The sequence below is a fragment of the Rosa rugosa genome, chromosome 1 (assembly GCF_958449725.1).
Source record: "Rosa rugosa chromosome 1, drRosRugo1.1, whole genome shotgun sequence".
NCBI classification, from domain to species: domain Eukaryota; kingdom Viridiplantae; phylum Streptophyta; class Magnoliopsida; order Rosales; family Rosaceae; genus Rosa; species Rosa rugosa.
Window position 1 is genome coordinate 66,598,498 of NC_084820.1, and position 72,089 is coordinate 66,670,586.

At 42.1% G+C, this 72,089-nt stretch overlaps 3 protein-coding genes, 1 long non-coding RNA gene and 1 pseudogene across 4 annotated transcripts; 3 read left to right on the forward strand and 2 right to left on the reverse strand.

The window, feature by feature from the left end:
* Nucleotides 1-2,334: 2,334 nt before the first annotated feature.
* On the reverse strand, nucleotides 2,335-16,092 carry LOC133726273 (uncharacterized). The gene is made up of 3 exons (XR_009854727.1): nucleotides 15,874-16,092; nucleotides 3,660-6,520; nucleotides 2,335-3,496 (listed from the first exon to the last, which is right to left on the reverse strand). It is a non-coding gene; the product is annotated as an uncharacterized LOC133726273 (long non-coding RNA).
* A 326-nt stretch (nucleotides 16,093-16,418) lies between these two features.
* On the forward strand, nucleotides 16,419-24,325 carry LOC133733441 (uncharacterized). The gene is made up of 2 exons (XM_062161061.1): nucleotides 16,419-20,682; nucleotides 21,465-24,325. The coding sequence occupies exons 1-2, from the start codon at nucleotides 18,115-18,117 to the stop codon at nucleotides 24,021-24,023; spliced, it is 5,127 nt and encodes a 1,708-aa protein (XP_062017045.1). The 5' UTR covers nucleotides 16,419-18,114; the 3' UTR covers nucleotides 24,024-24,325.
* Nucleotides 24,326-34,829: 10,504 nt separating this feature from the next.
* LOC133726272 (uncharacterized) lies at nucleotides 34,830-38,805 on the reverse strand (annotated as a pseudogene).
* Nucleotides 38,806-42,730: 3,925 nt separating this feature from the next.
* Nucleotides 42,731-55,007, forward strand: LOC133733450 (uncharacterized). The gene is made up of 3 exons (XM_062161072.1): nucleotides 42,731-45,322; nucleotides 47,975-49,560; nucleotides 53,897-55,007. The coding sequence occupies exons 1-3, from the start codon at nucleotides 42,746-42,748 to the stop codon at nucleotides 54,858-54,860; spliced, it is 5,127 nt and encodes a 1,708-aa protein (XP_062017056.1). The 5' UTR covers nucleotides 42,731-42,745; the 3' UTR covers nucleotides 54,861-55,007.
* Nucleotides 55,008-55,490: 483 nt separating this feature from the next.
* On the forward strand, nucleotides 55,491-58,591 carry LOC133726267 (receptor-like protein kinase FERONIA). Its single transcript, XM_062153783.1, has one exon. The coding sequence runs from the start codon at nucleotides 55,724-55,726 to the stop codon at nucleotides 58,211-58,213; it is 2,490 nt and encodes an 829-aa protein (XP_062009767.1). The 5' UTR covers nucleotides 55,491-55,723; the 3' UTR covers nucleotides 58,214-58,591.
* Nucleotides 58,592-72,089: the final 13,498 nt, after the last annotated feature.

Below are 72,089 nucleotides of genomic sequence, written 5' to 3' on the forward strand. Positions count from 1 at the left end.
CCCAAAAATGCAGCCACCTCACAGGAAGCTAAAACCGTAATGAAATACAAAAAATCACCATGCATATCATAATTCCAATTCTAACAAAAGCAAAGAGGATTAATTTTCTGCTTTTCCAATTCGCATTTTAAATCGAAATATCGTGGATGAGTCTAAAGTGATGATAGCCCAATAAAGCTACAAACTTTGAGTTCCTGAGAACACCACAGCGCTCCTCCCAGACTACCCATTTTCCGATTTCTGCTATTATCGTCTCGGCAAGCAAACATCGGAGTGCGAAACGGTGCCGTTCGATGTGATGCTGTGAATTCACTGAATTTGGGGGGTTTTTATTTGGGCGGAGCAAAGGATGAGCTGATGAGCATGCTAGGGAGGGTTCATTTTGGTAATTTGGCTTCGCGAATACGAGCGAACGACAGGGAGGAAACGACACCGTTTCTCCCCTACTATTTTCTGCTAGATTTGGCTGCCAATTACCAACCTGATTTTTGCCGGGATATTCAAATGGATGATTTTATTCGTTTTGGTAAATTTTTTGCCAAATAGAAAATAGGTATTTATAATCGTGATTTATTATTAGTAATATCAACGGTTCATGTTGGATAAATTTTAATTGTCCATTGATTTGATTTAATTTGATACTTTAAAGATTATAAATTTGATTGAAAATTTACATAAACTGTTGAATCATATGCTTATATGGCGTACACACATTATCTGATGGGGCTCACACACTGTTGAATCATATGTCAATACACGCATGTATAATAAAAGTTTTGCTAATAATTAATTTGTTTTCTTCAATTGAAAAGTATATAAAGACTTTCGCAACACGCTCCGACGAGACTCACACACCGTTGGATCATGTGCATATATGGCATCCACGCATGTATAATAGAAATTTTGCTAATAATTAATTTGTTTTATTGAATTGAAAAGTATATAATGACTTTCGCCCAATGCCAAAGACTGATAAAATAATCGAATCCATTGCGTACACAAAATGAAAAAAGTGCCAAAGATTGTTAGTTGATTGATGTTAATTGACATGCATATCCAAAACTCAGCCATGCAACTTGACGCTAATATCTTTAGCTTCTACATGATAGGATTTTAAGGTGAGTGGATTATGAGGTGAGGGGAGTTTGAAATGAAGGGATATAAGTGATGGATTATCACCAAACCAAGGAACCACATCTTCTTTGGAAACTACAGCTTCAGACTTGTATTGGTGCAGCACAAGGTTTGCACTACCTTCACACAAGTATCGAAGGTACCATCATTCACCGTGACGTAAAGAGTGCAAACATATTATTAGATGAGAAATGGGTAGCCAAGGTTTCGGATTTTGGGTTGTCAAAAATGGGCATTATTACAATTTCCAAGACCTACATTAGCATGAAGGTGAAGGGTAGTTTCGGATATTTTGACTTTGATTACTACTGACGTCGACAATTGACTGATAAGTCTGATGTGTAGGAGGCCAGCTGTGACCATTATGGATAATCGAGTTGGCCTTACCTGGATGGGTCAAGAAGTGTTATCGCGATGGGAAACTTGATCAAACTTTTGACCTAAATTTGAAGGGTGAAATTGCATAGATGATAATTGGATGAATCGGCCGTAAATGGATAATGTTGTGAGAGGGCTTCAATTTGCATTGGAAATGCAACAGAACAATGAGAATTATATTGATCACACTAAAAGGACAGTTCAAGATGAGATTGCATTGATCAAGGACACTGAAGGGTCTAGTTCTAGTGAGCGAAGCAGTGGGGCGAACGAATCCATCCAAAGGTTGACCAGGACAATCTTCTCCAAGATCATCGATCCGGTTGGGATTGTTAACAAGATGAGAGAGATCTTTGTAGAATCATAGGGGGTGCGTGGATAATATATGTAGTAAATATTTGTAATACATTCAGTCAATAATTGAGTTGAACAATCTCAGTTTTTTACGAACAACTGTTATGTTATTAATTTTGAACTCATAAGAAATGTGAAAGTATTGTGCGTTTTGTTGAATACTCCGAGCTGTGTAAATTCCAATTTTCAATCAGCATTCTAGTCTTTTTTGTCTTTTATGCTTGATAATGAATCTTTCGGCACCAGCAGGGTGTCATTGCACACGTCAACGGAATTGAAATTGTGTCTAGCCCAACGAACCTTTACTACTCTACACCTCAGAGCAAAATGGGGCCTGCTTTCGTTTTCAGCCCGTAAGTCCACCAAGTCTCTGCCGTCCACTTGTTACTTTTCATTGTTGAAAAAAAAAAAAAAAACCTGTTACTCGTGAATCTCGTGATTAAGTCTTTTCTACGTACTAATTTAGTGTCTATTTTGATTGGACTAATAATTTATGCATGAAGACATTTCCCAATTGCAAGGACTAAATAACGCAATTGAAAAGAGAGCAGTACTACTTGTCAAAGTCTATCCACCCATTGACTGGTGATCATTCCTACTTCTGCTCAAGAAATTCCAATCAGTAGATTAGAGAGAAACACAACCACACATATCCAATTATCCATGAGCAGCTTCGTTCTCTTTTCCTCTCCACCCCATCATCGTGCAAAGATCATCTCCAGCTGCAAAAGCTTAATCTCTACCTTTTCTTGTTTCAGCACATGGACATGCTGATCGTGGCCACAGAGTTGCCCCCTATTTCACGCTCTGAATTTACTTACAGCATTCCCCTAACTACCCGCCAAAAGTTCACTCGCTTGTACCCTTCTCAACAATTTCAATGCTTCTCTTATTGCAGATGATGAAGCTGTGGAGACAATGTAAAAGGGATTCTGTCTGAAAATTGAACAAGAAAATGGAAAAGACTTCCCAAGATTAAACTCCGAGTCTAATATAACTGCAAGGACGTCTATTCTCTTTAACTGGTTGGTTCGCCGAGATTCTAAAGTAATAAAAGAGCAGAGTCTTGGATCATGTCTCACTTTTGCTCAAGAGACTATCTTCTCTTAGATAAACAACCCAAGTGGGAGATGATGAGCATCATTTCAAAGAAATGAAAGCAATCTGGTCAGAATCACGAACGGTAAGTGTATTACATTATATATTTGTACTGGATTGTAAGGAAAACCAATAAAATGCAATATTACTTGCAGTGCCATTTTCAAATCACATTACAATTCAATCTATATGCCTATATATGGTATTCCTAGCATTACTTGTCACCAATATACTATATAGCTTATGAAGCTTGTTTCTATCGAATGCAACAGAAGAGTTGCCCATGATATAAGAAAGACATCATTTGGAAAGCGAAGAATAATAGCACATTTGTTATAACAAAACTCTTTTCACTGTCAAAATTTCCTACACATTTAGTTCAAATGTCCAAATGGGAAATAATAGGTTATCAGAATTTCTAGTAGAACTCCCATCTATAATTCAGAGGGTGGGGTGGTCTAAACTAACATACCAAAACTGCTCCAAGTCTGCTCGTCAAAATCATCAACTGCTCTGTTGTCGCCTATATATCCTACATAAAAGACAACACAGAATCGGATTATCTTAGCAATACAAACAGAGATCAAACGAATAAACATCACCTCAAATAACTGACATCAAGTTGTTGCAATTACTTTAATGAACCACAAATCTTAGTGAAATATGGGAACCCCTGAAGAAGATTAATTTCTAACCTAAACAAAGAAGATCAATTTTCTGGTTTTACAGAATGGTTTTGGAGATTCACTTGCATATCTCTGAAGTGATGATACCCCCAATAAAGCTACAAAGTTTGAGCTCCAGAGAACAGCATTCCTCCAGATACCAATTTCTATACTTCGGCAAACGAATTTTGGAGTGGGAAACGGCGGCGTTTCGCTGTGAATTGGGGGTTTGGGGTTTTGTTTTTTATTTGTGCTGAAATCAGGAGGTGGGGCGTTATGTGAGGGAGACAACTGATGAGGTTATATTGGTACTTTCGCTTCACAAACGCAATGGAAACATTCTGCAAAATACAACTGATGAGGTTATATTTCCCAGATCGAGCGCGAAAATATGAAGGGGAATAGCCAAGACTTCACCAATCTGATGAGGTTATATTGGTACTTTCGCTTCACAAACGCAATTGGTACCAGTCTAGGGTGATGTCTTTTTCTAGATAAGTTATACAATTTTCTATTTTTTAAAATAGCCTGAATTAATAAAAATGGAAACATTGGAATAGCCAAGACTTCACCAATCTTATTTAACCAAAATCATACTTATTATGGCATCTAAAATAGACTACGCAAATTTAACTCAACACCATAAGGCCTTATCGTGACCAACTACTTGTAGTTGGAGACAAACTTTTCAACAAAAATAGACAGACACCTACGTGAAGAGAAAAGTCGTCCAGCTCTTTAATATTATGATTAAATTATGTTTAGTCCCTGTACTTTGCCTCCAATATCGTTTCGGTCCCTGACATTTTAATTTAATCTATAAAGTCCATGATCTCACAATTTCCTTTCAATTAGTCCACTCCGTCCAATTGCTCCGTTAATTGGCTGACGTGGCACAAATTTAAACGCCAACTCAGCGCCACGTAAGTCCATGGATGGTAAAATGTCAAGAATAGCCCTCCCCTTTTAACTTTTTAATTTTTTTTTTATTCTACTCTATTGTTTTTCTTGCTGCAACATGTTCTTCCTCACACCAAATCAATGGAGCTTTCTGAGCTTAGAGAGAGGGAGGAGCGCTATCGCCATGGTCAAATTTTTGAAGCCAAACAAGGTCGTGATCCTCCTTCAGGGTCCCTACGGCGGTCGCAAGGGCCGTGTTCCTCCTTTAGGGCCGTGATCCTCTGCCACACTCTACACTCTCGACGTTGATCTCGAGGTCGTCACCCGGACGTGCTCACCAACGAGGAAAAGAAAGTCACCTCCTTGAAGGAGACCAAGAAGAGGTTTGAGGAGAGGTTCAAGATCGGAAAGAACAGTGGTCTGAATGTGGATTTGACCGGAAGGAGGTCTGAGGTGACCTTGCAGTTGAGGATAGAGATTCCGGTGTTTTGGTTGGGGTCCTTGCAGCCACCGAAGATTTCAGTTTTCGAATCAATTTTACATTCGGAGGTCAATTTCTCCATCAATTTTACATTTGGTTCGGCTTTGGTTCCCAATTTCTTCGATTTCTCGAAAATAGGGGGCGTTTCATTGCTCTAATTCGTCCGATTCTGCTCCAAATCTTCATAAAGCTTGGGTTTTTCAGCTACAATTCAGCTTCTGTAAGTAAAATTCCCAATAAATTTCGAACCTTTAAGTTGTTTTTCGTATTTCTGTGAGTGAAATAAGCATTCAATTTGTTGTTGTGGTGTGATTTTGGGTCAGTTTCTGTGATTGTTAGTGTAGTTTGGTTTTGTTTGTTTGTTTTATCAAGATGATGAAAGTATTGTAAAGAGTGATGGATGATTCATATATGTGATCATAATTCAAGAACAGTCGCTTCTGGGTATTCAATTTTCAGTCTTCAATCGCCTCGAACTCAAGCAGGTGAAGCAGCAAAGCATAGACGTCCTCAAGGCTTATGAAGATTTCTAGGTTCGATTTCAGCTTTCGACTTTTCAATTTCGGATTCTTCAAGCTTGGTCAGTTGCTGCCTTGCGCCCTTGGTTCGATTTCTAGGTTCGAATTGCATCTGTTTTGCCTTGTATATGAGATGAAAATTGTAAATGAAATTTGTTTTGCCTTTGTCTTATATCTTTTCTGCAAAGTATGTTAATTTGCATCTGTTTTGTAGAGTGTGTTAATTTGCATATGTTTTACAGAGTGTGTTAATTTGTTCAGTCTTGTCTTGTTATTACTATATGTGTGTTTGTATCAATTGGCTTCAGTAGTTGCTTTGAAATGATGAAATCATAGTTGCATTTAAGCATCTGTTTTGGTATGCTAGCCTGCTGGGGGTTTGGAGAGAAAAATTGAATCATTTTGGAGTTATTTTTTGGTGAAGAATGGGGAAAATGCATGGGAGATATATTGGACAATTTACAGGTCAAGTGGCATGCACACTGTTGAGGTGGTGTGGCTTGGAGTGCCACATCAGCAAGTTAACGGCCCGAATTGACGGAGTGTACCGATCAGACGAAAATTGTAATGTTAGGGACTTTTCAGATTAATTGAGAATGTCAGAGATTGAAACGAAAAAAAGGTCATAGTACAGGGACTAAACATAATTTAATCCTTAATATTAAGTCTTCTTACTTTTGGAGTTGGAATAAGCACAAGAGGAAGCACCTCCATTATTATTTGATCAATGTCACCATGTTACTTGCAATCCTTCGCTACCAAATCTTTACTAGCAAGTCTTCCAACTAACAAGTACGCAATAACTGACATGAAACCAACTATCAATTTCACATCTACACTAATGTGGCAAATATCACAATCCACTGTGGCTATTCGGGCCTCGTACACGATTTTTACAGTAAAAGAAACTGGACGGGAGATATCAACTTGGAATTTTCACCTTTGGTAACACCTCTTACATCACCACCTTCCTCCTCCACAGCTAGCCTAGCCTAATATCATACACAGAACTGCTCGATTATCTCATTTCGAATTTACATGCATTATACATATTTCCCCTCAGTCAAGGCCAGTTAGGCCAGAAATTCATCCCCTTATATTTTCACCCAAGATGATCGACGAGCAACATTGTTAACAGGATGAAGCAATCTTAATTTGTAGAATCATAGGAGGGTACGTGGATAATATATGTAACAAATTTTTGTATAGTACATTCGATCAGTAACATTTCAACTCAATCTCTATTTTTCACCATCAATTGTTAATTTGGTAATATTGAATGTAAAATGTAAAACAAGATTGTACTCAATCTAAGAACACAGAACATAATTAAGATTAACATAAGCATAACATTAAGATGAACAAAATATAAATCATGTATACCAACTTGAATTAGTCATGATAGATCTTCTCCTCTATCCAATCTTGTATGCAAACTTTTATGGGGCGAAGTTTATGAATAGCGTGGTGATTGATAGAGCAGGGATCTAAGACTTTTATAGGCATCACGGACTAGGTACCTCCCATAAAGGATTCTCAGTCCTAATTGATGTAAGCCTTTGTCAAACTATTTCATGTACATTTAGGATTACTTTATAATTAAGTAATTAACAATATATACAGTATCCAGTACTGATTATAGATAAAGAGGTCATGGACTCAAATAATTCAAGCACTGTCTAATTACTTATTCTGCAAATAAGGTAGCTAAGTTGTTGCGGTCCTTATTGAACATTGATAAGTCCACATTAATTCTTACATTGAACTCATAAAATTGGGAAAGTCTTGTGCTCTTGAAGATTCCAAGCTATGTAAATCCAATTTCAAATTTTCAATCACCATCTCATTTGCCTATATAGCTTCCTACTAATTATGTCTGATAATGACTATGGTCGTTTTCTAAATGAAAGACTTTACTAGTCATTGGCACCAGTACGTATCTGTAGAATTTGCTCAAGGACTCTGATAGACCTCACCCTAAAAACATCAATTTTGTTGTAGTATATATGACTCATCATGTTGTATATATGAGTCATAGTTGTTTGGCTCCAATTTTGTTGCAGCTGGTCAACAGTCTCTTTTCTTGCGCGGGCGTGCCAGCACCGTCGGGTGCGGTCGTCGGGGGTGTCCCTTGACCTGACTTCTATCAAGCGATTGTAGACGAGGAGAGCACCAACCTCGTCGCGGGATTCTTTGTGCCTCGTGGTGAGGACTTTGCTGAAGTTTCTTCTTGTTCACAAGTCGATACTCAATATTGCAGATTGAGCAGAGCGAAATCACCGGGAAGTATTGAGATCTTGCTAAAGCGTGACTTTAGCTTGGCTGGGTTGCTAGGGCGTTACCCTTGCTTGACTGGTTCTGTAACCGTTGTGGTCGCGGCACTACCGTCGGCTCCCGAGGAGACTAGGACCGAAGTACGTTGACAGAGGGTTTGGTGGCACTGAAAGTCGGCTTCTGAGAAGACTAGGACTAGGAGTGTGATCACCGGTAAGCGAAAGAGAATGAGAGGAGTTGCTCTTAGAGAGGTTGCTCTAGAGAGAACTTAGATCATCTTAGAGATGTTTTGATGTTGTGAATGTGTGTGTTAGAATGAGAAGAGAAGGTGTTTATATAGGGAAGAAAAAGAAGAGTGAAATGATGAGTGGAAGAAAAATAATGAAAGTGGAGTATGAAAGTGATTTGTAAAATATGGAAAAGATAGAGAAATGATGAAATGAAAGCAAGGCATGAAGGTGCAAAAACATGGAAGTGATGATGATCTATTAAAGAGATTGTAGTAGAAAAATATATCCAAGGAAAAAAAGAAAAGCATCTAGCTTTCTTCATGTGGGTAGGAAACATGAACATGTGAATATTGAGCTGGTTTTAGGTCAGTTTCTGCCCCTTTATTCCTTCAATTATTTCTCCAACAAGCCTTCAGAATGAGCCTTCGACTTCTTCATACAAAATGTTCCACTATGAGTGTAGATCATCCTGACAAATGTTCAGAGCTTTATTCCATGCGGTTGGGCTGGAAATGCTGCTGGACCTCTTACAGGTCCAGTTTTCCAGTTTTGCTTCTGTAGAAAATTGGACTGATTGTTTGAAGGCCTTCCACTCAAATCTAGCTCTGGCACTCTTCATAAGAAATGATCCTTGGGCTTTCTAGAATTAATCTGGAAAGTTTTAGCTCATTTAGATTTCATTTGGTTAGTCTGCCGCCCCTCCTTCCTTGTTTAGCTCAGTTTCTCCTAGCCGAAGTAGGAAAATGTGCTAAAGTTAACTTTTCATGCTTCCATGCTTCCATAGTAGGCTTTATTTAGCCTCTAAATATATATTTCGAGCTTGTCGACAATATATAGCTTGAGCCACTGACATTGGCTCAATTTCTCCAACACATGCCTTGTCAGGCCAAAATGTTCATTTTGGGTCCAAACAATAGTATAAATGTCTATATCATGTATACAATAGGTACTTGAGTGTATAGATAAGGTACTTGAGTGTATAATGTAGGTATAGAGACTTGTGTGACAAGCTTTATGCCAAAGGGCAACAAGCATGGCAATTATCATCATCACAGCCACCATGTGGAGCTGCAGCTGTAAATCAAGTTGATATCAAGCTTGAGTTTATCTTTGAGCTTTCACACTTCAAATGTATTCCTATAAATACCCTCTTGTATGAGATGAATAAACACACATGAATCCTCATTCACTCAGAAACATTACTCTCTCTATCTCTCTGTTAATTTTGCTTGTCCTTAAACACGTTATCAGCACGAAATTGCTCTAGAATTAGAATCGAAAATTGACAAGAGTAGAGTTCATCATCAATCGAAGTCATTTTTCCAAACCTACAAAAAACCTCCAAACCCTAGCTCATATCAAAGCCCTTGATCCCAGAAGCTCAGAACCGGCCTCAGAACCGCCGGAACCGGCCGGAAAAGGCATGAACCGGCCGCCGAAAAAAATGAACCGCTGCCGAGCTGCTGCCAAGCATCTGCCGACAACTTTCCGACAAGTTTCCGACAACTTTTCCTGCCAACTTCCGGCCACTTTCCGACAACTTTTCCGGCCACTTTATGGACACTTTTCAGGCGACTTTTCGGACACTTTTCCGGCCAACTTCCGGCCACTTTCCGACAACTTTCCGGCCACTTTTCGGACGATTTTCTCGACTTTTTCCAGCGACTTTTCAGTCACCTTCGACAACCTTTTCCGGACAAATTTTCCGGCGACACTATTTCGAGGTATTTCTTATTAAAAGTTCCTGTTTTTTAGTTTGTATTCCTTTTCTCTTCTTTTCAGGGACTTGTAATTAAAAAGCGGAATTATAGAAATTCACGCTAAACGAACTAAGAGCGTTCGTAATCTATGAACTAAGAGTGTTTATAATATTCGGACTAAGAGCGTCCGCAAGCATCAATTTATGACCATATTAAACGTGGGTTCGATTACTTAATAAGCGGAATTGTGGAGATTCACGCTAAATGAACTAAGAGCGTTCGTGATCAATGAACTAAGAGTGTTCATAATATTCGGACTAAGAGCGTCCGCAAGCATCAATTATGACCATATTAAACGTGGGTTCGATTACTTAATAAGCGGAATTGTGGAGATTCACGCTAAATGAACTAAGAGCGTTCGTGATCAATGAACTAAGAGTGTTCATAATATTCGGACTAAGAGCGTCCGCAAGCATCAATTTATGACCATATTAAACGTGGGTTCGATTACTTAATAATCGGAATTGTGGAGATTCACGCTAAATGAACTAAGAGCGTTCGTGATCAATGAACTAAGAGTGTTCATAATATTCGGACTAAGAGCGTCCGCAAGCATCGATTTTTGAACTAAAAGCGGAATCGTGGGGATTCACGCTAAACAAACTAGGAGCGTTCGTAATCAATAAACTAAGAGTGTTCATAATGTTCGGACTAAGAGCGTCCGCAAACATCATTGTTTTGGTCTAATCCAAATATTCTTGGAAATTGATTTCTTGGTAGCATAGCTCAGAAATCTTATTATTTTAGTTTCGTGGAAGTTTAAACTCCGAAATTGATATATCTTCTCTTCCTATTTTTCAGGATGTCGAATGAACCTAGACTCGACTTTCCAATGCTTGACTCAACAGGCTCGGAATACCATGGCTGGGTAACCAACGTTGAGAACCATCTCACTGCGAGTGGGATATTGCCCATAATCCAGGCACCTGACCAGGGCCTTGTGTTCCAACGAACACCCACAAAGCATGCTCAAGCACTTATCTTGATGCGACGCCACATGGATAAATCTCTCAGATTAGAGTACATGTCGATCAAGGATGCAAGAGACCTATGGGTAGCGCTAGAAGAGCGCTTTGGCAATATCCACAACGATGTGGATCAATTGAGCATTGGTTCAAGCAATGCCATGCAAGTACCCAACTAGCTGCAAGCTACAAGGAGTATAGGCAATTGAGAGAGCAAGAAACCAATCTTGCTGAAGATGAAGATATCAATCTTGCTGAAGATGAAGATGGTGAAGATATCACTCTCACCACTAAGGACTTAAAAGCTGCAGATAAAGAGCACGAGGATGCCGCAGACTTTGATTAGAATAGTCCTTTCTATTTTCCAAGAATGGCAAATGTGCCTTAGTCAAATGACAATTGTATTAAAACTTTTTCTCATGTGGCGCATCCAATGTAGTATGATGTCTAGGAAAGTAATTGAGATCGGGGTACTTAAGCGAGCCTCGCTCCACCAACATCTCTCTACTTTCCTGGTCATATTTCATTGGAGTTACCAAACGGATTGAGTAACTACAATTTGTCTAAAGTTTGATTTTATTATGGAATAGACTTTGGAAAACTTTGATGTAATCATTGGCTATTTTCCTTATTAATAAAGTGTCGCATTATTATTCAATGTCATGGACATGTGTTAAATTCCGAACTTTATATAAAGAGCCAATAGTTTTCATGTGGAAACACATTGTGAGAATGGACAAGAATTCCTTTGCATTACCTCTAATGACTACGGACATAAAACGAGTATTAGAGAAACTTATGTGTCGTTCTAGTGGGTTGCATGCAACCACTATTCAAGTCATTGAATCAAACCATGTCATAAGAGATGACTTATGGGATTCTGACACATATAGGCTTTGGCAAGAACGTTTGAGATATCCAGATTGTGATATGATGCTCCGTATATTAAAGACTTCACACGGACATCCATTCTTCACAACGAAAAGAAGTACGAACCAAAGATTGGTCCAAAGAGTTACTTCTAAAAGATATCATTCGTTTTGCAAAGCTTGCTATTTAGCAAAAATAGGATTGAGACCATCCTATGCAAAGGACACTAAAGAAAATATGTCATTCTTGCAAAGAATCCAAGGTGATATTTGTGGACCTATTCAACCAACTTGCGGACGTTTAAATATCTCATGATGTTGGTTGACACGCAAACACACTAATCACGTGTTGTGCCATTGTCCATCTATAAAAGCTGCTTATGCTATACTCATAGCACATATAATATGACAACGGGCTCACTCCCCGGATCATCCTATTTAGTCATTTGGATTTTGACTATGCTAGTGAGTATACATCGAAGATTTTCGATGGTTATTGCAAAGGGAGTGATGTTGGACATCACATTCCCATATACACACCTAAATGGTCTCGTGGAAATAACTACGATGGTAGTTCAGACATTGGCGATGCGCACCAATCTCTTTATATCCGCTTAGGGTGATGCAATATCGCATACAACTATGCTAATTCCTCTATGACCTACCGCCACTCAATGTATCCCTGCGTTACAGCTAGTGACTGGGTACAAATATTTTGTACTTACGCACATTCGAGTGAGCCATTTATGTGCCAATTGCGCCGCCACAGCGCCTATGGTAGGTCCTTAAAAACAAGTGAGCAACTTAGTTGGAATTGAGACTCCAACAATCGTCCGCCACTTAATGCCCTTGCAAGGCGATCTCCTTACTGTCTGATTTACGGATGTCACTTTGATGAGACAGTCTTCCCGTCGTTAGGGGGAGATAAGAACACGAATGTTCAGCAGGAACGACAGGAATTGTCGTGGTCTGTCCCCACTATGTCTCATCTCGATCCCTATTAAAGTGACGAGATCACACACATTTGCTGCAAAAATGCCTGCAAGGAAGGACGTCCCTATAAGAGGACGTAGCGCCACCCTACACAGAGGTAGGCAAGGCGCCAACGCCATAGAAAGTGGCATTCTGGCGTTACAGGCCATGGCCCCAGCTAGGATGCGTGGGAAGCCCGTGGATTCGAAGGATATTTTGGCATCCTTAGATCATCGACACTCAACATCCGTCTCATGAGTATCTTCTGAATTATGGTTATCGTTGGGGGACGCCTCAACGTCAGAACCTATTCCTGAGAATATAGAGCTCTATGAAAATTACACTAGTGTACATGAGACATGGAATAGAAACTCCATCATAATTGATGATGTAGTTGCGCATTCTGTTGCGCATGAGTTTGTTGAGACCGATGATATCGAACCACGCTCCGTTGAAGCATGAATACCAACGTAGAGAAATTTAGCCTAAATGGAAAGATGCGATCCAGATTAAACGAAGAGGAAGGTCTTTGAGCCAGTGATGCCAACACCTCCTTACATAAAACCTATTGATTAATGGGTCTTCGTTAGAAAGCGTGTTGAGAAAACGAGATGGCAATCTCGCCTTATGGCGCAAGGCTTCTCACAAAACGCCCTGGAATTGACTACGATGAGACATATTCTCACGTAATGGATGACATTACATCCACTACCCTGTCAGTTTGGTAGTTTCCAAATAACTGAACATGCAGCTTATAAATGTGGTCACTACGTATCTCTATGGGGATCTAGATACGGAATATACATGAAAGTTCATAGTGAAACTTTATTTACCCAAATCAAGTGGCTCTAGACCACGGAGCGCGTTTGCAATAGAATTGAAACGCTCACTAAAGTGACTACTTGATTGGGAAGGGATATGCTCGTGCGTTTCCATAACAAGTTTCGGATTCTATCACGGTTTTCATGTTAGACATGATCTTCATTAGAAGCCCTTAAAGAGTTAAGGGAAACCGTTGAACACTTGAAATCCGAGTTTGAGATGAAGGATTTTTGGGGAAACACGATTAAGCCTCAGTTTTTGAACTTGAGCACCGTGTTGATAGATGCTTAGGCATTTTGACAAGGTCAAGCCTTCAAGCACCCCATGATCATTCGTAGTCTTGATCCTGAAAAGGATCCTCTTCGTCTGAATGGATGATCGGACGAAGATGTGCTAGAGAGGCTGAAGTGCCTTACTCAAATACAATAAAGCGCATTATTGTACTTAGCTCAATGCACAAGACTGGACATCTCACTTTGCCATAAACTTGTTAGCTAAAGGTATAGCTCTGCGCCAACGCAACGCCATTAGATTGGTGTAAAAATATATCTTTCGATAACTTGAGATGTACGATCGATATGGGCTTATTCTATCCCTACAAAGAGATGATGGAATCAGACCCATCACACACCAGAAACGCCGCCAAAACGTTGGCCTGCGTTTTCTATCCCTACCCCAAAATGACATGAGTGTTTTTGGAAGGTTTTGCTGATATTGGGTATCTGTTGACCCATACAAAGGCCTTCCCAGACTGGTGAAGTGTTCACCATGGGTAAGACCGCGATATCTTGAAGGTCTACAGAATAGACCTTAGTCGCTATATCTTCCAACAATGCAGAGATTATTGCTCTTCACGAAGTAGTTCATGAATGTATATGGATTGGATCCATAGTTACGCATGTTCGAACAGTTGTGGTTTGAAGTCTACCACAGATGAGCCTACAAGCATTTAAGATAATGCTACTTATTTTGAAACAAATGAAACAAGGCTGCATCAAAAGCGACAACATCAAGCATAAAATCAGCAATAACAGACTCTCCTCAAAGATCAATCAGAGGGGGAGATGTCTACATATATGGTCTCGAAACGTGAAGAGTGTGTTGTGCTCTTTTTCCCTTTCGACCGAGGTTATTTTTGTCCCACAGGGTTTTTATTACTCGGCAAGGTTTTTAATGAGGCAACGAGAGAAGCACCACGTTTGGGAGACACAAAGGAGATGTTGAAATCAGGGGGAGTATCCAGAAGCATACCCACTTGACCATCGTGTACTCTTTTTCCTTCGTCCAGGGTTATTTTGTCCCACTGGGTTTTGTTACCTGGCAAGGTTTTTACGAGGCACATCTTTAACATGGTCACCCCACTTATACTACATCCTGAAGATGTTTTGATTCAACATATATGTTTTTGCTCATCTTTTCCCTTCGACCACGGGTTTTTCCCACTGGGTTTACCGGGCAAGGTTTTGTTGCAGCAACTCTATTGCATCCCTCTCGTAGACATATTACCTACTTATGATGCTGATAAGAAGACTCCACTTATCTCCGAAACTGTGATATTACTACTCCACACTCATGCGCGTTGTGCTCTTTTTCTCCTTCGACCAACGTTGTTTTTTCCCACAGGGTTTTATTACTTGGCAAGGTTTTTAACGAGGCAACTTCGAAGCGCACAGCCTAGACAATACTATTGACATGAAATATCCAAGGGGGAGTGTTGTAGTATATATGACTCATCATGTTGTATATATGAGTCATAGTATAAATGTCTATATCATGTATACAATAGGTACTTGAGTGTATAGATAAGGTACTTGAGTGTATAATGTAGGTATAGAGACTTGTGTGACAAGCTTTATGCCAAAGGGCAACAAGCATGGCAATTATCATCATCACAGCCACCATGTGGAGCTGCAGCTGTAAATCAAGTTGATATCAAGCTTGAGTTTATCTTTGAGCTTTCACACTTCAAATGTATTCCTATAAATACCCTCTTGTATGAGATGAATAAACACACATGAATCCTCATTCACTCAGAAACATTACTCTCTCTATCTCTCTGTTAATTTTGCTTGTCCTTAAACAAATTTGCAGTTTTGCACAGAAGTTGATGAATGCGTAAAATGACCTCTACCAAACAGCCAAACACGATCAAGACGCATGAATAAGGGAGGACAGACTTTTCTTCTACTAATTTACTAGCTAATTAGTTCGTCAACACCATTGCATCCAGTGGCGGATCCAAGATTTGAGACTTGTCTAGGCTAATTAGAACAACCACTTTTTTTTTTTTTTTTTGCATAAACCCAGACACTATCACCAAAACTCTAAAAAAATTCTCTAATTAATCTGCAACACAAAATGCACATCTTTAAATAAAAAATAACCACAACATAATCAGGAGAACAGAGATGTATCAAAAATTCAAAACAGGAGAGAGCGATATAGTTTCATACCTTGTTTACGAGAAAGCGAAAGAAAGATTGTTGCTTTGGAGATTCCTTGGTCTGCGTCGCAGACTGAGGCTACTGGACAACAAGGGGTGAGATTTTCCACAAGAAGGGAATTTGGTTGTGGATTGCTTGAGGCATTTCGCTTTCGAAGATAAGTAGTGTGAGGCTCTTGTTGCTTTGGAAATTCCTCGGTCTGCGTCGCAGACTGAGGCTACTGGACAACAAGGGGTGAGATTTTCCACGAGAATGGAATTTGGGTGTGGATTGCTTTAGGCATTTCGCTTTCGAAGATAAGTAGTGTGAGGCTCCATCGACACGCACAAATCTGACCTACTGAGTAGTGTGCGGCTGTGAGCTGTTGTGGGAGACTGGGAATACACGCAACTTTTACAGATAATTTTTTTTTTCTTTGGGCTGGTATGGGCTAAAGATGCCCATATAGCCTTCTACTTCCTTCCGCCCCTGATTGCGTCGTCATTGTCTATTATCTTGTTGTCTGATGTCGGCATGCAGCAAAAGTTTGGCTTGCAAGTCTTTGATGATCATGCCCCACTTCCTATTCGAGAAACCACAATCACTGAACTCAGAGAAACCCATCCATACACAAATTTCTATAAGCAGATTAGTGATGGAGATTCTATCTATCAAACACCTCAACTTTTCCTTAATTCTCCTGTTATCATGAAGAACCTAATCATCAAGTACATTTGTACAGTAAATTTCATCAAACCAGTCCCCTCTACCTTTCCCTGTTCCTGCACATCGTAGCTCAATTCGTGGTCAGTGATTCGCAATTGAATGTAATCTTGATTGGGATGACTCTTTCAAATCACATAAAGAGATCTAAATCCCTGTAGTATCTTGACCAGTTACTTATCACCAATGTAGTAGAATTTTCATGTGGATTTTTTACTGCAAAATGCAACACAAGAGTTACTGATACAAGGCATTCATCATTTAGAGAGCCAAGAATCATAAACACCTTTGTTCCTATTGTTGGATGTCTAGTTCGTACACATCTTTCCTTTGTTTGGATTGTAAACTGGGGAGTGTGGATTTCACTCCCCTTATTATTTGATCGATGTGGATTGCAAGCCTTCGCTACTAAATTTTGACTTGTTAGCTAGCCTTGTCAAATTGTGACTTTGCAAGTCTTCCAATCAACAAGTATGCAATAACGTGACTGTAAACTGTTACCAACAAACCATCACTCCCACTCCTCTTTACCTTTCCTTCCTTGTTCATATTGTCACCCTACTCGTGTCCGGTTATTCGTTGCCTTCCGGTAGAAAATATCACAGTCCATGCCATTGTGGCTATTCCAACCTCATACAAGATCTCTATAGTAAAAGAAACATGGACGGGAGATATCAACTTTGAATTTTCACCCTTTGGTGACACCTTAGAATTAAGCACCAGCTTCCTCCTCCACAACTAGCCTAATACCATACACAACTTGCTGGTTATCTCATTTCGAATTTAAATACATATTTCCCTGTGCCGGCCGATAGTTCACCCAGCTTCATACCCAAACTTCAAGCGCTCCAAAGCTTTCTTCTCTGTCAAAGTTCGCTCCGTATACTCTTCCAAGGGTCTTCTTCTAGGGAGCAAAGCTGTGGGGTTAAAAAATCCGTCCAAGGGTTGACCGGGACAATCCTCTCCTACATCGATCCGGGTGGGAGATGATCAACAAGCAACATTGTTAACAAGATGAAGCCATGAAGCAATCTTAATTTGTAGCAGAATCATAGATCTATAGAAGGGTACGTGAATAATATTATGTAGTAAATACGTGTAGTACATTCTATCAGTAACATTTCAATTCAATCTCTATTTTTTTCCATCAATTGGTAAGTTAGTGATTTTGAACTCATAAAATTGTGAAAGTCTTGTGCGTCTTTGTTGAAATATTCCAATATTCCAAGCTGTGTAAATTCCAATATAGCTTCCTCCCATTTATGTTTGATAATGACTCGGGTCGTTTTTTAAATGAAAGACTTTACAAGTCATCGGCGCCAGTATGTGTAGAATTTGCTCAATCTGCAGACCTCACACGAAAAACATCAATTTGCAGAGAATAGTCTAGCAAGCTCGATCAACACGCATAAAGTAAAGGAAGACAGATTCGTCAACCCCATTGCTTTCATAGTCTAGCAAATCTTTGATGATCATGCCCCACTCTTGCTACTCAAGAAATTACAATCAGTGGAATCAGAGAAACCCAACCATACACAGATTTCTAGCATGAAGAACCTAACCAACAAATACCTTTGTACAGTAAATTCCATGAAACCCATTATTGGTCCTCTCTACCTTTCCCTGTTTCTGCACATCATCTCCCAACTCGTGGCCAGTGATTCGCAACATATCTACACTCCGGTTGAAGATATCACTATTGCCTGTGGCGATTTCGGCACCCAAATCAGTAAGTTTGATAACCGAACTTGGAGCGGAGATATCAACTCAGAAATCTTCCCCTTCGAACAAGACCAAGTTGGTAACAATACATCCCAAGTCAGAAAAGCACCATCGTCGTCCTTCACAGGCAGAGTGCCGTACACCACCGCGAGGGTTTCTCACTCCAAACTCACTTACAGATTTTCGTTAACTACGGGCCTGAAGTTCATACGCTTGTATTTCTACCATGCTTCATATGCTGATTTTGACCGCTCCAAAGCCCTGTTTTCCGTCGAAGCCGGCGGCTATACCCTTTTCCAAGACTTCAATGCTTCAGCCACTGTGGATGCTTCTGGGGTGGAGACGATATATAGAGAGTTCTGCTTGAACATTAATGATGGGGATCAGAGTCTAAACATCACATTCACTCCAAGCAAAGCCAAGCAGGCATACGCCTTTATCAATGGAATCGAAATTGTGTCCATGCCGACCTATCTTTACTACACTGCACCTCAGAGCAATGCGCCTTATTATATAGGCGGGGGAGACAGATTTCCTATTGAGGAGAACACTGTTATGGAGATGGTTTACCGAATCAACATCGGTGGCAGCTCAGTCTCATCCAATCAAGATACTGGAATGTATCGCAATTGGGATGGTGAGGATGAGACCTACTTGGATGAATCAATTAGAAATCTAACTGTTTCACCGTCCAACCCAAGCATTCAACTCAAGTTTGCCAGAATACCTGAATACAGTGCGCCGAAAGAAGTTTACCAAACAGGCCGCTTAATTGACAAGAACAAGACAAACAACAAGAGCTACAATCTCACCTGGGAATTTCCTGTAGATTCTAACCATCCCTACCTGGTTAGGCTGCATTTTTGTGAGCTTGAGCCCGAAATTACCAAGATTGGAGGGCGGACTTTTCTAATTTACATAGATAATCAAGCCACAGATGAACCAGAGATAGTCGAATGGAGTGGTGGAAATGGGATACCAGTATACAGAGACTACGTGGTGGTTTTGTCCAACCCAGAAAGGCAAAAGAAGGCAAGTCTTTTTATCACACTGCAAGCATTCCAACTGGATTGGATGATTCAATACAACAATGCAATCTTGAATGGGCTTGAAATCTTGAAACTGATCGGCTCAAAAGGCCCTCAAGCCGGAAGCAGCACCAACCCAAAGGTGACACCGCTAAGCCCAAGAACTTCAAAGAGTTCAAGTCCTGTGCTTGCCATCGCTGCTGGTGTAGTTTCCAGCATAGTAGTATTCTCTGCCCTTGGATTCTTGATTTTTAGGCAAAGATGGAAAGACAAGGAGTCTGGCTCCAGCCACAGGACAATGAAATTAACAATGACCCCCAGCTCTTCACCATCTTATATGTGTCGTTACTTCTCACTGGCAGAGATCAAAGCCGCCACCAAGAACTTCAATCATAATTCCATTATTGGTGTTGGAGGATTCGGCAATGTGTACAAAGGATGCATTGATGGTGGAGCGAAAGTCGTTGCAATTAAACGACTGAAACCTGAATCATCCCAGGGTGCCGACGAGTTCAAGACAGAAATTGAGTTGCTCTCCCAACTTCGTCATCGCCATTTGGTTTCACTCATTGGATACTGTACTGATAAAGGTGAGATGATCTTGGTATATGATTACATGGCCCGTGGATCCCTACGTGATCATCTCTACCACACCAATAACTCAACTCTTTCTTGGGAACAACGGCTTCAGATTTGTATTGGCACGGCTCAAGGGCTGCAGTACCTTCATGGCGGTGCCAAGGGAACCATCATTCACCGTGACGTGAAGAGCACAAACATCTTATTGGATGAGAAATGGGTGGCCAAGGTTTCAGATTTTGGGTTGTCAAAAATGGGGAGCCCCAACATGTCCAAGACCCACATAAGCACGGTAGTGAAGGGCAGCTTTGGGTATCTAGACCCAGAATACTACCGCCGACAAAGATTAACTGAGAAGTCCGATGTGTATTCATTTGGTGTGGTTTTGTTTGAGGTACTATGTGCAAGGCCGGCTGTGATAACAGAGGAGATGAGGCAAATGAACTTATCTGAGTGGGCCAAAAGCTGTCATCACAAGGGGGAACTTGATCAAATCATCGACCCAAGCTTAACAGGAAAGATTGCAACCGAGAGCTTGAATAAATTTGTTGAGATTGCAATGAGCTGTGTGCATGAAAATGGTGTTGAAAGGCCGTCGATGGATGATGTTCTTAGGGGGCTTGTGTTTGCGTTGCAGATTCATCATAGCCCAGAGAAGGATATCAACTCCATTGAAAGGAAGGTAGAAACTGAATCAAGTAGGGGAGAACCAAGTTGTGCGACCAAAGATTCCATTACATGTATATCTGGGACAATCTTCTCTGAGATCAACAATCCAAGTGGGAGATGATGGAGCATCTTTTTGAAGACTCAGATGAATCCGAATAGAACTATGATATCAGTATTGGGAAAATATGTTACATATTCAACTCAAACTATAGTAAACCCAATTGAATGTAAACTAGATTGCAATGACTTCCAAATCACATTAAAGATATTTAAATCCTTGCAGTAGCTTGACCATTTACTTATCACCAATGTAGTAGAACTTTCAGGTGGATTTTTTACTGCGAAATGTAGCATAAGAGTTTCTAAAATACAAGGCATTCATCATTTAGAGAGCCAAAGAATTATAAACACCTTTGTTCTAATTGCTGGATGTCTTGTTCGAACACATCTTCCCTTTCTTTTCAAGCCTATAGTGAGATACAGACAGAGTTCAAAAGGGTCAAATCTTTGCCGGTAACAGGAGACTTTCCTGTCAAAATATGCAACACAAGTGGTTCAAATTAGAAATTTTGCTAGAAGAACCACCCATCAGCTATTTAAATTAAGACAAAGACTTAAAAAGGTGGTCCAAGCTACATTCGAGGTTCCTTTACCCTGTCCTCGAGCCATGTTTCGATCAACGGCCATAGGTGGAGAGACTTTTCCTGCTAATTTATAGCCAAATACCCATTAATCAATTTGTCAATCCCATCTCTTACTCCAAAAGAAAATAAGCACTCCTGCTCGAAGTCTTTTTATTGACGGATGGGTGCATTTGTAAATTTAAAGGACTTGAGCAAACTTTGGCCTGTAAGTATTTGTTCAACTTCAACATGCCATACATATCTTTTTTTTTTTGAGAATGACATGCCATACATATCTAGAAGTAGCTTTCCTCTGAAAACCTCTCCCTCTTTTTTCTTGCTATTTACGATGAAACCAATTCTCACTCTACTCTACCTTTTCCTGTTTGTGTATGTTGTCACCCTCTTGGTGGCCGGAGATTTGCCAGCTACGTACATTCCGGTGGAAAATATCACCCTTGCTTGTGGCACTAACGGGACTGTCACTGGCGCTTATGGCACTTATAATTCAAGAAATTGGAGTGGAGATATCAATTCAAAATTCTCGCCCATTGGTAACAGCACCCAAGTCATAAGTACTTCGTTGTGGTCGTTTCGCAACGAAACAGCGCGGCTTTCTTACTCGGAATTTACTTACAGATTCAATCTAACTGCCGGGCAAAAGTTCATTCGCTTGTACTTCGACGACCTATATTACTACACCAACAACTCCAACGCTCTCTTCTCTGTAAAAGCCGGTGACTTTACCCTTCTTGACAACTTCAATGCTAGCACGTATTACACAGAATTCTGTTTGAACGTTGACGAAGAACAGAGTCTAAAGACTTTCAACATCACATTCAGTCCAAGCAAAGATGCCTACGCGCTTATCACAGCTATTGAAATCGTGTCGATGCCAACCAGTCTTTACTACTCTGCACCCGAAAGCGATGGGTTTCAGTACGTCGGAGGCAGCCAACTCAGGTATCGCATCGAAAACAGCACGGCTCTGCAGACGCTCTACAGACTAAACATTGGCGACCCGGACCAAGACTCTGTAACCCAAAACATTGGCGTCCAATCCGATGAAGACATGTACCGCCAGTGGAATTCTCACGATGTTCGATACTTGGATGGTTTAAGTGAAACAATCAGCGTGGAATCATACAACTCTACAATCATACAGCTCAAATTTGTTAAAATTCCTCAGTACTCAGCACCAGCATATGTTTACCTTACAGGCCGGTCCCTCGGGTTGACGAACTACAATCTCACCTGGAGATTTCCGGTAGATTCTTCATTTCATTACCTTGTGAGGCTGCATTTCTGTGAGTTTGAACCAAGTTTTACCCAGTCCGGGGACAGAAAGTTTCAAATCAACATAGACAACCAAACAGTGGAAGAAGGAGCGGACATAATCCAATGGAGTGGTGGAACTGGGATTCCAGTTTACAGAGACTACGTTGTGTACATGTCTAGCCCTGAAAATGAAAAGAGTGTAGATCTCTCTCTCACTCTTGCAGCAGATGAGAAGAGCTCATATAGTGAGGCAATCCTGAATGGGCTCGAAATCTTCAAACTCCTTGACTCGAATGTCTCATATGACGCCCCACGCAATCCTGATTCACCGCAAGTGAGAAGACCAAAAAAGTCGAGTGAGTCAACTCCTATAGTTGCCATTGTTGCTGGTGTAATGTCCAGCATAATTGTGTTCTCAGTGATCGGATTCTTGGTCTTCAGGCGAGGATGGAAAGCTAAGGACTCAAGATCCAGCCATAGGACAAAGAAGTCAATGAAGGTCTATAAGTCATCTTTACCGACTTATTTCTGTCGTCATTTTCCACTGCCAGAGATCAAAGTCGCCACTGAAAACTTCAATGCTACTTCTATTATTGGAGTTGGAGGATTTGGCAATGTCTACAAAGGACGGGTTGATGGCGAGGCAACCCTTGTCGCAGTCAAGAGGCTGAACCCGGATTCATCACAGGGTGCCCATGAGTTTAAAACGGAAATTGAATTGCTCTCCCAAATCCGTCATCGCCATTTGGTGTCTTTGATTGGATATTGTAATGATAAAGGTGAGATGATCTTAGTGTATGATTACATGGCACGTGGGACACTCAGGGACCATCTCTACAACACTGACAACCCACCTCTTCCTTGGAAAGAACGGCTACAGATTTGTATTGGCGCAGCACGAGGGTTGCAGTACCTTCATAGTGGTGCCAGGGGCACCATCATTCACCGTGACGTGAAGAGCACTAACATCTTATTGGATGAAAACTGGGTGGCCAAGGTTTCAGATTTTGGGCTGTCAAAAGGCACGAATGACATGTCCAAAACCCACATCAGCACTCTGGTGAAAGGCAGTTTCGGGTATCTGGACCCAGAATACTTCCGAACACAACATCTGACTCCTCAATCAGACGTCTACTCATTCGGTGTAGTGTTGTGTGAAGTATTGTGTGCGAGGCCAGCTGTGATACATACGGAGGAAATTAGGCAAGCAAGCCTGGCTGAGTGGGTCAAGAGCTGTCATCAAAATGGGGAAATTGATCAAATCATTGATCCAATTTTGAGAGGTAACATCACAGCCGAGTGCCTGAATAAGTTTACTGAGGTAGCTATCAGTTGCATGCATGATAATGGAACAGAACGGCCGTCCATGACTGATGTTGTTAGGGGGCTTGAGCTTGCCTTGCAGCTTCAGCAGAGTGCAGAAGGGAATATCAACTGCATTGAAAGGAATGTCGAAACTGAAACAAGCAGTAGTGAGAAAAGTTGTGCCACCAACGATTCCATTAAATGCATATCCGCGACAATCTTCTCTGAGATTAACAACCCAAGTGGGAGATGATGAGCATCAATTCAAAGCAATGAGAGCAATCTGGACAGAATCATACCAGGCAAGTATTATCACATTAAGTATTTCAACTGGATTTGCTAGGAAAAACAATAGAATGCAAAATTACTTGCAGTCCCAGCACATTACACTTGATTCTATATCCCTATGGTAGTCCTAGCATTACTTTTCATCAATGTACTATATAGTTTATGAAGCTTATTACTGTTGAATGCAACAGAAGAGTTGCTCATGATAAAAGAAAGTCATCATTTGGAATGTAAAGAATGATAATACATTTGTGATGACATGACTCTTTTCATGTCAAAATTTCCTACACATTTCATTCAAAAGTCCAAATGGCAAATAATGAGTCATTATTACTGGTACAACCTCCTATCTATAATTCATAACAAAGAGAGTGGTCTAAACTAACACACCTGTGATCGCCGAAAATCAGAAGTTCCCAACCAACGACCAAATCTTCCCAATTCCAATTCCAATTCAAATTATAACAAAAGCAAAGAGGATTAATTTTCTGCTTTTCCAAAATTTGAATTCAAATCGAAATTACATGGATTCACCTGCATATCCCAGAAGTGATGATACCTAGAAAAGCTACAAACTTTGAGTTCCTGAGAGCACCAAAGTACTCCTCCCAGATTACCCATTTTCCGATTTCTGTTACTCTCGTCTCGGCAAGCAAACGTCGGAGTAGGAAACGGTGCCGTTTCGATGTGATGCTGTGAATTGGGGGTTTTGATTTGGCCGAAGCGAAGAGGCTAAGGATGAGCATATTAGGGAGGGTTATTTTGGTAATTTGGCTCTGCGAATACGATAGAACGACATTTTTACTCTATTTCAATTTTCGCGCCTAACCAGCGAGGAAACGACACCGTTAACGCTACTATTTTCGCGCTGGATTTGGGTGCCAAGTAAACCAACCTGAATTTTTGCCCGGATATTCAAAATGGACGATTTTATTCTATTTTGGCCCAAACAATTGACTGTGTTTATATAATTTACATTATCATTTATCAAGACTTCATTTTGTCAATTAAAATAAAACAACTAAATATTTTAAATTAAAGATAAACGATTATATAGTCTCGAATCAGTACATGTCTTGTGAACGGAATTAATGTGATGCATCCACATAATAGACTTTTTGACTAGTCTACTTAAAATAATTATATTTCTGCTATGTATTCATAATGAACGATTTTATTATATTTTGGCCCAAACAATTGACCGTGTTTATATAATTTACATTATCATTTATCAAGACTTCATTTTGTCAATTAAAATAAAACAACTAAATATTTTAAATTAAAGATAAACGATTATATTCAAAAGAAGTGCTACTCTTAACAGAGAGTCTTCAAATGTGATATAAGAGCAACTCCAACAGCTTCCCCATATTTTGATTTTTCTCTACTTTAAGGAAAAATGAGCCTCTTTTGCTCCAACAAATTCTCTATAACTATCCCTATTTTAGGGAAAGTGAGGAAAGAGAAAATCAAATTCCCTATATTTACAGCAATCTCTAAAATTTTAAGGAAGAATATGGAGATTTTAGAGATTGCTGTAAAATAGGGAATCTGTTGGAGTTGGAGAAGAAAAAGAGGCTAAAGCTTTGGCTTTTGCTTCCCCATAATGTAGAAATTATAGGAAAGCTGTTGGAGTTGCTCTAAGACCTTTTCCAATTGCAAAAAAAGTCGAATCGTCAAGTACTGCCCATTAGATTCAATGATCATGCCCCCCTTCTCCTCCAGAAATTTCAATCAGGGAACCTTCACCTACCTATGTTTCAGTTGCTGTATATCATGAAAAATTTGTCTTGATATTTGTTTGTAAATTAGTGTTGTGGGTTTTAACATTATGTTGTTGATTGAGTTCTATAAGATGTCTAATGAATTCAGAGTTTTAGTTAGGATTTGAGAAATTGTGTTAGGATTATGTTAGTTATAACGATTTGCTAATTTTGATAAGTGAAAAATTAGTGATACAGATTGATCTTTGTCAGATGATATAATCTTTTAACATATCTTTTATATTTGATTCGTAGATGACTAATTGATAAATTTATTGTGTGCATTTGCAGCTATACTGAAAACTTTGAATGGGTTTTGTCATGAGAAGCAACCAAGTCGTTTATTTTCTCACCTTTTTTTGAGTTCATAATTGTTTATCCTTTATTGATATTTCAGCAAGAGAAAGTTATTTCTGTTTAAGGAAAACTGAAATTGGGAGAGAATAGAGTCGTGCTTTCATTGATAATAGGGGCCTCTTTATATAGAGGATTACAAGCATAGAGATAGAGTTGTACATGGAAACATAATCGTACATTGATTGGATATCTCCTAAGATTCTCCGAGAATATCTCTAATATAAACCCTATTTCAACTAGAGCAAGTAACCTTGAGTTTGGGCCAGACACATATTCTGGATTTACTTGAACACTCCCCCTTGTGTCGCCCAAACGTGGTGCTCCTCTCGTTGCCTCATTAAAAACTTTGCCGAGTAACAAAAACTCAGTGGGACAAAAATAACCTCGGTCGAAGGGGAAAACGAGCACAACACACCCTTCACGTTTCGAGACCATACATGTAGACATCTCCCCCTGATGTCTGCATCTCCCCCTGATGACTACGGTCATGGGAGTTCAGATAACTTCCGCAAACGATGCTACTAACATGTTCCTCGAAAGTGGAATTTAGGCAATGACTTAGTGAGCAAGCCTGCCACACTGTCCTCAAATTGAACCTAGTTCACTTTGATCTTGAGGAGAGTTTGTTGTTGCTGATTATCCTTGGTGTTGTCGCTTTTGATGTAGCCTTGCTTCATTTGTTCAAAACAAGCAGCATTATCCTAAATGCTCGTAGGCTCATCTATGGTAGACTTCAAACCACAATTTTTCGAACATGCGTAATTATGGATCCAATCCATATACATTCACGAACCACTTCATGAAGAGCAATGATCTCTGCATTGTTCGAAGATATAGCGACTAGGGTCTGTTCTGTAGACCTCCAAGATATCATGGTCTTTACCCATGGTGAACACTTAACCAGTTTGGGAATGACTTTTGTATGGGTCAGAGAGATACCCAACATCAGCAAAACTTTCCAAAACACATGTCGTTTTTTGATGGGGATAGTGGACGCAGGCCAGTGTTGGCGGCTTTCCTGGTGTGTGATGGGTCCGAATCCATCATCTCTTTGTAGGGATAGAACAAGCTCATATCAATCGTACATCTCAAGTACCGAAAAATAACTTTTACACCAATCCAATGGCATCTCGTTGGCGCAGAGCTATACCTTAGCTAACAAGTTCATGGCAAATGAGATGTCCGGTCTTGTGCATTGAGCTAGGTACAATAATGCGCCTATTGTACTTAACTAGGGCATTTCTGCCCCTAGCGCATCTTCGTTATCATCCTTCGAACGAAGAGGATCCTTTTTAGTATCAAGACTACGGACGATCATGGGGGTGCTTGAAGGCTTGACCTTGTCAAAATGCCTAAGCATCTATCAACACGATGCTCAAGTTCCAAACCGAGACATAATCGTGTTCTCCCATAATCCTTCATCTCAAAATCGGATTTCAAGTGTTCAGCGGTTTTCCGATCCTTAACTCTTTAAGTGCTTCCAATGAAGATCATGTCCAACATGAACCGCGATAGAATCCGGAACTTGTTATGAAAACGCGCGGGCATATCCCCTCCCAATCAAGTAGTCATCTTAGTGAGTGTTTCAACCTTATTGTAAACGCGCTCCGTGGTCTAGAGCCACTTGACTTGGGTAAATGAAGTTCACCATGAACCTTCATGTATATTCCGTATCTAGATCCCCATAAAGATACGTAGTGACCACATTTGTAAGCTGCATTTTCAGTTATTCGGAAACTACCAAACTGACAGGGTAGTGGAGTGCAATGACATCCATTACGAGAGAATATGTCTCATCGTAGTCGATTCCAGGGCGTTTTGCCAGAAGCCTTGCGCCATAAGGCGAGATTGCCATCTCTTTTTCTCATCACGCTTTCTAACGAAGACCCATTAGTCAATAGGTTTTATATTAGGAGGTGTTGGCATTACTGGCTCGAAAACCTTCCTCTTCGTTAAAGAATCCACTAACACAATGGACTCGACAACTAAAGCAAAAAAGGAAAAAAGACTTCCACAATAATACAAAAGACTTCACAAAATAAAGCTCTGAACTTTCCAAGACTAAAATCACTGCCGTAGATGCTGGATGAAAAGATTATACAACAACCCATCATAGACCCCAGTTTTCCTTTCTTTCTTTTGTTTAATGCAAGCCCTACTTTGGAGTTTACATGGATGTGAAAGATTATAATCCTTGCAAATACTGTCATGACACGGTTGTTTACGTGAAATGAGAAAACTCATCAATTGGAGAGAATGCGCAGATAAAGAATTGGTATGTAAATATAGATCACAGAGGGAGTTGGTTCTGCAAAACACATTGCTCAACTAACCAATCAGTGTTTATTAAAGGTCGAAAAAGAATTTGTAGGAGTAAAAATGAAAAATAAGTGTTTGTTAATGTCTCGTATTAACCAACAATCTCTGATTTAGGGACCAGTCTTCTCTTTTTCTAGTCTGTTGCAAGTCTACGCTGATCAAGTCCTGCGTTACAAAAGGACAAAACATCAGAGAGAGAGCTTTGCCTGTCCATCAAAACACCTTTCACTCCATCTTTTCTGAGATCAACAACCCAAGTGGGAGATGAGACTGTTTCCAACAATTTTCTCTGGAATACAATGCCAGTTGTAAGGTATTACAGTAAGTAATACGCTACGTCTAAGATTTCAATGAATCTAAACCCAGCAATGCAATATCAATTGAAGTGAGTATTCAAATCAGATAACAGTGCATTCTAAATTATCATCACTACTACAATTATATGCTATAAGGACACCTATCAAGGACACATTATTCATGTGGTGTCCTTGAAGGGTTATAAGGACACTCACATATAAATGAGATTATTTAGAGGGTTGAGACTATTCGGAGGACACAGCCGGCCTCTTGAATGTGGTGTCCTAAATAAGCCAATTTCAGTTTACTGCTCCAAAACAACTCCAAAATTTGCTTTCGCGCCCGAGCCCTCTCCCTCCCCAAATTTCGCTTCCTCCCTCCCAAATTTCACTTCCCTCCTCCCCAAATTTTCGACTTCCCTCTTCAATTAAAACCCACTAGAAGAGGAAAGATGATGTTTCTTTTAATCTATTTCCAGTTTTTAGAACAAAAAAAAGAAACTCGATCTGAAAGGAGCTTCGAGCTGATTCGAGTCGGTGGAGGAGGTGGCGACTACAAGGTGACTCGCAACAAGGTCCAACTCGTAGTAATGGTGTGAGGGTTCTTGGGTTCAAAATCAAAACGACGATACGTCGTCTCTCCTCTCTCTCTCTCTCTCCGGCACAGCTGCACGGCCCCTCTACTCTCAGTCGCCGGTGACATTGTTGATTTGCTACCTCGCTGGTAAGTTGAATTTCTGGGTTTTAGACTTTTAGTTGATTTGCTGCCTCTCTCATGAATCATGATTCTCACAATCTCACAATTTCTGGGTTTACACTTTTCAGTCGAAGGCTCGAACTCTTCACTCTTGGTTTGCTCTCTTCGACTCTTCCTCAAGCTGTGATTCTGTGAAGCTCGGTGACTCAAGCTTGGAGAAATTTGGGTTCGATTTCTGGGTTCAAGTTAGGTGATTCTTCAAGCTCAATTTATGGGTTCGAATTTCTTGAATCTCTTGTTAAGTTGCTGGGTTCGATTAAGTTTCTCATTCTTAAGTTTTTGATTTTGGGCTGTGGTGTTTCTGGGTTCAATTAAGTTGCTGGGTTCGAGCTGTGTTGGACGACTTTGCTTACTGTATCTGTTTTGAAATATCAATATTTGGCCTCTGTATCTATTTTGGATGGGAATTGAATCAATTGATTAATTAATAATTGAATTGCATTTGTTTTGGCCTCTGTGAATGAGAATTGAATCGATTGATTGATTGAATTGAATATTTGCATCTGTTTTGGCCTCTGTTAATGGGAATTGAATCGATTGATTAATTGAATTGCATTTGCATCTGTTTTGGCCTCTGTGAATGGTTGTTGAATGTTGAATACTGTTTTTGTTTATATAATTACATGATTTCTTCTGGTCAGCCAGTTAATGAGTACATTGACGCAGCTGTGAGACATATTCTCCTTAGGCAGGGTGTTCATTAAGGTCAAGATCATGCTTGACTGGGATCCCAATGGCAAGCAAGGACCCATGACTCCTCTACCTGATCTTGTTACAATCCACCAACCAAAGGATGATGAATTGATGAATTGATGAGACATATCATGGGTTCAGTGGTTAGTGAGGTTAGTTGAATTTGGAGGTTACTCGATCCTTATTTTTTCTAATTTCTTGTTATGCTTGTGTCTTGGGTTGGGAGATTCTGGGAAAAATTTGATAGCACTGAATGTCTTATTGCAGCATGTTGAGGTTCCGAACCCATTTTTGATAGGAAGATGTTTCGCATGTATTGGGATTTGGGGCATGGGGTGGAATTGGAAAAGCAGCGATTGCATATATATCTCTGTGGGTTCTTGTAATTGAACATGATCTGCCAGCTTCTAGTCTTAGTAGTAAACAAGTAGGAAGTACTAAACTAGATGGTGCCTAAATTGAATTAATCTTACACATGTAGTGATACTAATTTGGGCTTAAAAATATAAACTTTTATTGAAGTCATTAGTGAGATTGATATGCCATTGTGTATATTTTGCAGTGTTAATGAATTGATGCCTCTTGATACGAGTTTACAACTGGAAGTCTATTCGATTTCTCTTTTGTCTAGAACCTCTTCTTTTTTGCTGCTGGGGGCTTCCTATTTGCTGATTTCGGTGAGTAGTTTGTGTTCTATTTTGTATTGGAACATTGTTTTGATTTTGGAAGATTCAGGTCCAATCGATTTTTAATTTTTTTAAATTTTGTTTCAGCTTTTGCTATTCACTCTCTTCCTGTTGCTGTTGCTGCTCTCCGGTTTTGTTGTTCACTCTGCATGCATCGATTGGCTCTTCTTTGCCTATTTGGGTAAGTTGCTTCTTATGTTTTTTTATTTTCTTTTATTTTTTACTCTTGAATTTGTTTTTTTTAGCTTTTTTAGTTCTTCATATTTTTTGATCGACTGTCAAAGAATGGAAGAATTTATGAGGAAGCTAGTACCAAGCATTTGAATGAATATGGAGAAGCTGGGTTGCGTACGTTGGCACTTGCTTATAAAAAGCTTGAGGAGTCCGAGTATTCTGCTTGGAACAACGAATTTCAGAAAGCAAAATCATCTATTGGGGCTGATAGGGAGGTGATGCTCGAGCTAGTAGCAGAGAAGATGGAAAAAGACTTGATCATGGTTGGTGCTACAGCCTACAGCTGTGGAGGGCAAATTGCAAAAAGGGATAAGATAAGCTTCTTATTACAGTAGTAAATAAGGAACTGCCTCTTTGATTTACGGCAACTTAGTACCATTTTTTATTCTCTTAGGTGCCCCAATGCATAGACAATCTTGCACAAGCTGGTCTCAAGATCTGGGTGTTGACAGGGGATAAGATGGAAACTGCAATCAACATAGGGTTTGTCTCTAACCATTTAAGTAGAAAGCACTGCCGTGAATAATGATGAGGCTGTGAGAGACAACATTTTGAATCAAATTACAAATGCCTCTCAAATGATCAAGTTGGAAACAGATCCACATGCAGCGTTTGCACTAATTATTGATGGAAAAACTTTGACCTATGCTTTGGACGCTGATATGAAGCATCTATTCTTGGAATTAGCTGTTGATTGTGCATCTGTCATATGCTGTCGTGTCTCCCCTAAGCAGAAGGCATTGGTAAGAATTTTTGTTGCTTTCTATTCCAAAATCTCATTTTTCTAATTTCAATTGTCAAATGAACTATATCCTTATCAATATGGGTATGTACTTATCAATATGGGTATGTATAGCAGTGTGCCGTGTCTTGATTTGTTCAGTTTTTTTGGCACTAGGTAACGAGGTTAGTAAGACAAGGAACTGGGAAGACTACATTAGCAATTGGTGATGGTGCAAATGATGTTGGAATGATTCAAGAAGCTGATATTAGTTCTACATAGTGATCTGAGGTTTGGTGTGTCTATTTGAAAGCAGAAAAAAAGGTAGATATATAAATAAAAAATAGCCGAAATGACTTGCCCTTTAAAATAATATATATACTACAGCCTACCCTATGTGCAGAAAAATTCCAAGACATTTGACAGAAGCATCATTGTCAGGTGCAGGAGTGTCTACAGTAGCAGCTCTTGCCATGATGTTTTTACTTTGGAATGGTAAGTAGTATCTTTTTAATTGGTTGTTTATCACTTGATATTACTCAAATTCAACTGAATGGGCATTTAGTGACCCTTTTTTTCCTTTAATTTGATGTTAGTATAATGTTCTGTAGAAAAGTCTTTTTGTTAATTTCCTTTGGTTTTCTCTTTTGACAGTTTTTTTCCTTTCCTTTTCTACTGTTCTACATTTCTTTAGTTGACATACATTATCAAATTATATTTCCAATCTTTTGTGGCCAATCTGATGATGATTATTAGTTGGGAGCTTCTCAAGTATTTATGTTTATTAATAAAGGGAAACAAGAACTTCTAAAATCCGAACATAAGTAACAGCTGCATAAGACCAAACACGAAGAACACAGCGATATTAACTAAGCCGTAGCTATGCAAGCGTTATGGTTTGCTATTGCAATGGCCAGCAAATCACACAAAGCTACATTAATTTCAATGAATTTTGGCCACTTAGATCATAATCTCTTTACTGCAATGCCCTCTTTTTCTCTCTGCATCATAATATTTTGTTTAATTGCATGTACCTTTGATTCTATCTGAGTTCTTCTATTAACAATATGATAAAGCTCCATCTTTTACTAAATTGTCAGCAAACTTCAAATTCATATGTTTGTCAACAAACATGCATTTTTATTTATTTTTTATTTTTTTATTATTGTTTAGTAAATGCTTAAGTTCATCGTTTTGAATGGAAAACTCTGAAATCTTAAGTTTTTACTTTGATTTTATTCACATTTTAATGTTTGGTACTATTTGGTTTGGTTCTCCAAATTTGTTAGGATTTTATACTCACTGACAGTGTTATTTGGTTTCAGATAGGGAAAGCTTTTTTGAAGCAGCTGAAAGTGTTCCTGAGGTGATTTTTTTCAACTTATTTCTCTGTTATTTAGATTTGGTTGTATGGAATTCAATTGTGATTTGTGTTCTTATCGATTTTGTGAGAGTTTTGGCTGAAAGAAAGCAGGGAAAGTTTTGATTCTCTCTGATATGGAAGTACTCCTTGATTAATGATTAGGATTACTTCTGCTACCCTCTTGCAATTTCAAAATCGAAGTAGAATAAAACTTCTGGATTCTGCCTTACATGACAGATTTTGTCTAACCACTTTGGTGGCAATTTTTGCATCCCTTGGATTTTCAGTTGATGCCATGGAGATTGGTGAATAAGCTTGAGCTTGAGCTTCATTGAGTCCTGCTCTTGATGAGCTCAAGTTAGAGTGAGTTTTAGAATAATACTGAATGTTCAATTAGCTTGGCAGTATTGGTCGTTTGGTGCAAAAGTAACTTTATTTGTTCTTCGCTCACTATCCCAGACATCATTCACCATATGTATCAGTTCAAAATCCGTCTGCGAATTTCAGCATTGGTGGATAACACACAGTCACATCATGAAAAGGAAAATTAAAATATGCCAAGGTAATTATAGAGAAGATTGAGTTAGTGAACACTATTTCAAAAAACTTTGACTCTGTGATTTTATGCGTTACACTAAGTAGTAGTTATGTTTACCTTAGTACTAATAGCATAATTTCAAATGTAGTAATAAGTTAATTCTGGATGTTGGACTTGTTGTCTTTGCAGGTATTAATACTTGTTTTGGATGGTGTATATATATGCAGCAGCAGCAGCAGCAGCAGCTACCTAGCAGCTAGTGCTTTGAATTAGGTAGCTAGTTAGCTTCAAATCAGTTGTAGTACATTTGATCTAGTGTTGGACTTGTGCTTTTTGCAGGCTGCATGTTTTGAATCTTAGGTTTATATGGACTTGTTTGATGTATACTCGATGTTATGCGCACAATTTTTATAATATGAGAACGTTTTCCCTTGTGGATTTAATGACACAATTTTCAGAACTTTGAGAATATAATTTATGTGTCTTAGTATAAAAAACATGACACATATGAGAATGTATTTTTGTGTCCTCTTATGAATTTAAGGACTACATTTACAGGTACTTGAGGACACAATTTGTGTGTTCTTATATAGAAAAGAGGACACACTTGATAGTGTATTTGTTGTGTCATCTTATTGATTTAAGGACTCCATTTTCAAATATTTGAGGACACAATTTGAGTGTCCTAGAATAGAAAAGAGGACACATGAGAGTTTATTTTCTGTGTCCTCTTATGGATTTAAGGACTCCATTTTCAGAGTTTTTAGGACACAATTTGTGTCCTTATATAGAAAAGAGGACACTTATTTGATAATATAAGGATGCAATTTAGGTGTCCTCTTATACATTTAAGGACACCACGTACACAGCTATTAGGACACATAAACTGTGTCCTCGTATGGATAAGAGGACACATTTTCGGTGTCCTTGTTTGGGACTTACAATGACACCCGGATAGAGGACACGTTTTTTAACGTGTCCTTGTATGTATTTAAGGACACGGTTTAGGTGTCCTTAAATCATGTTATTGTAGTGGTGTTTGCAAAATTCCCATAAGTATCTCCAATGTATAGAATTTCAGAAGCGACTATTTCCAGTCGAGTCAAACACAAATGTCTGATGTTATGACTTATGAGCACTCAATAGTCATATAGAAAGCATAAAACGGTAAAGCCTTTGTAATTGCACAAAATTTCAGTATAAATATCAAGATGAACATTATGGGAAGCATAAGAACCAGAACCTGAAGAACATTGCAAGATACTAAATTAACTTCACTTGCAAAATATGTAGTAAATCGCCTAAAATCTCAACTCCTATTGATAAACAAGCAGAAAAAACTTAAATTCTGCTTTTCCAAACCAAATTCGAAATTCTGCTTTTCCAAACCAAATTCGATTCAAAGTGAAAAGAATACAGTATAACCTGCATATCTCTCAACTGATACAGAACAAAAGCTAAAGACTTTGAATTCCTAGAGATCACCCATGTTACCAGAAACTGTATCTTGGTAGGATTTAGGGCTTCTTGCGGTTGCGTTTTGATGTGAATTGGGAATTGGAGTTTAGAGTTCTCGATTCACATTTCGATACCAGATGTGTTTGCAGACTCATCAAGATTCTCTGCAACTGACATCCAAGTGTTGTTCACAGTTAGGTGTATAAGCCCAGCAGTCATTCACCATTAGAAAAGTCTAGAGTGATAACAGATTTATAGATATAACAAAATACTATCCGTCAAAAATTCCAAGACATTTGGATCGTCACATCATATGGTCTACACTAACTACAAGGGAAAAGAGAGAGAAAAAAAAGAGCATCCTAACAAACCAAGCCTTGAGCTGCCTGGGCACCATCTTCAGCTGGCCTGTTAGCTTGAAAAGTGCTGATGACGGGCAATATTGCCCTGAAATTAGAATTTTGTCACTGATTGATACACAGTAGAACAAATTTCGACAAAAGACTGCAAAATGACAACTAAAAGATTAAGCACTGAAGGCAGCTACTTACCCTCCAAGATGCTAGCTTTGTCTTAAGGGTACGCCAATTGCTCCTTGCCAAACACACGCTGAGTAGAGCGGCTGCAGACCAAGCATTAAAAACAGATTACACAAAGGTGAACTTAGATATGCCAAAAACAATGAACCTTAAAACATATATTTATTACAAGAAACACAAACTTACGTTACAATTACAACTTCATTCATCTGGTCCATCTTACAGCCCAGTAACTTAGCTGTTATAGCCTTAACCACCCAAGGTTCCACTTCATCATTAATCTGTCGGAAGAGTGCATAAATATTATTAACAAGATGAGAAAGGAAAACCAGTAGGACCAGAAAAGGTAATCCAAACCAACCTGAAGTGTATCTCTGATGAGACTATCAGGAATTCTTCCAGATTCATCAGAGCCAAGATCTACCAATGAAATCAAACTCATCTTAGTATACAATCTTCATGGACCAGACCTGCAAAATGTCAACAAGCACCCTTAGTAAGCAATTAGAATACATCTACTATTGAAGAACACAGCAATAACCCAGATTTATGAATGACGTGGAACTAAAATTTTACCATAGCTTTGTAGCAGAGTAGAATTTGCTGCCTGAAACTCCAAGTACGCATCCAGCCTCTGGGTCAAAAATACCTTCAAAAGCTGATATGCCAATGCATGTTTAGCATCCTTCTCCAACTGCGCTACAGCAGGCATATCTGGAAAATCACACTGCAATGTAACAACGCAAACAAAAATCAATTTTCTGAACAACCGACCCGTGAGGAATTTCTTTCCCAAAGAAAGAAAAATAAGGAACTTGACTAAGGTCCAATAAAAACCAGAAAAACTACCGTGAAAGACAATCCTACTAGAAAGACGCTGAACATCTGAGCCAAATGCCAATTATCTAGAGGTTTGAAACGGCTGACCTTAAGCCAGCACTTCCTCTCGCTTATAGAGACCAATGTCTAAAATCTAAACAAAGACTTATATGTAACTGCAGATGACACTAAATGGCTCCAAATCAATTTTAAACTGCTTATGTTGGTAACCTGAGTCTACCTCATAAAATTGGAATATATTCAAACAAAAAAAAAAATTACAAGTAACTAGGATGAACATGCACAAAGTAGAAATAGGACTAAGAAAGTGCTATGCAACATCTTTGAAATTCCACAAGACATTACAATATCTGAAATATGTCTGGTGTCTTCACAAATTCCACAATTGCGAACAGCCTCATCCTTGGCTTGGCCCAAAACATGTGCATCTTCGCCAGAAAATGTTGCCAAGTACTTATTTAGGAACGTGAAAGACTCCTTTGCCAAGCTGAAAATACAACAAAGAAATAATAATTTTTTTTATAACTAATTTAGAGAAGGCATTTACATAAAAATAAAACTTCATAGGAAAGGGCTACGCATAGGATACCTTTTATGTTCTTTTAAAATTTTAGATATGGTAAGAAATAGCTGCCTCTGGTCCGAGACCCCAATATTCCACTCTTTCAAGAAACTATAGGTCTGTTTGAATGAAGGAAGGACATGCGCAGTGACCTTTCCATTGATGGCCAAATTTAGAGCGCTCAAGTAAACAGAGAACCGACTATATGGGTCCTCCAGTAGGTTGTACAGATTGAACAAACTGTAATAAAAATGAGAAGTACATTCAGAATCATATAAGCAAATGTCACAATCACAATGGTCTATTACATCTTCAAGCGCGATGCAGGTTTGTCACTTGGTTGCTCTGTAACCTTTCCAGATATATGTTCTGCCATCTGACGTATTTCATCTAGACTTTCAGAATTTGTAACAACATTGCAGACAACAGTGAAGATGCACTCAAGATCTGCGAACAAAACAACATGAATTCTTGTATGTTAAACCAAAGATAGATGAACATTGACGATAAAAACAAACACTTGTCACCATTCAACTATCATTTGCTTATTGTTAGAGTTGCAGGAGGCGATCACTAGTGATCATATGATCCAATCCTATTACAATTTCCACTGTTGTAAAGACATTAGCAATCTTTGTAACCATAAGGGCTAGTCACTAACCAAAAAACAGTGGCTAAGCTTGAAGCAAGGGTTATTACTATATTGATGCAATAAGCGTAGAAATAAAAACTCTGGACCATCAACAGCATGCAGTTCACATCACTAGCTAAATAGTAGATATGTCATTGTATCATGCAGTCATGCAACACTGAACCTCCAACTGCTAAAAAGGAATTAGAAAGACAATAGTTTACTGTACCTTTGTCTGAGACCTTTTATAGTATCACATCAGCTGAAGTTAGCATAAGTGACACCAAATCGAACCACCTGGCGTTTTCCACACATTGTATGGCTTCGTCACAGTCTTTTAACATGCTCGTCCACGATCATCATCCTTCCATTAAAGGGTTGTCAGGTACAGTATTCTCTGAGATCTACGATCCCAATGGAAGATGATTCGATCATATATGATCGATGAGCAAGATTGTTGATGTAGTGCATTTGTGTTCAATGATCTCAACTCAGTTTGTAACTATATATGTTGTGTTCTTCAATCCAAGTGAGTAGTGTGATGATGTAATTTTGAACAAGGATATAATGATATATCATTTGCTCCTACTTTATGTGCACCTATCAAAACCCTAGTCTCCTTTTGCCATTTCAAAGGAATTCTTCCAATTTTGTCAGTAATTTGCAAGATTATGTTGTACACAATGTTCAGTTCTTTTGTTGTTGATGGATCTCAGTGATGTCTCTATGAGTTTTTGGCTTTATGGGACGTTTATTGTTGGTCCCACTTCATTACTTCATTGCTACCCTAACTTATGTAGGTCTTTTACTCTTTTACAATGAAATTGTCCTGTTGATAAAAAATTCTTTACATACGATCTATTGATTTGAAGGATGATGACCTACTTATTCTCAGTTTAGCTCTAAATTAAATTCATCATAAACAATAAAAGTTTCATTTGTCCAGATGAACCAGCTGATCAACTAAAAAGAAAATTCCAAACAACCAACAGATTAGTAGTTTGCTGGTGTTGTGATAATGAGGCAAAAAGACTCTACAAGAATATGGAAAATTCTACCGTACTTACATGTATGTGATACACTCATTTACATATTTGATGACAATTTTGTTGTCATTGTGGTAAATAGAGTTATTTTTTGGGTAATTTTAGTTCTATTAGAGGTAATTACTCCACCTACGATATTTTTACAAGTTTATGAACTAGTCTAGGGTATTTTTTGTACCCTAGTCTTCTTCTGCCATTTCAAGGAATTCTTCCAATTTTGCAAATAATTTGCAAGATTATGTTGTACGTACAATGTTCAGTTCGTTTGTTGTTGATGGATCTCAATGATGTATCTTTGAGTTTTTGGCTTTATGGGACGCTTATTGTTGGTCCCTCTTCATTACTTCATTGCTTTGTCAAGTTGCACATACCCAATGCTAGTTTGCTACCCAACTTGTGTAGGTCTTTAGTGGTGGATCCAGGATCTAAAACCCGTTTAGGGTAATTATAAGTGCACAAAAATTTCTCAGTCATTAACAGAATTCTCAGTCACCCAAAACTCAAGAACCCTTCTAAAAACCAAATATATGTCTGAGAATTGGCACGAATGCAACGTGCTTCCATAAAATGCAACAAATCGATCCCCTTTGGACCACCTTCATTTTGATGAAATCATTTTGATGAACTAGATAATCATCCGAAACACGAGCATTGGCTGCATTACTATATTCCGCCAAGCACAAACTGATTACACTCCCATAAAAGTGCTGCAGAAATTCAAAAAATTAAATAAAACAAAACTTAGAAGACCCAGAACAAGTCAAAAGACGGTATTCTATTCCTTTTGTGCCCAGGAGAATTGCGAAAGAAAGAGTGATTACCTTGCAAAGATTGATAGTTGAGGTGGGTTTGATTCTGAAATCAAGCCGGTAGCTGTGGAAGAACATAGGCTTGTGGCATTGGTTTACACTTTACAGTGACCATCAAGGACCTGAGACACCCACTTCCACTCATCTGCCTATAGTCATCACTAACCTCACTTTCACCACCCTGCTCCATATAAACCAAATCAATTTGATAACCATATGCTGATATGCATAAGAATCAACATCAATCTTCATTTCAATTTTCAATAAAACAACCATCATTCAGATAATTGCATATATCAGAGAGCATAGGGAAGAGGCATCAGATAGGTGATAACAGTTCCGAACAAACAAACAGCACAAATCAAGAGACTTAGCAGAAAAGAAAAGAAATGCCTCCCGTTTTGGAGCAACTCAGAAAACAAAGCAAGCTTGAATGGGGAAAGCCGGAGAAGATGACTGCAAGTCTGCAATGAAAATCAGTACAGGAAGAAGAACTCGACCTAACATCACGAAGAGAAGAACTGGCTGCATCTCATCGACCTGCTGCGCCGCTGTGCGTCCAAGGAGGCAACTAGGCGAGGGCTCGAAGTGCGCTGCGCGTCCGAGGAGGTGAGGGAGGTTGCAGATAAGGTTTTTTTTTTTTTTTTCCTTTCTTTTCTTTCCTCCCTTTGGGCTACTGTGGGCTGAGGCAAATATACCTATACGTCTTGAGACATTTTGGGCCCAAATCTTGTCTAGGCTATAGCCCAGACAGCCTTCCACTTACATCCGCCCTGCGGTCTTTTACAACGTATGATTGAAATTGTCCTATTGATCAAAAAATTTCTACATACGATCTATTGATTTGAAGGATGATGACCTACTTATTCTCGATTTAGTTCCAAATTAATTTCATCATAAACAATAAAAGTTTCATTTATCCCAATGAACTAGCTGATCAGCTAAAAAGAAAATTCCAAACAACCAACAGATTAGTAGTTTGCTGGTGTTTTAATAATGAGGCAAAAAGACTTTACAAGAATATTCGATCATGAAGTTTGTAAATTTCAAATACTATCATGACACGGTTTTTACACAAAATGAGGGAACTATAAATCAAAGACAATGCGAGAGATTAAGAAGTGATATGCAACTTACCAACCAGTATTTATTTTTCTTTGTGAAAAAAAAAATTGCAGATAAGTGTGTTCATGCAGAACGGGATCCAAAATTAAGTTTTTTTTTCTCAGCATATGATTGGTGTATAGTTTTCCCAATTATTTCCAAAAAAAAAAAAAAAACAGTATTTATTGTTTTTGTGAGAAAAAGAAAAAGAAAAAGGAAAAACACTTACAGATAAATGTGGTCATGCAGAACGTGATCCAAAATGAAGTTTTTTTTTCCAACCTTCTCAGCATATGATTGGTGTATACTTTTCTCAATTTTATTCAAAAAAATAAATAAATAAAGACTTTTTCATATTGCAGACTGCAGAGGACTCGTTAGTCCGTCAAGCAGCTGCCTAAGTTGTCCTACACAAATGAAAAGGAGAGTAAGCCCCCAGTGTACTACTTGTCAAAGCAGTGATCGAATTGGAGAGAGACAACCACACACACATGAGCAGGGTAATTGTTTTTTTTTTTTTTTTTTTTTGGAACCTACTCTATTTTATAGCAAACTTAGAAATCTACCCATTTAAACAATAAATAGTTTTCTTTATCTGTTCAACAGCAAATTTACTGTTTGATCGATAATGAAATTTTTTTTAGGGTGTTTCTAAATGTACCCAGCAGAAATCTATGTACACCCAGCAACCTATTTATATTAAAAATATATAAATAAATTTTACTCATTTTCCCATTAAGCCCCCATTGCTAAACATATACCCAGAATTTTTTTTTTCTTCCAAAATCTTATACCTAGCACAACGAAAGCGCAGAGGCTCCGAATCTCATCAACCTCGTCATGACTCTCTCTTCGGCGCAGCACGATTTGAGCAAGCTGTCCATTAAGTTCGATATGCCGGAGAAGCTGACCACTGTCGATTTCTCGGCGAAGAACCGATCCAGGTCCTCAATGAGGATCACCGACTTGCTCGTGGTCTGTAAAAGAAGCATCTTCAACTCCGAGTCGTCTTTAACCCTAGAGAGGTCGAGATCGTAGACGTCTTAGCTGAGGAAATTGGCCATGGCGGCGATGAAGCTGGATTTCCCGGTGCCAGAGGGGCCGTAAAGCAAGAAGCTTCGCTTCCAGACGCGGCCGAGTCGGTTGTAATACTGCTTGGCTTTGAGAAACGACTCCAAATCGGAGTCCTCAATGGAGGTCAATGAGTTGAGATAAACGGTGACCTTGCAGTACAACTGATTCTCCATGAGATGAAGGCTTATCATATGGATTCGCACCTTAATTTCTTCCGTCTTGAAAGAAGTTCTTTTGCTTTAATTGAATTTAATTGAGAATCAATTGAACCATAACTCAAGTATGTTTACAATTGAAGCAATTAGCACCATATAATTTCTCCAGTTACCCATTCCTACCAAAACATCTATCTCGAAACTTTGAGTTTCTAAGTTCTAACTGATGAGAAGAGAAAGGGAAGATGTTGCTGGGTATGTTTTCAGGAACATTGTTTTGTAAGATGAGGGTATTTTAGAGAATTTAGCTGGGTTTAACTATACATTATTTAATATAAATAACTAGCTAGGTATATTTAGAAATTTGCTGGATACATTTAGAAATACCCTTTTTTTATTGTTAAGTACAGTTTACGGTTTTATGAGACTTAAAAGACTTTAGAGCCAGACCAAAAAAAAAGACTTCAGAGCCAAATGCCAAAGACCAAGACACGTACGTGTGAATTAAGCCATGCAGGAATTTGATTGATGTGCATTAAGATTCCTTCATGAGACCGCGCCTAATGCATGCTGCCAATTTTTGAACTTGCAAGTCTTTGCTGATCGTGTCCCTTCTTCTACTCAATAAGGTCTTCTAGTCACAGAGGTCTTCCTTCATGGTACAGAGGTCTTCCTTCTAAATCCTTCCATCACATCCATCTCAATTAGTACATAATGAATTCTCTTGCTATAAATATTTATCATGAGGAAGCTAGTTGATACACCAACCAATTTCAAGATACAGTTGCCAAATACCAACATGAAACCAACCATCGCTCCTCTGTACCTTTCCTTGTTTCTTCACATCCTCACCCTACTTGTATCCGGTGATCCACCACCTATCTACACTCCTGTGGAAGATATCACCCTCAACTGTGGCTATTCCGGTAGCTTACAGGATTTCTATAGTAACCGGAATTGGACTGGAGATATCAACTCAAAGTTGTCCCCCATAGAAGCTGGTAACACCACCTCCCAAGTCAAAGAAGCACCACCTTCCTCCTCCTCAGCTAGCCAAGTACCATACACCACAGCACGGTTATCTCGTTACGAATTTACATACCGATTTGACAACCTCACTTCTGGCCAGAAGTTCATTCGGTTGTATTTCAACCCAGCTTCGTACCCAAACTTCGAGCGCTCCAAAGCCCTCTTCTCTGTCAAAGTTGGTCGATATACGCTTCTCAATGACCTCAATGCTTCAGCTACTGCGGATGCTAATTCGGTGGAGACTCTATATAGAGAATTCTGTTTAAACATTGACGACGGAGGAGAGAGTATAAACATCACGTTCACTCCAAGCACCAAAGCCAAAGGTGCATACGCATTTATCAACGGAATTGAAATCGTTTCGATGCCAACCAATCTTTACTACTCAGCAGCACAGAGCAAGGGGGTGGAATATCTGGGCAACGAAGTGAACTATTACATCGAAAACAGCACTGCACTGGAGACGGTCTACCGAATCAACGTCGGCGGAGGCCCCATCTCGCCGGACACAGACACCGGAATGTACCGGATTTGGGAAACTGCCGACGAAACTTATTTGGATAATATAAGTAAAAAAGAAAGCGTGCTATCACAGAACAATACAATCGAGCTCAACTTCGTTACAGTTCCAAAATACTCTGCTCCAAAACCAGTTTACACAACAGGTCGGTCAATGGGGAGGAACAAAACCATCAACAAGAGCTACAATCTCACATGGGCATTTCCTGTGGACTCAAACTTCTCGTACCTGGTTAGGCTGCACTTTTGCGAGTTCGAGTCTGTCATTACTCAACCTAGGGACCGAGCATTTCTAATCTACATAGCCAATATAACCACAGAGGAAGTAGCTGACGTAATAATGTGGAGCGGTGGGAATGGGAGTCCGGTATACAGGGACCATATTGTATACATGGCTGGCCCTGTGAACTCAAACAAAGTAAATCTCTTTGTTGCACTTCAAGCAAGCCCTTACGATTGGTTTACTATCTACACCGATGCCATCTTGAACGGGCTCGAGATCTTCAAACTAAATAACTCAAATGGTAATTTAGCCCAAACAAGCCTAAAGGCGATGCAGTCAAGCCCCAACAAGCCCAACAAGAAGTCGACTCATATGCTTGCCATTGCGGTCAGCGGAGTTTCTTGCATAATACTGGTACTTTTTCTCTCTTTGCTCGGCTTTTTTGTCTTTAGCGGAGGGGAGTGGGAAGTCAAAGACTCTGGCTATAGCTACCGAATAGAAAACTCACTACCGTCTGATTTGTGCCATTACTTTTCACTGACGGACATCAAGGCTGCCACCAAAAACTTCGATGACAGTTTTATTATTGGAGTTGGCGGGTTTGGCCACGTGTACAAAGGACACTTTGATGATGGGGCCACCCTCGTTGCAATCAAACGGCTCAAAGCCACATCATCACAGGGCATCCATGAGTTCATGACAGAAATCAAGATGCTCTCTGGATTGCGCCACCGCCATTTGGTGTTTTTGATCGGATATTGTGCCGATCAAGGTGAGATGATCTTAGTGTATGATTACATGGCACACGGAACCCTCCGGGACCATCTCTACCACACCGACAACCCGCCTCTTCCCTGGGAGAAGCGACTTCAGATTTGCATAGGCACAGCTCGAGGGTTGCAATACCTTCATAGTGGTACAAAGGGCACCATCATTCACCGAGATGTGAAGAGCACAAACATATTATTGGATGACAAATGGGTGGCCAAAGTTTCAGATTTTGGGTTGTCTAAGGGCACGACTAACATGTCCAAAACCCATATCAGCACGGTGGTGAAAGGCAGTTTTGGGTATCTGGACCCGGAATACTACCGCCAACAACGTCTGACTGAGAAGTCAGACGTGTACTCACTTGGTGTAGTATTGTTTGAGGTATTGTGTGCGAGGCCAGCAGTGATTCAGACAGAAGAGCTGAAGCAAGTGAGCCTGGCTGAGTGGGCCAAGATCTGTCATCAGAATGGGGAACTTGATCAAATCATTGATCCAAGTTTGAGAGGTAAGATCGTAGCCGAGTGCCTGAATAAGTTCACTGAGGTAGCCATCAGTTGCATGCATGACAATGGATCAGAACGGCCAACCATGACTGATGTTGTTAGGGGGCTTCAAGTTGCATTGCAGCTTCAGCAGTGTGCAGAAGGGAATATCAACTGCATTGAAAGGAATGTTGAAACTGAAACAAGTAGTAGTGAGCAAAGTTATGCCACCAACAATTCCATAAAATGTATATCAGCAACTATCTTCTCTGAGATTAACAACTCAAGTGGGAGATGATGAGCATTATTTCAAAGAACTGAAAGCAATATGGACAGAATCATGAACATGTAAGTGGTGTATTGCATTATATTTTTGTACTGAATTGTAAGGAAAACCAATAGAATGCAATATTACTTGCAGTGTCATTTTTTCAAATCACATTACACTTCATTCTATGTGCCTATGGTATTCCTAGCATTACTTGTCACCAATGTACTTTATAGCTTATGAAGCTTTCTTCTATCAAATGCAACGGAAGAGTTGCCCATGATATAAGAAAGTCATCATTTAGAAATCCCAATCCAAACTCAAATGCAGATTGACCCTTTTTTTTTTTCTTCTAAAAATAGGAAATCCAGATGTGATTGTCGTGTCGTTTGAAGAATAATAACACATTCGTTATAACAACTCTTTTTAGTTTTTACTGTCAAAATTTCCTACACATTTAGTTCAAATGTCCAAATGGGAAATAATGGGTTTATCACAATTACTAGTAGAACTCCCATCTATAATTCAGAGGGATAATCAAAACCTTCCAACTGTTTCGCTGTCGAAAAATGATATATCCAACATCAAGGATAACATAGACTCAGAGTATCCTAGTGAATACAAACAAAAATCAAACAAAGAAATGTTACCCCAAAGTAACTGGCATCAAGATGTTGCAATTACTTTAATGTACCAAAAATGAAATATGGAAAACCCCTGAAGAAAGGTTAATATCTAACACAAACAAAGAAGATCAATTTTCTGGTTTCCCAGAATGGTGTTGGAGATTCACCTGCATATCCCTGAAGTGATGATACCCAATAAAGCTACAAACTTTGAACTCCTGTGAACACCGCAGCATTCCTCCAGATACCAATTTCTGTACTTCTGCCATTCTCGCTTCGACAAACGAATTTTTGGATTGGGAAACGGCGGAATTTTGCTGTGAATTAGGGCTTTTGATTTGGGCTGAAATCAGAAGGGGTGTTATGTGAGGGAGACAACTGATAAGGTTATATCGGTACTTTCGCTTCACGAATGACCTCCACGAACGACATCGTTATTCCTCTTCAAATTTTGGCGCTCGATTTGGGTACGAACCCGTTTCTGAAAAATTATATTTATCTTTTCAAAAAAAAAAAAAAAGTCTGTGGTTGAAGGGTAAAGTTCCACCTTGTTGTAATTGGTCTATGTGATAATTATTGGGTTTTTCTAAATAGATTATACAATTTTTTATTTTTATAAAACGGGCTAAACTTGTTAAAATGAAAATATTGAGATACAATACCAAGACTTCGAGCAAATCTTGTTTGTCGGGAATTATACTTGTTATGGCGACTAAAACAGACTATGCAAATTTAACTAAAACAGTCATTCAACAGTTAATATTAACAGTCTATTATTTTGAAATAAGCACAAGTGGAAGCAAGCACTGCCATTATTATTTGATCAATGTGGATTGCACGTCTGCGCTACCAAATTTTGACTTGTAAGCCTTTTCTACCAAGTATTGACTGGAAGAATCAAAGTATGCAACAACGTGCCCGTAAACCATCACTCCCACTCCTCTTTACCTTTCTTTCCTTCTTCATATTGTCACCCTACTCGAGCCAGGTGATTCGCCGCCTAATCTCGGTAGAAAATATCACAGTCCATTGTGTCTATTCCAACCTCATACATGATCTCTATAGTAAAAGAAACATGGACGGGAGATATCAATTTAACAATTTTCAATTTTCACCCTTTGGTAATACTTCTAGAAGCACCACCTTCCTCCCCCACAAATAGACTAATACCAAACACTACTTCTTCTTCTTTTTTTGGCAAGATAATACCAAACACAACTTGCTGGTTATCTCATTTCGAATTTACATACATATTTCGGAAATATTATTTCCCCTCAGTCCAGGCCGGAAGTTCATCCCTTTGTATTTTCACCCAGCTTCATGCCCAAGCGCTCCAAAACTCTCTTCTCTTCAAACCCGGTCGCTTTACTCTTCAAAAGATCTTGTTCTAGAGAGCAAAGCTGTGGGGGAAACGAATCAGTCCAAGGATTGCCCGGGACAATCTTCTCCGAGATCATCAATCTGGTTGGGAGATGTTGGACGAGCAACATTGTTAACAAGATGAAGCAATCTTAATTTGTAGAATCATATATATATAGATTCATAGGAGGGTGCGTGAATAATAGTATGTAGTAAATTAGTGTGTCAGTAACATTTCAACTCAATCTCTATTTTTTTCCATCAATTGGGCAGTCAGTATTTTTTTGAACTGATAAATTGAGGAAGTCTTGTGCGTCTTTGTTGAAAGACTCCAAGCCATGTAAATTCCAATATAGCTGCATCCCATTTATGTTTGATAATGACTGTGGTCGTTTTCCAAATGAAAGACTTCACAAGTCATTGGCACCAGTATGTGTAGAATTTGCTCAAGGATTATGATAGACCTCACACGAAAAACATCAATTTGCAGAGAATAGTCTAGCAAGCTCGATCAACACGCATAAAGTAGAGGAGGACAGATTCGTCAACTCCATTGCTTTCCTAGTCTAGCAAGTCTTTGATGATCATACCCCACTTTCTACTCAAGAAATTACAATCAGTGGAATCACAGAAACCCAACCATACACAAAATCACAAAATTTCTATCATGAAGAGCCTAACCAACAAATAAATTTGTACAGAAAATTCCATGAAACCCATTATTCGTCCTCTCTACCTTTCCCTGTTTCTGCACATCATCTCCCAACTCGTGGTCAGTGATTCGCAACATATCTACACTCCGATTGAAGATATCACCATTGCCTGTGGCGATTCCGGCACCCAAATCAGTAAGTCTGATAACCGAACTTGGAGCGGAGATATCAACTCAGAAGTCTTCCCCTTCGAACAACACCAAGTTGGTAACAATACATCCCAAGTCAGAAAAGCACCAACGTCGTCCTTCACAGGCAGAGTGCCGTACACCACCGCAAGGGTTTCTCACTCCAAATTCACATACAGATTTTCGCTAACTACGGGCCAGAAGTTCATACGTTTGTATTTCTACCATGCTTCATATGCTAACTTTGACCGCTCCAAAGCCCTGTTTTCCGTCGAAGCCGGTGGCCATACCCTTCTCCAAGACTTCAATGCTTCAGCCACTGTGGATGCTGCTGGGGTGGAGACGATATACAGAGAGTTCTGTTTGAACATTCATGATGGAGATCAGATTCTGAACATTATATTCACTCCAAGCAAAGCCAAGCAGGCATATGCCTTTATCAACGGAATCGAAATTGTGTCCATGCCGACCTATCTTTACTACACTGCACCTCAGAGCAATGCGCCTGATTATATAGGCGGGGGAGACAGATTTCCTATTGAGGAGAACACTGCTATAGAGATGGTTTACCGAATCAATATCGGTGGCAGCTCAGTCTCATCCAATCAAGATACTGGAATGTATCGCAATTGGGATGGTGAGGATGAGACCTACTTGGATGAATCAATTAGAAATCTAACTGTTTCACTGTCCAACCCAAGCATTCAACTCAAGTTTGCCAGAATACCTGAATACAGTGCGCTGAAAGAAGTTTACCAAACAGGCCGCTTAATTGACAACAACAAGACAAACAACAAGAGCTACAATCTCACCTGGGAATTTCCTGTAGATTCTAACCATCCCTACCTGGTTAGGCTGCATTTTTGTGAGCTTGAGCCCGAAATTACCAAGATTGGAGGGCGGAATTTTCTAATTTACATAGATAATCAAGCCACAGATAAACCAGAGATAGTCGAATGGAGTGGTGGAAATGGGATACCAGTATACAGAGACTACGAGGTGGTCTTGTCTATCCCAGAAAGGCAAAAGAAAGCAAGTCTTGTTATCACACTGCAAGCATTCCAACTGGATTGGATGATTCAATACAACAATGCAATCTTGAATGGGCTTGAAATCTTGAAACTGATCGACTCAAAAGGCCCTCAAGCCGGAAGCAGCACCAACCCGAAGGTGACACCGCTAAGCCCAAGAACTTCAAAGAGTTCAAGTCCTGTGCTTGCCATCGTTGCTGGTGTAGTTTCCAGCATAGTAGTATTCTCTGCCCTTGGATTCTTGATTTTCAGGCAAAGATGGAAAAACAAGGAGTCCGGCTCCAGCCACAGGACAATGAAATTAACAATGACCCCCAGCTCTTCACCGTCTTATTTGTGTCGTTACTTCTCACTGGCAGAGATCAAAGCCACCACCAAGAACTTCAATCATAATTTCATTATTGGTGTGTGTACATACCTCCAATAATATGAAGTATTTACTACGTCACCAAGCATAAGTAACACCCACTTTGGGACATCCACAAGACATGGCAAGGCCCAACCGAGACATACATCGTGTAGCCCTATGTTCAGGCTACGCGGCGGTATCCGGAAGTCGCAAATCCGCCACCGGGAAGCCACCTTTCCGCCCTTGCCAAGATGCCACCACAACATAGCTTTCTACATGCTTCTAGGCTTTCTAAACTAGAAATATGTGGAAACTTGTCCCACATCGAAGAATAGGTAGAGGAAGGGCATTCCTTCATCTATAAAAGGAATGCCTCCTCCCACAACTCAACACATTCATTACATCTCTTGTAATCTTGTTAGGCCGCAAGGCTCGACACACTAGTATAGCTTTCAAGTGGACGTAGTCTCCCGCTCATGCGGAGGCGAACCACTGTACATCTTGTGTCAATCTCTCTCTCTCTCTCTCTTTCTTTATTTATAGCTAACTAGAGATCCCCACGGATCACTAACGTTAACATTGGCGCCGTCTGTGGGAAGCCGGCACGCAAAGGCTTCATCACCTACCACGAGCTTTGGCCCGTCAGCGTCTAGTCAACACCCAACATGGCTGGTCAACGCCGGTCAACACGTGGTCAACGCCCATGGAGTGGTCAAAACTTGCAGAAACACCAACATATGGGGCGGTCAATGCTTGGTCAACGCCCGACGGGGTTGGTCAACGCCCAACCCATGAAAGTCAACGCTGGCACCAAAAAAAAAAAAAAAAGAAAAAAAAAAAGGGAAACTTGGCGGCAAAACTTCTCTGGACACCCAGAAAATCTCTCTGGGCACCCAGAACCATTTTCAAAGTCTTCAGCGGTAGTTTTTTTCCCGCCAAACTTCCATCTCTGGTCACTACCTGCAACTTCCTCCGCTGCGCTCTTCCGCCCAGCTGTAGCTCCGAGGACCCGCCAGCGACCGCAGCTCATCTGAGCTCCGCTATCAACAAGTTTCGCTCCGCCGAACTTCACAGGCAAGGCTATATCCGCCAAGCCCCCCGCCTAACTGAGCACCGCCAAACTATGATCAGCGGGGTTTTTTCCGCTCATCGCCGTCAGCGGAAAATAGGCTTCTGAGCTTCGGTCGGCAGCAGCGGCAAAACCTCCGCCAGCAAGCCCTTCCGCCCACAACCATCAGCGGTACCACGAGCAAGTTCCGCTCCGCCGGACAACCCGCTAGCCTTCACCACTAGGAGACACCGCTGAACAATGCTCCGCCGCCGCTGGCAAAAACCACGCTCTGCCGGCACTCCTCCGCTGAGCTGCTTCACCGCTGAGCTCTCCTCCCCTGGCTGAGCTCCACTCCGTCAAGCTCCGCCGAACTGGTCACCCTTAGCTGGTCCTCCGCCGAGCTGGTCCGCCGGCCGGGAAACTCCACCCAGCAAACTCGGACTCTCCGCCGCACTTCGCTCCTCCGCTGAGCTAGCTCTCCGCCGGCCCCCGGTAGAAGCTCCATCTTCGCCGGATAACACTCGCCGCCCGACTCTTTCTCTGCTGACCACCAGCCAGCGGTAAAACCTCCGCCGGCCACCATGCCGCTAGGAGCAACTGCTAGCCAAGGCTCGCTCCGCTCCGCCGGCCAGTTCTGCCGCCAATCAGGGCTTCCTCCATTGGCCACCACCGCTGCGCATATCTCCGCCGAGCTTCAGCTATTGCCTGCAAAGCTATCACCCCGCTAAACACCAACGGCGGCTTCGACCATTCCCGGCACCGCTAACTTCCATCAGCGGCACAACAAGCTCCGGCTTCCGAGCATCACCGCTCTCTGCACGCTCGAACGCCCATCTCTATACAGTTACGGAAAGATAAGTCCTCTTCTCTATACAGTTTGTTTCTTTCAAAATCGCCGACATTCAAATATATGTGCTCTTCGACTTGCTCCGCATGCATATTTCAAAGTCGTCCACTTAATTTGTCTTCAGCCCAGGTGTCCGCTGAACAAATTGATTAGACATGCACATGATTCGATGTATTCCTATATTTGCATGCAGCCATACACGTACAACTAGCTTGGCTGGCATTTCATAATTATCAAATTGGCATGACTTTGTGGCTTTCATAATTATCAAATTAGCATGCACGTGGGCTAACTGGCAGATTGCTGCAATCATCAGTTGGCTCCCCACGTTAGTCTGTCGCTGCTTTCCAATGACTAGCTTATATAAATATACTCTTATAGAGCCACACCTTTCCAATGATATATCATGCATATATTACTCATACACATGAACATGTCGGTTACCACAACCTTCCCACGTGAAGTTGTCCGTCGGATTACAGAGCGTGACATGCCATATACATTGTACTACTATTTACAATTATATTATACCCTCATTTTTATTCATGAATTGCTAATCATTTACCTTATGTTAAGGAGATACATTCGCCGAGTACCGCTTCAATTAACAAGCCTCTTACTACGGTGATCCGCCACCGGCAATTGACCGTCATGCTCGGCCAAACTCCAAACTCGGCATACGATAAGTGCCTTCCTCTTATCTCTTACGCTCTTGCAATTTGAGCTACCGCACATGCCAAGTCTATACATGCTTGCTCTATGTGTTTTGTCATTTTTTCGTGCACATACAAACTGTACGAGTCCACGGTCTACGACCAAAACCGCCAAGCGGTCAGGCAACGCCTCATAATAGCCATTGATCCGGCAGCAAGGGACTAGTTAACACAGCCTACGGCAGCCATTGATCCGGCAGTTAACCCCGACGCTTGGGTACCAAAGATTGGGATCGCTTCCCAACACCCTCTGCTCCGTGCAGCCCCCCCTCAACAAACATGGCTGGGGAGTCGGGGACTCTCTAGCGGGCCTAGCAGGGGCCCAACCCACGAGCTTCCCGCTCATGCCTTCCCGGCAACCCTTGAGCTTCCGCTCACGAGCTTCCCGCTCATGCCTTCCCGGCAACCCTTGAGCTTCCCGCTCATGCCTTCCTGGCAACCCTTGAGCTTCCGCTCACGAGCTTCCCGCTCATGCCTTCCCGGCAACCCTTGAGCTTCCGCTCACGAGCTTCCCGCTCATGCCTTCCCGGCAACCCTTGAGCTTCCCGCTCATGCCTTCCCGGCAACCCTTGAGCTTCCGCTCACGAGCTTCCCGCTCATGCCTTCCCGGCAACCCTTGAACTTCCGCTCATGCCTTCCCGGCACCCCATTGAGCTTCCGCTCATGCCTTCCCGGCAATCCTCGAGCTTCCCGCTCACGCCTTCCCGGCATTCCCAATCTTCCCATTCATGTCTACTCGACACACCACACGTTAATGGAACATGGAATTCTTCTACCATTTGTCGCTCCCGACAAATTGAATTCTTTTCGCGTTCCATTAATACGAGCGACAACCAAACCAACACAAGCGTTCACGCACTCATCATTTACACGTTACAAACGCTTACCTTCGCAGCGCTCCTACAACTTACATTTATCATATGCAATCCATATGCTCACACGGCCATACGCGCTCTCGAGTTTGTATGTCCTAATCGATCGTCATCGACGCCATTCGCGTGTATACATCAACATGTATCACGCACCTCATACGTTTATATATGCCAACGCATATCAATGCAACTCACATTTTTTGCCCAATGCAACAAGCATTCTACATATGCGCGTTTTTTATCTCATTGTGCAGGATCACACGAGTCCCTTCTTGCTTACGGAGTTCGGGGACTTGTAGGGGCTCCGTACCGCCCGATTACTTATGCTTGATGACTTCATGATTTGAACTCCCCAACCAAGAAGCTACTCTTACTCGGGGACTTCGGGGACTTGTACATACCTCCAATAATATGGAGTATTTACTACGTCACCAAGCATAAGTAACACCCACTTTGGGACATCCACAAGACATGGCAAGGCCCAACCGAGACATACATCGTGTAGCCCTATGTTCAGGCTACGCGGCGGTATCCGGAAGTCGCAAATCCGCCACCGGGAAGCCACCTTTCCGCCCTTGCCAAGATGCCACCACAACATAGCTTTCTACATGCTTCTAGGCTTTCTAAACTAGAAATATGTGGAAACTTGTCCCACATCGAAGAATAGGTAGAGGAAGGGCATTCCTTCATCTATAAAAGGAATGCCTCCTCCCACAACTCAACACATTCATTACATCTCTTGTAATCTTGTTAGGCCGCAAGGCTCGACACACTAGTATAGCTTTCAAGTGGACGTAGTCTCCCGCTCATGCGGAGGCGAACCACTGTACATCTTGTGTCAATCTCTCTCTCTCTCTCTCTTTCTTTATTTATAGCTAACTAGAGATCCCCACGGATCACTAACGTTAACAGTGTGGGAGGATTCGGCAATGTGTACAAAGGATGCATTGATGGTGGAGCCAATCTCGTTGCTATTAAACGACTGAAACCTGAGTCATCCCAAGGTGCCCACGAGTTCAAGACAGAAATTGAGTTGCTCTCCCAACTTCGTCATCGCCATTTGGTTTCACTCATTGGATACTGTACTGATAAAGGTGAGATGATCTTGGTATATGATTACATGGCCCGTGGATCCCTCCGTGATCATCTCTACCACACCAATAACTCAACTCTTTCTTGGGAACAACGGCTTCAGATTTGTATCGGCACGGCTCAAGGGCTGCAGTACCTTCATGGCGGTGCCAAGGGAACCATCATTCACCGTGACGTGAAGAGCACAAACATCTTATTGGATGAGAAATGGGTGGCCAAGGTTTCGGATTTTGGGTTGTCAAAAATGGAGAGCCCCAACATGTCCAAGACCCACATAAGCACGGTAGTGAAGGGCAGCTTTGGGTATCTAGACCCAGAATACTACCGACGACAAAGATTAACTGAGAAGTCAGATGTGTACTCATTTGGTGTGGTTTTGTTTGAGGTACTATGTGCAAGGCCAGCTGTGATAAATACAGAGGAGATGAGGCAAATGAACTTATCTGAGTGGGCCAAAAGCTGTCATCACAAGGGGGAACTTGATCGAATCATCGACCCAAGCTTAATGGGTAACATTGCAACCGAGAGCTTGAATAAATTTGTTGACATTGCAATGAGCTGTGTGCATGAAAATGGTGTTGAAAGACCGTCCATGGATGATGTTCTCAGGGGGCTTGAGTTTGCGTTGCAGATTCATCATAGCCCAGAGAAGGATATCAACTCCATTGAAAGGAAGGTAGAAACTGAAACAAGTAGTGGAGAACCAAGTTGTGCGACCAAAGATTCCATTACATGTATATCTGGGACAATCTTCTCTGAGATCAACAATCCAAGTGGGAGATGATGAGCATCTTTTTGAAGACTGAGACGAATCTGAATAGAATTATGATATCAGTGTTGGGAAAATATGTTGCATATTCAACCATCTATAGTAAAACCCAATTGAATGTAAACTTCATTGCAATGACTCATTCAAATCACATTAAAGAGATCCAAATCATTGTAGTACCTTGACCATTTACTTATCACCAACGTAGTAGAACTTTCAGGTGGATTTTTTACTGCAAATTGCAGCACAAGTGTTTCTGATATACAAGGCATTCATCATTTAGACTTTAGAGAGCCAACAATCATAGACACCTTTGTTCTTATTGCTGGATGTCTTGTTCGTACACATCTTCCCTTTGTTTGTCGAGCCTATAGTGAGGTACAGACAGAGTTCAAAAGGGTCAAATCTTTGCCGGTAACAGGAGACTTTGCTGTCAAAATATGCAACACATGTGGTTCAAATTAGAAATAATGGCGAAAAATGCTAGAACAACCACCCATCAGCTATTTAAATTAAGACAGAGACTTAAAAAGGTGGTCCAAGCTACATACCAGTCCAAAGGAAAATGGGAACTTCCTAACGAGGTTCCTTTACCCTGTCTTCGAGCCATGGTTCGATCGACGGTCATAGGTAGAGAGAACTTTCCTGCTAATTTACAGCCAAATACCCATTAATCAATTTGTCAATCCCATCCCTTACTCCAAAAGAAAATAAGCACTCCTGCTCGAAGTCTTTTTATTGACGGATGGGTGCATTTGTAAATTTAAAGGACTTGAGCAGACTTTGGCCTGCAAGTATTTGTTCAGCTTCAACATGCCATACATATCTAGAAGTAGCTTTCCTCTGAAAACCTCCCCTCTTTTTTCTTGCTATTTACGATGAAACCAATTCTCACACTGCTCTACCTTTTCCTGTTTCTGTATGTTGTCACCCTCTTGGTGGCCGGAGATTTGCCAGCTACGTACACTCCGGTGGAAGATATCACCCTTGCTTGTGGCACTAATGGGATTGTCACTGACGCTTATGGCACTTATAATTCAAGAAATTGGAGTGGAGATATCAATTCAAAATTCTCGCCCATTGGTAACAGTAACACCACTCCGTGGGGAAGAGGGCGGCTTTCTCACTCGGAATTTACTTACAGATTCAATCTAACTGCAGGCCAAAAGTTCATTCGCTTGTACTTCAACTACCCATATTCCAACACCAACGACCCATATTCCAACACCAGCTCCACATATTCCAACACCAACTCCAACGCTCTCTTCTCTGTAAAAGCCGGTGACTTCACCCTTCTTGACAACTTCAATGCTAGCAGACATTACACAGAATTTTGTTTGAACGTTGACGAAGAACAGAGTCTAAAGACTTTCAACATCACATTCAGTCCAAGCAAAGACGCCTACGCGTTTATCAACAGTATTGAAATCGTGTCGATGCTAACCAGTCTTTACTACTCTGCAGCGGAAAGCGATGGGTTTCAGTACGTCGGAGGTAGCCAACTCAAGTATCGCATCGAAAACAGCACGGCTCTGCAGACGCTCTACCGACTAAACATTGGCAGCCATTCCGATGAAGACATTGGCGTCCAATCCGATGAAGACATGTACCACCAGTGGGATTCTTACGATGCCGGGTACTTGGATCGTTTAAGTGAAACAATCAGCGTGGAATCACACAACTCTACAATCATACAGCTCAAATTTGTTAAAATTCCTCAGTACTCAGCACCAGCAGATGTTTACCTTACAGGCCGGTCCCCGGGGTTGAAGAACTACAATCTCACCTGGAGATTTCCGGTAGATTCTTCATTCCATTACCTTGTGAGGCTGCATTTCTGTGAGTTTGAACCAAGTTTTACCCAGTCTGGGGACAGAAAGTTTCAAATCAACATAGACAACCAAACAGTGGAAGAAGGAGCGGACATAATCCAATGGAGTGGTGGAACTGGGATTCCAGTTTACAGAGACTATGTTGTGTACATGTCTAGCCCTGAAAATGAAACGGAAGTACTTCTCTCTCTCTCTCTTGCAGCAGATGAGAAGAGCTCATATAATGAGGCAATCCTGAATGGGCTCGAAATCTTCAAACTCCTTGACTCGAATGTCTCATATGACGCCCCACACAATCCTGATTCACCGCAAGTGAAAAGACCAAAAAAGTTGAGTGAGTCAACTCCTACAGTTGCCATTGTTGCTGGTGTAATTTCCAGCATAATTGTGTTCTCGGTGATCGGATTCTTGGTCTTCAGGCGAGGATGGAAAGCTAAGGACTCAAGATCCAGCCACAGGACAAAGAAGTCAAGGAAGGTCTATAAGTCATCTTTACCGACTTATTTCTGTCGTCATTTTTCACTGCCAGAGATCAAAGTCGCCACTGAAAACTTCAATGCTACTTCTATTATTGGAGTCGGAGGATTCGGCAATGTCTACAAAGGACGGATTGACGGCGAGGCAACCCTTGTCGCAGTCAAGAGGCTGAAACCGGATTCATCACAGGGTGCCCATGAGTTTAAAACGGAAATTGAATTGCTCTCCCAAATCCGTCATCGCCATTTGGTGTCTTTGATTGGATTTTGTAATGATAAAGGTGAGATGATCTTAGTGTATGATTACATGGCACGTGGGACACTCAGGGACCATCTCTACAACACTGAGAACCCACCACTTCCTTGGAAAGAACGGCTACAGATTTGTATTGGCGCAGCACGAGGGTTGCAGTACCTTCATAGTGGTGCCAGGGGCACCATCATTCACCGTGACGTGAAGAGCACTAACATCTTATTGGATGAAAACTGGGTGGCCAAGGTTTCAGATTTTGGGCTGTCGAAAGGCACGAATGACATGTCCAAAACCCACATCAGCACTCTGGTGAAAGGCAGTTTCGGGTATCTGGACCCAGAATACTTCCGAACACAACATCTGACTCCTCAATCAGACGTCTACTCATTCGGTGTAGTGTTGTGTGAAGTATTGTGTGTGAGGCCAGCTGTGATACATACAGAGGAAATTAGGCAAGCAAGCCTGGCTGAGTGGGCCAAGAGCTGTCATCAGAATGGGGAACTTGATCAAATCATTGATCCAATTTTGAGAGGTAACATCACAGCCGAGTGCCTGAATAAGTTTACTGAGGTAGCTATCAGTTGCATGCATGATAATGGAACAGAACGGCCGTCCATGACTGATGTTGTTAGGGGGCTTGAGCTTGCCTTGCAGCTTCAGCAGAGTGCAGAAGGGAATATCAACTGCATTGAAAGGAATGTCGAAACTGAAACAAGCAGTAGTGAGAAAAGTTGTGCCACCAACAATTCCATTAAATGCATATCTGCGACAATCTTATCTGAGATTAACAACCCAAGTGGGAGATGATGAGCATCAATTCAAAGCAATGAGAGCAATCTGGATAGAATCATACCGGGTAAGTATTATCACATTAAGTATTCCAACTGGATTTGCTAGGAAAAAACAATAGAATGCAAAATTATTTGCAGTCCCAGCACATTACACTTGATTCTATATCCCTATGGTAGTCCTACCATTACCTTTCATCAATGTACTATATAGTTTATGAAGCTTATTACTGTTGAATGCAACAGAAGAGTTGCTCATGATAAAAGAAAGTCATATTTTGGAAAGCAAAGAATGATAATACATTTGTAATGACAAGACTCTTTTCATGTCAAAATTTCCTACACATTTCATTCAAAATTACAAATGGGAAATAATGAGTCATTATTACTGGTACAACCTCCCATCTATAATTCATAATAAAGAGAGTGGTCTAAACTAACACACCTGTGATCGCCGAAAATCGGAAGTTCCCAACCAACGACCAAATCTTCCCAATTCCAATTCCAATTCCAATTCAAATTATAACAAAAGCAAAGAGGATTAATTTTCTGCTTTTCCAAAATTTGAATTCAAATCGAAATTACATGGATTCACCTGCATATCCCAGAAGTGATGATACCCAGAAAAGCTACAAACTTTGAGTTCCTGAGAGCACCAAAGTACTCCTCCCAGATTACCCATTTTCCGATTTCTGTTACTCTCGTCTCGACAAGCAAACGTCGGAGTGGGAAACGGTGCCGTTTCGATGTGATGCTGTGAATTGGGGGTTTTGATTTGGCCGAAGCGAAGAGGCTAAGGATGAGCATATTAGGGAGGGTTATTTTGGTAATTTGGCTCTGCGAATACGAGAGAACGACATTTTTAGTCTGAGTGTTTCTATTGAGACCTCCAAATCTGCTCACTTGACCTCATTCATAATCGAATTATTAAATTACATATATAACCTACTATAAAATGACTATTAAGGACAATAATTATATCAAAAAAATATTATTTTTATTTCTCTAGACTTTCCAATTCAATAATAATCAGATTACATTCTTTATTATTTTCCTTATCTATTTTCATTTTCCAATTTCACTACATACTCATTAAAGCATTCATATATATTTAATAAGAACTAAAACTATGATTAAGATCATGTGACATAAAAATATATGATATACATGTTGAACACATATTGTGAGGGAGAACAAAATAAATCATATTATAACCTAAATCTAAGTCTATCTATTATATTTGTAAAAAAAAAAAAAAAAAAAAAAAGAGAGCTAGCATTTATAGAAAAACTAAAAAAAAAATTTAAATAATTAATCATGAGGTGCAGAAAATAGAGAAAAAAAAACATTAAGAAAAAAATGATTACTCTTTTTTTTTTTGCACAACTAAAAGAAAAAAAAAGTTTAAAAAAAAAATCACACAATGGTTCATGTTATTTTCTTGTTGATTAGAAATTATTTTTGATTTTTTTTATTAGATAAGAGATTTATATTGTCTGATTAAGGAATAGACATGTAATTAAGATTATAGAGTAATTAATCATTGAAATGACTAAGATTTTTATTTTAAAGATAATAGTTTGTTTGCAAATTATATGAGTGAGGTTATTTAAGGAACTTTAGTGAGGTGTAGTGAGTAAATTTAGTATTTGAAAATTTGATAGGAGGTGCAAAAAGCATAGAGGTCAAGTGAGCAAATTTGGAGGTTCCAACAGAAAAACTCTTTTAGTCTATTTCAATTTTCGCGCCTAACCAGCGAGGAAACGACACCGTTAACGCTACTATTTTCGCGCTGGATTTGGGTGCCAAGTAAACCAACCTGAATTTTTGGCCGGATATTCAAAATGGACGATTTTATTCTATTTTGGCCCAAACAATTGACTGTGTTTATATAATTTACATTATCATTTATCAAGATTTCATTTTGTCAATTAAAATAAAACAATTAAATATTTTAAATTAAAGATAAAAGATTATACAGTCTCGAATCAGTACATATCTTGTGAACGGAATTAATGTGATGCATCCACATAATAGACTTGTTGATTAGTCTACTTCAAATAATTATTTTTCTGCTATGTATTCAAAATGAACGATTTTATTCTATTTTGGCCCAAACAATTGACCGTGTTTATATAATTTACATTATCATTTATCAAGACTTCATTTTGTCAATTAAAATAAAACAATTAAATATTTTAAATTAAAGATAAATGATTATATAGTCTCGAATCAATACATGTCTTGTGAACATAATTAATGTGATGCATCCACATAATAGACTTTTTGATTAGTCTACTTAAAATAATTATTTTTCTGCTATGTATTCATAATGAACGATTTTATTATATTTTGGCCCAAAAAATTGACCGTGTTTATATAATTTATATTATCATTTATCAAGACTTCATTTTGTAATGACAATTTTAGTGAGCAACCAAATTTACAATATCAAGGGAATGGCAGCCCTAAACCCTAATCGCCCCGGTTTCGGGGTTCTATCATGTCGGCCAACTCCGGCCTCGCCCCTAAGTGGAGCCTTCCTCTCCACACTCTGTGGTCTCTCTTCGGCCCTGCAACGCCGTTTGTTTTCGACGAACACTCAACCAAATCAACCACTCTGTCAGACTGGATCGCTTAACCATGAACCCGGATCTTCTCATGGGGATTTTCGAAGGAGAATCGGCCTCCGATGTTTGGGCGTTGGGGCCTTCCGACGCCGACTTGCAGGGCTTGATGCATCGGTTCGGATCCAACCTAGTCGAGCAAGGCTAAAGCATGATTGGCTGCAGGAGCTGGGGTTGTCCAGTTATGGTGGGTTGTTTCAGCCATGGCAGAGGCAATTCCTCTATACTCCGAGCAAGGCATCACAGGGGTTTCGACTCCATCTTGCTAAGATGGTTGTTTGGAGAGAACTCTCAATCTGGAACGGCACTGGTATTGTGGCTAGGGCGAGAAAGAATGCGGCGGCGATGGTGGCAGGTGCACAGGCGGAGGTTTGCGTGCAAGCTGCCGTGATACCAGCGGCGACGACGGTATTGGTGGTGGCCGGAGTCGTTGAAGGAGAGGGGGAGCCCAGGTATGGGGTGCCCAAATCAGGTGGGAAGCCCAACTCCAAGTACAGGTTGCCTCGATCTTTTCTGTGGCCCAATTCAATTTGCATGCTTTGGGTGTCCAAAGAAGAGCTGAGGGTTGGCTATGGCGGGGTGAAAAGAACATTTTGGAGGCCCAAATCAATGGGGATGCTGAAGTCCGATGAGCTTTGGGTGTCCACCACAATTACGAATGTTTTCTGGACTTGGGCTTCTTGGACCAAAGTGTTGAGCTATAACTCTAACTGTTTCTGGTGGCTTTCTCCGGGTACCTCACACAGAATGCTATACCGTCTGGGGTACCGATCCAACTCCTAAATCCTGTACCAAGAACACACGTTTAGAGGGGTAAACCGTACCGGACGGTTTACGCCTCTCCGATGCCTGAGTGAGAAACTAATATAGATGTGTAATAAGTAAATAGTGGACAAAGGAGTTATTACCCGTAAAAGGTGGTTGTGCTAATGCCTTTATACTCGAGCATGTGAAGGAAGTCTCCCCCATCTTCGATGTGGGACACTAGTTGTTCTTCTGATGCCATATCAGTCCTCCTGTGTGTAAATAGTTGGGCTGTGCTGGCCTTGCCCAGGGCCCTAGGTGCCCGGGGTGGCATCCCAAATGAGCCCCGCCATGGTGGGTCGTGAACCCGGCCCATGGCATAGTACACGGGAGTACCGACGGGCCAAGCCGATAGTGCCAAACTTAGTTGAGACTTCCCTAGTATGTACAAGTCCCCCAAGTTCCCGTTCAAGATGTTTCTTGGGTGGGGACTTATTATTGTCTCGGAAGTTTGGCACTAGTGTGCCTATAGGGAGTCCCCCAAGTTCCCGTTCAAGGGATATCTTGAGCGGGTTACGCAGTAGGTAGCTAATCTACACGCTGCGATAGGGTGAGGGTTGGGCCTCCGGTACCCAATGGGGTAGAGAGGACTTGACTCTGATACCCGATGGGGAATAGGAAGTGAGCCTCCGGTACCCAATGGGATAGAGGATGACTCGACTCTGATACCCGATGGGGTAGAGGAAGTGAGACTCCGGTACCCAATGGGGTAGAGGATGTGAGTCTTCGGTACCCGATGGGGTAGAGAATGTGAGTCTTCGGTACCCGATGGGGTAGAAAGAGGACTTGGCTCTGATACCCGATGGGGTAGAGGAAGTGAGACTCCGGTACCCAATGGGGTAGAGGATGTGAGTCTTCGGTACCCGATGGGGTAGAGAATGTGAGTCTTCGGTACCCGATGGGGTAGAAAGAGGACTTGGCTCTGATACCCGATGGGGTAGAGGAAGTGAGACTCTGGTACCCAATGGGGTAGAGGTAGTGAGACTCTGGTACCCAATGGGGTAGAGGTAGTGAGACTCCGGTACCCAATGGGGTAGAGGATGCGAGTCTTCGGTACCCGATGGGGTAGAGAGAGGACTTGGCTCTGATACCCGATGGGGTAGAGGAAGTGAGACTCCGGTACCCAATGGGGTAGAAAGAGGACTTGGCTCTGATACCCGATGGGGTAGAGGAAGTGAGACTCCGGTACCCAATGGGGTAGAGGTAGTGAGACTCCGGTACCCAATGGGGTAGAGGATGCGAGTCTTCGGTACCCGATGGGGTAGAGAGAGGACTTGGCTCTGATACCCGATGGGGTAGAGGAAGTGAGACTCCGGTACCCAATGGGGTAGAGGATGCGAGTCTTTGGTACCCGATGGGGTAGAGAGAGGACTCGGCTCTGATACCCGATGGGGTAGAGGAAGTGAGACTCCGGTACCCAATGGGGTAGGCGGTGCATGTCAGCCACGTGGGGCAGACTGAGTGCAATAAATGCCCGTCCCCTCAACTGACGGTTTTCGAGACGTGGGACACGTGTAGTGATCTTGCGGTTGAAGTCCTTTTGTCTTCAACGGCCCTGATGCTTTGGAGATTGAATTTAAGAGGGAAACAGACTGTTTCCCTTCTCACTTTTTCCAAAATTCTGAGAATTTGCGAGTTTGCTTTTTCACCTTCTCTCTGTGTGCTTCTGTTGCTGTGAGGAGTGAAGACGAAAGCCTTGAGGTGCGATCACAGAGAAGGCCTTGGCCGGATTAGCGACTGCAGGAAAAGAGGTAAGAGAATGCGGTTTTCGTTTGGCATGTTTTTTTTTGTTTTTCTTGGGTTTTTGTTTCTTTTTGCTGCGCTTCTGGGTTTTTTCCTGGGTTTTTGCTTGTTTGCGTTTCTGGGTTTTTGTTTGTTTGCGTTTCTGGGTTTTTCAGAATAAGCAATATGTGAAAGTGGGTAGGGGTTGCTACAGCCGATTGGGTGTTTATGGACTTTGCTTGAATTTCTGGGTTTTTCTGGGTTTTTCTGGGTTTTTTGTTTGAAGTGGGGAGTGGTCCGCGCTTCACCATGGTCTTAGATCTGGCTAGGCTAACCCTTGTGCTTCTGATTCCAGATACATCGAGTTTGAAGTCCCCGGTATCGTAGTTAGGATGGAATCAGAAACCAAGGGTGGGGATGCGGGATCGTCGTACCAGTCCTCTGCCAGGCAAGCTGAAGTGGACATCGATCGGTACTTAGCGCAAGTAAGTCAATTAGCAGAGAATACCGGATCCTCGACTGGGGTGTTCTCGGAGAGCAGTGAGGAGTCCGACGAGGGTGAGAGCGAGGGAGGGTCGGCGGAGGCCCCGGTAGTCACAGTGGCAATTCCCGAGGGCATACCGAAGCCTAGGTATATACTTGCGGACGGGACCGTATGCGACGAACCCCGGAGAAGTATGACGATGAAGGAGATCATCGCCATGCGACTGAAGTGGGGAATACCGGATACAGTGGAGCTGAGGCCTCTCAAGGATGGAGAGATGGCCGCAAATCCTGCCCCGGGGTGGGTGGCGCTGCACGAGAACCAGTTCCACCAAGGATTATCGCTACCTCTGCCCCGGTGCCTACAGTATCTGCTGCGGATGCTGAACCTGTCACCGGGGCAGTTGACCCCGAATGCCATTCGTCAAATATACAGTATGTTGGCCATGTGGGACCTGTGCCAACAAGGGTGGCCTTCCGTAAATGAATTCCGCGCGGTGCACAGGGTCCTGTACTCGAGGAAGCTGTCCTGTGCGGGTACGGTGACATTTGCTGCTAGGGACTACGAACCGCTAGTAACCGATATGCCTTCCTCGATGAGCAAAAGGTGGAGGAACAAAGTATTTCTAGCCGGGGGCCGGTGGCAAATCAAAAATAAGAAGTGGCAGCTGACCGGTACCTTCCAAGCCATCGGGGACCAGGCCTACAGTTTGTCTGAGGTAGAAAGGAAGAGGATAGCCCGGGTATATGCCGTTTGGAGTGAGAAGGAGAGGAGCTCTTATAGATTCATCCGGCACTCAATACTTTATAGGCTAGGACTAGGATGGCTTCCCGGTGAGGCTGAAAGGTTTTTTTTTTTTTTTTTTTTTTTTGTATGACACCCTATCCTTTTTCCTTGACTAACTTCGAACTGATTGCAGTGAAAGCACCGAAGAGGAAACCCCGGAAAGGCAAAGAGGAGGACAGGATGGACGATAATCAGCTGATGGATATGCTGATGGGGCAGGGAGAAGACGCCCTTCACATTGAAGTCGACCTCGGGTCGAAAACTACGGGTCGGTCCGTCGAAGAGACCCTACTGGAGCTTACCGATGCGGGGTATGGGGAACCTGATCCTGAAGCTCCCGCGACTCAAGTCGTACAGCCGTCAGTTGCTGACGTCATTACAATTGCTGATACCGGAAAGGAAAAAGCACCGGCCTCCGTATCTATTTCCTCCCGCTCCACTGGGAGTGATGAGGCCTTGCTTCCGGGTGAGAAGAAGAGATCTCACAAGCATCGGCACCGAAGTGAGAAGCACGAGGTGACGTACACCGTCCGGGACGTTAAGGGATCCGGTGCTAAGAGACAGAAGAAGGATCACCCGGTACCCGAGTCGGCGCCTTCGCTTGCCCTGTTCTCTCCTGCCCTTCCGGTAATCCCCAAAAAGCCCATCAAGCAGCTGCTGAGCGAGTACGGGGTTGCTGATGAGAAGTTCGTGCGGGCCATGCTCAGTGACCTGAAGGATATTGATCTCGACCGGGTGCGGGCCAAAGACAATACTCCCAAAGAGAATCGCCGTATTGCCCGGGAATCCATGATGCGGGTACGAGTTTGCTTTACCCTTGGAGCCTTTTATTATCGTATATACATTTTAATCGGTGCGCTTGCAGGCACTCTTCAATGTCTACGCGGTGGATGCCAGCGAGGAAGATACTCAACTGAAGGAGGAGGTTAGCAATCTCTCCGGGCAGGTGAAGTTTCTTCATGGCGAGAAGGCCAAGCTGGAGAAGGAGCGGGACTCCTTGAAGAAGAAGGTCGAGTCTCTGACTCCCCTGGTTGCCGAGATGGACGCGGCCAAGCAGCGGATCGCGGAGCTTGAATCTGAGATCTCTGAGGCCCGGGAAGAGGTGAAAAGTGCCCGGGACTCCGAAAAAGAGGCTGCGGAGTCTGCCACATCCTGGAAGGAGAAAGCAGACTACCTGGAGGAGCGTCTTCCCGCGGAGAAGCACGAGGCTGTGGAGGAGTACAAGGCCTCCAAAGAGCTCATTGCCATGCTGGCTGCTGCCCAAGACAAAGCTGTTATCATGAAGTTCAAGGAATGGGTGGCGGCCGGGTACCTGGACGAGGCCAAATTCAGGCGGGGCCTTCTTGAGAAGAAGAAGAAAGACAAGGATGCTGCGGCCAGGTCTGGTGCCGGTGGATCCCAGAGTGCCGGTGGGGAGCAGTAATACCTGGATCCCCTTTTTTTTTGTATATGTTTTTTTTTTTAGTAGAAGTTACCCTTGCCTTGAACAATGGCGTAATTCCTGTGCTTGGTAGTCCAGGCTTTTGTGGATTTAAAATTTTTTTGAATTTGAATGGGAATTGGAAAGGAATTAAAATTTCTAGGATTTTGTACCTTGAGCATTTACTTGCATCACTTATTACTGGAATAGAGTAACTGACAATAGCTATGTCCGGGCATGTCCGGGGTAGGTAAAAAAAATGCTAGAAATGGTCTGAATAATTCATTTTTCCATTCAAATACCACATGGTGGTTAAATACAGAATGAGTACCCGATGGGTAGCTTGCCATAGCTGTATGGTCAAAAAGCAAAAGCTAGGACAAGATGCTCCCGGAGCTACTTGTAATAGTACCGCAGGCGCTGGGTATTCCATGGATGCCGGGATACGACTCCGTCCATGTCCCGGATGAAAAAGGTTGCGGGGCCTACCTCTTCAATGATCTCGTAAGGGCCTGTCCAGGATGGATCCAGTCCCCGGGGCTCTGGGTAGACCTGCTTCATGACCCAGTCCCCCAACTTCAGTGTGCGGGATTGTACCTTGGCATCGTAGTAGCGAGCTATCCTGCGCTTGTTAGCCAAGTTATGCATGTGTGCCACATCCCTTCGTTCCTCTAGTAAATCGGCATCGAGTTGTAGGCCTTCCGAGTTGGTACCCGCATCGAAGTATTCGATCCGGGGACTCTGGACCTGTGTTTCAATAGGGAGTACCGCTTCTGTGCCGAAAGCCATGCAGAATGGGGTCTCTCCGGTGGCCTCTGTTGCCGTGGTCCTGATAGCCCACAACACCTCCGGGAGTTTAGCAGCCCAAAGTCCCTTGGCATCGTCGAGCTTCTTTTTCAGTATCCTCTTGATGATCTTGTTGACAGCTTCGACCTGACCGTTGGTCTGGGGGTGGGCCGGGGATGCATATAGAATCCTGGTACCCAGGTTCTCTGTGTAAGCCCTCAACTCATCATTGTCAAACTGGGTACCATTGTCCGTGATTATGGTGTCCGGGACTCCAAACCTGCAGTAGATGTTCTTCCACAGGAAATTTTTTACCTTTTCCGTGGTGATGGCGACAAGAGGTTCTGCTTCAACCCACTTTGTTTGATAGTCCACAGCGACGATGGCGTATTTGAATTGTCCCACTGCAGTGGGAAGTTTACCAATCAAGTCCAAACCCCACTGACAGAACGGCCACGGTGCCAGGAGGATGGAGAGAGCAATGGGCGGTGCCCTTGGGATATTTGCATACATTTGGAACTTGTGGCAAGAACTGGATATTGTTTGGGCTAGGGCCGACATGGTTGGCCAGAAATATCCTGCCCTTAGGGTCTTGTGTGCAAGAGACCGGGCTCCGGCATGGTTACCGCATACACCAGCATGTATGTCCTTCATTATTTTGTGACCTTCCTCCGGTGTTACACACCTCAGACTGGGGAAGCAGTGGCCTCTCCGGTATAACTTGCCATTCATGATCGTGTATCGAGCTGACCTTAACTGCAATCGTCTGGCCTCGACCTTATCGTCCGGTGCCAGGCCGTCGATCATGTATTTCAAAATTGGGTCCATCCACGAAGCTGTGTGATCCACAGCGAATATTTCTGACACCGTTTTAGAGGTGCTGGGTCTCTCGAGTATTTCGACTTTAGTGGCTCCATAGGTAGGACTTGGGGAAGCTGATGCAAGCTTAGCAAGGGCGTCTGCCTTGTCGTTTTCTGCCCTCGGTATTTGGGTAAAAATGTAAGAGGTAAACCTCTGCGCTAATGCTCGAGCCAGAGCCTGGTAAGAGGACATGTGGGGCTCTTTTGCCTCGCAGTTACCGCTGACCTGGTTCACGACTAACTGGGAATCACTGAAAATACTGAGGTGCTGCACCCCTAGTTCCCGGGCGATCTGCAGACCTGCAATGAGTGCCTCGTACTCTGCGGTGTTGTTGGATGCCTTGAAGGCAAATTTGAGGGCGTACTCGTACGCTTGATCGTCCGGGCTAATTAACAGGATACCGGCTCCACTTGTTTTCTTGTTGGATGCGCCATCAACATATAATCGCCAAGTGCTCGGTGGAGGCGGATCCGGGGCTGGTGGTTCAGGTGATTCCCGGGGAGGGTTATTTGAGGGAATCGCCTCAGAAATAAAATTTGCCGCTGCCTGGCCCTTGATAGCTGTCCGGGGTTGGTACTTGATATCGAACTCTCCCAGCTCGATGGCCCACTTAATTAACCTGCCCGATGTTTCCGGTTTCTGCAAAACCTGCCTCAGCGGGTGATTAGTGAAAACGGTGATTGAATGTGCTTGGAAGTAATGCCTTAGCTTCCGGGCCGATACCAGGAGGGCCAGTGCTATTTTTTCAATGTCCGGGTACCTGGACTCTGCACCAGTGTACCCCTTTCCAGCATAGTACACCGGGTACTCGCAATCGGAGTCCTTCCTAATCAAAGCTGAGCTTACAGCCGTCGAAGATGCCGCCAGATAAATGTAGAGCATTTCTCCTGGAACAGGTTTGTAAAGTAGAGGTACCGCTGATAAGTACGCCTTCAAGCCAATAAAAGCAGTCTCGTGCTCAGCCGTCCATGCTATTACCTCGACGTGCTGGGTTTTTAGCAGGTTGAAGAAAGGAGTACACTTGTCCGTCAGCCTGGAGATGAACCTTGACAGGGCGGCCACCTTGCCTGTAAGAGACTGGACCTCGTTCCGGTAGGTTGGGGATACCATGTCTAATATAGCCTGCACCTTCTCCGGGTTGGCCTCGATTCCCCGGTGGCTAATGATGTACCCGAGAAACTTCCCTACCTCGACCCCGAAGATGTACTTCTGCGGGTTAAGCCGCATACCATTGCGTAATATGATGGTGAAGACGATTGACAAGTTGGTTACGTGGTCCTCCGGGGTTAAACTTTTTACCAGCATATCATCCACGTAAACTTCCATGATAGTACCGATGACCTCTTCAAACATAGAGTTGACGAGTCGCTGATAAGTGGCGCCTGCGTTCTTTAATCCGAAAGGCATGACCTGGTAACAATAGAGACCCTTGTCTGTGGTGAAGGCAGTGTGCTCCTCGTCTGCCGGGTTCATTCGAATTTGATTGTACCCACTGAACGCATCCATGAAACTGAGTAACCGGTACCCAGCAGTAGAGTCGATTAGTTGGTCAATTCGCGGGAGCGGGAAGCTATCCTTGGGGCATGCCCGGTTGAGGTTTGTGTAGTCCACACACATGCGCCATGATCCCTGGGATTTCTTTGGCACCATGACCACGTTGGCTAACCACCGGGGATACGTGACTTCCCTAACAAAGTTGATGGCCATCAACTTTTTTACTTCAGCTTGGATAGCCCGGTACTTATCATGTGTGAAGGCCCTCCTCTTTTGTCTTACCGGTGCTGAATAAGGGATAATACTAAGATTGTGCGTGGCTATCTCCATTGGTATACCGGGCATGTCCTCATATGACCAGGCGAATGCAGACGAGTTTGAGATCAACCTTTCCCTGATAACCGGAGAGAGCTTAGTACCTATCCTAACAGTCCTGTCCGGGAACTGCTCTGATAGCACCACCTCCTCAATGTCCTCTACGACACCGGGCCGTTCTTCGTCTGAATCGGTATCGTCCCTGGGATCCTCGTACCTTTCCGACAGAGGGTTAGTAGCCACGGGCAGCATCTCAGACTTTCCCTTACCGCGAGATACGGTCAATGAATGGCATTTCCTCGCTGCGGCCTGGTCACCCCGGATCGTAGCGATGCCGACCGGGGTTGGCACTTTCATCATCAGCATGTGACCTGCAATGAAGGTTTTCAGACGCCAAAGTGCCGGTCGGCCTAGGATAGCATTATAGGATGAGACGCAGTCCACCACGATGAACTCTGTTTTGATGGTTGAACAATTTGGGCTTTCGCCTACCGTGATTGATAGGTAATCTGATCCGAGTGGTTGGACAATATCCCCCGAAAAGCTAATGAGGGGCTCATTATCCTGCGACAGCTTGGCTCTCCCTCTGTTCAAAGCTTTGTACGCATCGCGAAATAATACGCTAACTGAGGCCCCGGTGTCCACTAGAACCCGGGACATTATATAATGGTCCATTTGGAGCGTGATTAAGAAGGGATCATCATGGGGCATTTTCAGATCGGCCTCCTCCTCTTGCAGGAATGTCACCGATGTCCATCCGGTACCCCCATCCGGCCGCGGGGCCTTGTGGAAGTTGAAAACTTCCGGATGACCGAAACTAGAATTTCGCCTCTTCCTCTGGGGATGTAATTCCTTCGGGCCCCCACCGTGGATCGTGAAGATTTGGCCGTACACGTCCACCGCTCCTATCTCCTTAGCAGGCAGGTACCGCTGAAGCTTGCCCCTCTGGATAAGGGACTCGATAGTATTTTTTAAAGCAACACAGAGATTGGTATTGTGTCCGGCATCCTCGTGATAAGTGCAGAACTTTCCGGTATCTTGCTGGGTAAGTTTACTCTTCGGGAACTTCCTTGGGGGTGGGCCCGGTATCTCATCCTTACTTTCGTTCCAAATAGTCTCGTATGAAGCGTTAAGGATTGTGAACACCTCATACCGGGGGGGTGGTGGTGTTCGCGGGGCCTGCTGTACCCCTGGCTCCCGCTGATGGTGAGTGGTCCCAAAACTGTTAGTCCTGGACGAGGACTCTTTGCTTCTTTTGCCCGAGGTATGGGGTGACCTGTCATGACTATGGGCCCACTCCCTCTTTCGTGGCTCATCCCTGACAGTTGAAGCCGGGGCAGGCACCCTTAGCTCTGGTCTGGGGGTATCTCCGTAGGTTTCGAATTCGGCCTGGGCGTGTCTGATGGCAGTGGCCATCAGCTCGTCGTAGTTGGCTGGAGGATTATGGTTGATCCCATAGAGAAATTCTCCACGCCTCAAGCCTCTCCTGAAAGCCAGCTCGGCCAGTTCCTTGTTAAGGTCCCGGCATTTGGCGGTAGCCGCCTGCCACCGGTTTACAAAAGACTTCAAAGTCTCATTCTCTCCCTGCTGGACCTTTAATAGGCCCTTTGGTGTGTGTATCCCATCGGTGCGTAAGATGAATCGAGCTACAAACTTGTCAGCTAACTCCTTGAAGTTCCCTACAGAACCGACCGGCAGTTTGTAGAACCAACTCAAAGCTTCCCCTGACAAGGTTTCCTGGAACATATTACAACACACCTCATCCGTATATCCCTTGGCGCTTGTTTGCGAACGGAAGGCCTGTAGATGCTGATAGGGGTCCCCAACCCCCGTGTAGTCAATCTTTAGTGGCTTCGACATATCCGCTCGAATGGCTCCTCTGACTTGTTGGGTGAAAGGACCCGGGCGGTCCTCGTAGGTGGCCAGGGCCCTCCATGTGTCCCTGTTTTCTGTGGCCTGCACCCTTGCCTGCAGAGCATGCAAAGAGTTGCTCATTTGTACAAGTAATGCCGTGTTTGCGTCGGTTACCGGGGGAATATTCGGTACTGGCTGTGGCAACGGTGGTGGTGGTAGATGCCTCAACCTTTCCGGGAACAACTCTACCGGTACTTGGATTACCCGCTGGGCAGCGTTCACGCCCGTTACTGGTTGGGATGCCCTAGCCAGGGCCTGGGTGAGCGCCTCGTTGTGCTGATGCCTCCGGTCCAGTGCTCGGGCCAGCGCTGTGTTTTCGTCTTCCAGCTCCTGCATTTTCTGTTGCGTAAGGCGGTTCGTTTCCCTATCGGTACTCTGTTGTTCCCGATCGATCCTGGATTGTTCCCTGAACGCTGCTATCTCCGCCCGCATGGATTCCAATTCCGATACCGGAGACACTTGGTCCGGGACATGCGGGTCCGAGGATCCGGGACCATGAATTTCTTCAACACCTGGCGCTTCTGCTGATGAAGTACCCGGAGAGAATATCAGTGCCCGGGCGACACTTCTACCCTCTCCTGCCGTTCCTTCCGGCTCAGTCATGATTCACCCCTATCTGGCGCGCCAATGTTTCTGGTGGCTTTCTCTGGGTACCTCACACAGAATGCTATACCGTCTGGGG

Excerpts from the sequence above, each read along its gene's own strand:
- LOC133733441 (XM_062161061.1), top strand. The coding sequence starts at position 18,115 with ATGAAGAACCTAACCAACAAATACCTTTGTACAGTAAATTCCATGAAA. Across the intron at positions 20,683-21,464 it reads TCAACAATCCAAGTGGGAGA|AATGACATGCCATACATATC; the intron begins TGATGGAGCATC and ends TTTTTTTTTGAG.
- LOC133733450 (XM_062161072.1), top strand. The coding sequence starts at position 42,746 with ATGAGGAAGCTAGTTGATACACCAACCAATTTCAAGATACAGTTGCCA. Across the intron at positions 45,323-47,974 it reads TTAACAACTCAAGTGGGAGA|TGTACAGAAAATTCCATGAA; the intron begins TGATGAGCATTA and ends AACAAATAAATT. Across the intron at positions 49,561-53,896 it reads CATAATTTCATTATTGGTGT|TGTGGGAGGATTCGGCAATG; the intron begins GTGTACATACCT and ends TAACGTTAACAG.
- LOC133726267 (XM_062153783.1), top strand. The coding sequence starts at position 55,724 with ATGAAACCAATTCTCACACTGCTCTACCTTTTCCTGTTTCTGTATGTT.